This window comes from Hordeum vulgare, chromosome 1H, assembly GCF_904849725.1.
Source record: "Hordeum vulgare subsp. vulgare chromosome 1H, MorexV3_pseudomolecules_assembly, whole genome shotgun sequence".
NCBI lineage: Eukaryota > Viridiplantae > Streptophyta > Magnoliopsida > Poales > Poaceae > Hordeum > Hordeum vulgare.
The window spans coordinates 304,455,383-304,527,471 of record NC_058518.1 but is presented as its reverse complement, the minus strand read 5'-3'; the positions used below and the strand labels follow the sequence as shown (position 1 = coordinate 304,527,471).

Genomic DNA, 72,089 nt, shown 5'->3' with positions numbered 1-72,089 from the left:
CGCACGCGGAACACTCGGGTTAAGCTTGACGAGCCTAGCATGTGCAGACATGGCCTCGGAACACATGAGACCTAAAGGTCGAGCATGAATCGTATAGTTGATATGATTAGCATAGAGATGCTTACCACTGAAACTATTCTCGACTCACGTGATGATCGGACTTGAGATAGTGGATTTGGATCATGTACCACTCAAATGACTAGAGAGATGTACTTTTTGAGTGGGAGTTCTTAAGTAATATGATTAATTGAACTAATTGTCATGAACATAGTCTAATGGTCTTTGCGAATTACGATGTAGCTTGCGCTATAGCTCTACTGTTTTTATATGTTCCTAGAGAAAATTTAGTTGAAAATTGATAGTAGCAAAACTTTGCAGACTGGGTCTGTAAAACCGAGGATTGTCCTCGTTGCTGCGCAGAAGGATTATGTCCTTAATGCACCACTCGGTGTGCTGCACCTCGAGCGTCGTCTGTGGATGCTATGAACATCCGACATACATGTTTTTGATGACTACACGATAGTTCAGTGCAAAATACTTAATGGCTTAGAAGCAAGGCGCCGAAAACGTTGTAAAACGTCACGAAACATAAGTGATGTTCTAAAGAGATGAAATTGTGATTTCATGCTTGTGCCCTTGTTAAGAGGTACGAGACCTCCGACAAGATTCTTTGTCCACAAAGTAAAGGAGAAAGGCTCAATCGTTGAGCGTGTGCTCAGATTGTCTGAGTACGACAATCGCTTGAATCAAGTGGGAGTTAATCTTCCAGATGAGATAGTGATAGTTCTCCAAAGTCACTGCCACCAAGCTGTGAGAGCTTCGTGATGAACTATAACATATCAAGGATACATACAATGATCTTTGAGCGATTCGCGATGTTTGACACTACGAAAGTAGAAATCAAGAAGGAGCATCAATAGTTGATGGTTTGTAAAACCACTAAGTTTCAAGAAGGGCAGGGGCTAGAAGGGATACTTCGTGAAACGGCAAAACAGTTGCTGCACTAATGAAGAGACCCAAGATTAAACCCAAACCCGAGACTAAGTGCTTCTGTAATGAGGGGAACAGTCACTGAGGCGGAGCAACTCTAGATACTTGGTAGATAAGAAGGCTGGCAAAAGTCAAGAGAAGTATATTAGATATACATGATGTTGATGTGTACTTTACTAGTACTCCTAGTAGCATGAGGGTATTGGATACCGGTTCGGTTGCTAAGTGATTAGTAACACGAAATTAAAGCTACGACATAAACGGAGACTAGCTAAAGGCGAGGTGACGATACGTGTTGGAAGTGTTTCCAAGGTTGATATGATCAAACGTCGCACGCTCCCTCTACCATCGGGATTGGTGTTAAACCTAAATAATTGTTATTTGGTGCTTGCGTTAAGCATGAACATGATTGGATCGTGTTTATTGCAATACGATTATTCATTTAAAGAGAATAATGGTTACTCTAATTTCTTGAATAATCACCTTCAATGGTTTATTGAATCTCGATCGTAGTCTTACACATGTTCATATATTGGTGCCAAAAAGATACGAGTTAATGATGATAGTACCACTTACTTGTGGCACTGCCGCTTAAGTCATGTTAGTATAAATTGCATGGAGAGGCTCCATGCTGATGGATCTTTGTACTCACCTGATTTCGAATCACTAGTGACATGCAAACCATACCACATGAGCAAGGCCTTGTTTTCATTGAGATGAAATAAGATAGTAACTTGTTGGAAGTGATACATTTTGATGTATGCAGTCCAATGGGTACTGAGGCACGCAGTGGATATCATTATGTTCTTACTTCACTCACGATTTGAGTAGATACAGGAGTATTTACTTAATGAATCACAAGTCTGAAATGTTGAAAAGTTCAAATCCGTTTCAGAGTGAAGTTCGTCGTAACAAGAGGATAAACTCTCTACGATATGATCACAGAAATGAATATCTGAGTTACGAGTTTTGGTACGCAGTTAAGACAATGTGGAAATTGTTTCGCAGTTCATGCCACCTGGAACATCATAGTGTGATGATGTGTCTGAACGTCATAGCCACGCACTATTTGGTATGGTGCATACTATGATGTCTCTTATCGAATTACCACTATCGTTTATGGGTTATGCATTAGAGACAACCGCACTCACTTTAAATAGGGCACCGCGTATTTCCGTTGAGATGACACAGTATAGACTGAGGTTTAGAGAAATCTAAACTGTCGTTTCTTGAAAGTTTGGGGTTTCGACACTTATGTGAAAAAGTTTCAGTCTGATAACCTCGAACCCAAAGCGGATAAATGCTTCTTCATAGGGTATCCAAAACAGTTGGGTACATCTCCTATCTCAGATCCGAAAGCAAAGTGTTTGTTTCTAGAAACGGCTCCTTTCTCGAGGAAAGGTTTCTCTCGGAAGAATTGAGTGGGAGGGTAGTAGAACTTGATGAGGTAATTGAACCATCACTTCAACCAGTGTGTAGCAGGGCACAGGAAGTTGTTCCTGTGGCGCCTACACCAATTGAAGTGGAAGATGATGATGGTGATCATTGAGCTTCGAATCAAGTTACGACAAACCTCGTAGGTCGACAAGGTCGCGTACTGCTGCAGAGTAGTACCGTAACCCTGTCTTGGAGGTCATGTTGTTGAGCAACAGTGAACCTACGAGTTATGGAGAAAGCGATGGTGGGCCCAGATTCCGACAAATGGCTGGAAGCCATGAAATCCGAGAGAGGATCCATGGATGAAAACAAAGTGTAGACTTTGGAAGAATTACTTGATGGTCATAGGACTATTGAGTAAAGATGGATCTTTAAAGGAAAACCGACAATGATGGTGATAAGTCACTATTAAGAAAAGCTCGACTTGTCGCAAAGATGCTTTTGACAAGATCAAACAGTTGACTATGATGAGACTTTCTCACTCGTAGCGATGCTAAAGGTCTGTTAGAATTATGTTAGTTGTTGATGCATTATTTATGAAATATTGCACGTAGGATGTCAAAATATTGTTTTCTCGACGGTTTCCTTGAGCAAACATTGTATGTGATACAACCAGGAGGTTTTGTCGATCCTAAAGATACTAGCAAGTATGCAAGCTCCAGCGATCCTTCAATGGACTGGTGCAAGCATCTCGGAGTTGGAATATATATACTTTGATGAGATGATCATAGATTTTGGGTTTGTACAAGGTTTATGAGAAACTTGTATTTCCAAAGAAGTGAGTGGGAGCACTATAGAATTTCTGATAAGTATATGTGGTTGACATATTGTGGATCAGAAGTAATGTAGAATTTCTGTAAAGCATACAAGGTTGTTTGAAAGGAGTTTTTCAAAGGAATACCTAGATTGCGCTACTTGAACGTTGAGCATCAAAGATCTATGGAGATAGATCGAAAGCGCTTAATAGAAGTTTCAACAAGATGCATGCCTTGACAAGTTTTTGAAGGAGTTCAAAATAGATCAGTAAAAAAGGAGTTCTTGGTTGCGTTGTAAGGTGTGAATTTGAGTAAGACTCAAAACCCGACCACGGCAGAATAAAGAGAATAGACGAAGGTCGTCTTCTATGCCTTAGCCGTAGAATCTAAAGTATGCCATGCTGTGTACCGCACCTGATGTGTGCCTTGACTCAAAGTCTGTTGAGAGGTACAGAGAGTGATCCATGATTGAATCACTAGCAGCGGTCAAAATTTATCCTTAGTAACAAATGGACTAAGGAATTTTTCTCGATTATGGAGGTGGTTAAAGAGTTCGTCGTAAAGGGTTACGTCGATGCAAGCTTTGACACTAATCCGAATAACTATGAGTAGTGAAACGGATTCATATAGTAGAGTAGATATTTGGAGCATTTCCGAATAGCACGTAGTAGCAACATCTATAAGATGACATAAAGATTTGTAAAGAACGCACGGATCTGAAAGTTTCAGAACCGTTGACTAAAACCTCTCTCACGAGCAAGACGTGATCAGACCCCATAACTATATGGGTGTTGAATTCGTTGGAATCACATGGTGATGTGAACTAGATTCTTGACTCTAGTGCAAGTGGGAGACTGTTGGAAATATGCCCTAGAGGCAATAATAAATTAGTTATTATTATATTTCTTAGTTCATGATAATCGTTTATTATCCATGCTATAATTGTATTGATTGGAAACACAATACTTGTGTGGATACATAGACAAAACACTGTCCCTAGTAAGCCTCTAGTTGACTAGATCGTTGATCAAAGATGGTCAAGGTTTCCTGGCCATAGGCAAGTGTTGTCACTTGATAACGGGATCACATCATTAGGTGAATCATGTGATGGACTAGACCCAAACTAATAGATGTAGCATGTTGATCGTGTCATTTTGTTGCTACTGTTTTCTGCGTGTCAAGTATTTGTTCCTATGACCATGAGATCATATAACTCACGGACACCGGAGGAATGCTTTGTGTGTATCAAACGTCGCAACGTAACTGTGTGACTATAAAGATGCTCTACAGGTATCTCCGAAGGTGTTCGTTGAGTTAGTATGGATCGAGACTGGGATTTGTCACTCCATGTGACGGAGAGGTATCTCGGGGCCCACTCGGTAATACAACATCACACACAAGCCTTGCAAGCAATGTGACTTAGTGTAAGTTGCGGGATCTTGTATTACGGAACGAGTAAAGATACTTGCCGGTAAACGAGATTGAAATAGGTATGCGGATACTGACGATAGAATCTCGGGCAAGTAACATACCGAAGGACAAAGGGAATAACATACGGGATTATATGAATCCTTGGCACTGAGGTTCAAACGATAAGATCTTCATAGAATATGTAGGATCCAATATGGGCATCCAGGTCCCGCTATTGGATATTGACCGAGGAGTCTCTCGGGTCATGTCTACATAGTTCTCGAACCCGCAGGGTCTGCACACTTAAAGTTCGACGTTGTTTTATGCGTATTTGAGTTATATGGTTGGTTACCGAATGTTGTTCGGAGTCCTGGATGAGATCATGGACGTCACAAGGGTTTCCGGAATGGTCCGGAAACGAAGATTGATATATAGGATGACCTCATTTGATTACCGGAAGGTTTTCGGAGTTACCGGGAATGTACCGGGAATGACGAATGGGTTCCGGGAGTTCACCGGGGGGGCCCACCCACCCCGGGGAAGCCCATGGGTGTTTGGGGTGCCGCACCAGCCCTTAGTGGGCTGGTGAGACAGCCCAAGAGAGGCCTATGCGCATAGGAAACAAAATCAAAGAGGAAAGGAAAAAAAAGAAGGAGGTGGGAAAGGGAAGAAGGACTCCACCTTCCAAACCAAGTGGATTTTGGTTTGGGAGGGGGAGACCTTCCCCCTTGGCTCGGCCGACTCCCTTGGGAGTCCTTGGACCCCTAGGCAAGTCTCCCCTCTCCTCCTCCTATATATAGTGGGGTTTTAGGGCTGATTTGAGACGACTTTTCCACGGCAGCCCGACCACATACCTCCACGGTTTTTCCTCTAGATCGCGTTTCTGCGGAGCTCGGGCGGAGCCTTGCTAAGACGAGATCATCACCAACCTCCGGAGGGCCATCACGCTGCCGGAGAACTCTTCTACCTCTCCGTCTCTCTTGCTGGATCAAGAAGGCCGAGATCATCGTCGAGCTGTACGTGTGCTGAACGCGGAGGTGCCGTCCGTTCGGCACTAGATCGCGGGACTGATCGCGGGACAGTTCGCGGGGCGGATCGAGGGACGTGAGGACGTTCCACTACATCAACCGCGTTCACTAACACTTCTTCTGTACGGTCTACAAGGGTACGTAGATCAGAAATCCCCTCTCATAGATGGACATCACCATGATAGGTCTTCGTGCGCGTAGGAAATTTTTTGTTTCCCATGCGACGTTCCCCAACACTTATTACTTCCCAATGCCTTCCTCTAGGCCCAAATATTGGTGAAGTGTTACGTAGTCGACGTTCACATAACACCACTAGAGGAAAGACAACATACAACGCATCAAAATATCGAACGAATACCAAATTCACATGACTACTTATAGAAGACTTATCCCATGTCCTCAGGAACAAAAGTGAATACTCACAAAGCATAATTATGTTCATGATCAGAGATGTATTGAATAGCATTAAGGATCTGAACATATGATCTTCCACCGAGTAATCCAACTAGCATCAACTACAAGGAGTAATTAACACTACTAGCAACCTTACAAGTACCAATCGGAGTCGCCAGACGGAGATTGGGTACAAGAGATGAACTAGGGTTTGGAGATGAGCTGGTGCTCATGAAGATGCTGATGGAGATGAGTCCCCTCCTATGAGAGGAGTGTTGGTGATGACGATGGCGATGATTTCCCCCTCCGGGAGGGAAGTTTCCCCCGGCAAGACGGCCCTGCCGGAGCTCTAGATTGATTCTTCTCAAGTTTCGCCTCGTCGCGGCGGCGTATCTTACCAAAAGCCTTCTCCTGATTTTTTCTAGGACGAAACCCTCCTTATAGCAGAATATGGGAACCGGAGGGGTAACAGGGGGCCCACAAGCCACCCAGGCGCGCCCAGGGGGTAGGCCGCGCCTGGCAGGCTTGTGGCCTCCTGGTGGCTCCCCTCCAGTATTTCTTCCGCCCAATATTTTTTATATATTCCAAAATAATTCCTCGTTGATTTTCATGGCTTTTGGAGTTGTGCAGAATAGGTATCTCAAACTTGCTCCTTTTCCAGCCTAGAATTACAGCTGTCGGCATTCTCCCTCTTCATGTAAACCTTATAAAATAAGAGAGAAAATGCATAAGTATTGTACCAAAGTGTGTAATAACAGCCCATAATGCGATAAATATCAACATAAAAGCATGATGCAAAATGGACATATGAGGGCCTTGCTTGTTCCTCCTAGTGGATTGATACCTTGGTTCTCAACAAACTAAGGGAAATACTTATCTACTTTTCTGCATCACCCTTTCCTCTTCGAGGGAAAACCAACGCAAGCTCAAGAAGTATCAATCCCCTAGTGGACTCAAGGCCCCATCTCCCCACGGGATTTGGGATGAACTCTTCCATGTATCTTACTTTCCCTTTGTTATTCATGTACCCTTGTGGATCTTGTGTGTGGTGACTCTAGTGGATGTGTGATTGGTCTTGTTCTTGAGTGTTTTCCTTGTGATTTCTCCTCGTTATTCCCCGCGTTCTTCGTGTTCTTGAGGAATCCCCCTCCAATTAATGAAAGATCGACACCCACGGGTGTGCCCCGTATCACCCACCCTCTTCTTCCAGTCCACCTCCATGGCAGCTCAAGAAGAAGAATGGAAGAAAGAGCTTGAGCTCCAGATCGGGGACACACACGAGATTATCTGGGGGAGTCACGCCGACGGAAAATCCCTCTGTGTGTGGCTCTGACCACTGGAGCACCGCGAAGAGGAGCTTCACCGCCACTAGTTGCTAGTCACAACTTGCATGCACCAGCCGCATACCTCCCAATGGCATGATGTTAGTCCAAAAAACAACCTTACATCTACTATGTACACATGCTACCCAAGCTCTTCTCCCTGTCCTACTCCGGTCGGCAACACCGTCGGAGAGGAGAGGGGCCCGAGTCAGGCCTGAGAGAGAGGCGACTCTCAAGGGGAGGAAGTAGGAGAGGATAAGGAGGAGAGGAGCTCGACGTGGCCATGCATTTGATTCCTTGTTTTTTGCCTCAAGTCACTTCTCGCCTATCGGATCCAAAAGGGTAGCGTCAGTCAAAATGATCCTGGAATCCTCAGTGTCATAGAGCTCAATTGATTAAAAAACTTCTTGAGCTTCCATCATGCACGTCATGCTTTGTTAAGTCTATTTTCTCCTAAGTTAGAACTTGTTGTCTACCCTCTTTCGGTTAAATTTCATCACCTTCTTTTGTATCTCTAAGAAGGGCTTGTAGGTATCCTCCTTCTCCTCCTTGCTAAAAATATGTTCATGTGGCGGATAATTTCCTCCTTGGTAAAAATATATTCTTGTGGTGGACATTTTGCTCATCACGCACGTCCTATCCTTCTTCCATTGTTTCCCATCATTTAATGGTTCCTCTTTGGCATGGTGGTTTGTCCCTCCTCCCCTCCACCTTCCTCATCTTCATCATGGATTGTTGCAAGCTTGTGCCATCATTTTTCTTCAACTTCTTGTTGTCGTTCTTGAGGTCATCGGGGAGGTGTTGCCACTTTGGTTTCTTATTTAATTTCAACTATCAACGACACAAAATGAATGGATTCCCCTTGGTTCGTTGTTGGTACAAAGTTGTTGCCAACCCTGTCTAGCAAAAAACTCACAAAAATGCAACAAATAAAGCTTGCAATGAAAATGGTGTCAAAATAAAGCAAGTCAACTTACATGACTATTGACTCTTATACCACTATGGTTCTTGTACAACCACAAAAAAATAGTGGCAACAAAACTTGTTTACGCTCTCTTGGATGGTGGACTAGACAATCAATGTTGCACGGAGGTCACATTTTCTATGGGGAAGGGGACATGCGTCGTTGTAGGTGCTATAGATAAGGTTTGGCTCCACATAATTCTTGTGTTCATGTTAATACTTGTGGATCTTTTTTCATTACTTGTTGCTCTTTTGCTCATGGTCAACAAAGTTTGATACAACAAAACATCATTATGACTTGTAGGTGACATACCTCTTATCTTGGGTGTCTTTTTTCTTTGTCAAGAGGGTCTAGTATTTTTCTAACATCATACATATGAGAATTGGTATCCCCCATGTCATACTCGAGCGACTGTCATTCATCATGTGTAATTATGTCCATTATAATATTATCCTAGAATGATAATTATCATAAATAAACTTATGGCATATTGAAAGTGCGTTATATCGACTACAGGGGGTGAATAGGAGATTTTTAGAATTTCATCACTAAGGAAATCCCTTTTGAGGAAATTCCTCACTAACGACTAACTTACAGCGGAAACAGTAAAGGATCGGGAGTGCAAAGTTTCACTACATAAGTTTTTCAGTATGAGGAATGTGAAAACAGATTGCACAGTAAGCAGGCACGCAAAAAACAGATGAGTATTAACTTGCGTGAAGAATTTGGGGTTGAGGAATTTCAGAGAAAGTCTTCAGGAAATTCTTCAAACAGTGACAGTGAAAGTCATCAACCCATAATTTGAGGAATATAAAGAGTTGAGGAATTAGAACTCGTTTCACAGCGAAGACAGTAGTTGATGACCCAGTTCCAACTGCTGTGACAGTTGTACATCTGGTTTGGAGCGGCTTGGTATTGAAACCAAAAGACATACAGTCCTAGGACACACGGTCCCTACCGTATTCTCCTTGGGCTAAGAACACATAGTCCTCGCCCAACACTCGTGGTAAGTCCTCAGGGCAGACTTCCAAACCCTCACAAACTTGGTCACCCGGCGATCCACAATTGACTGCTGGATTGCTCTAGACCATGACGCCTAACCGTCGGGAGGATGCACAGTCCTCCAAGGTAAAAGGATTTAGTACCACACAGGAACAACTTCTTCAGTGATGCTCAATCACTTGGTTCTTGGTTTGTGGTTTGGTGTTTGGGGTATTTCCTCACTGATGAATTACTCTCGAAGACTCTGAGGAATTTGGGTTGCTCTTATGACAAGTGTCAGTTTCTAATGGAGCAGCCAACCAGCTAATGGTTGTGGGGGCGGCTATTTATAGCATGGGAGCATCCCGACATGATTAAACACTAAGGCCCTTAAATAATATGACCGTTGGTGTGGATAAGACCAATGATGTGGCATGGCTATCGAAACGGTCGGAACCCTCAACTGTGAGAGTCCTCATGTCACTCATATTCCTCACTTGAGGCTTTTGGTAGGATTAGGCTTGGGTTGAGCATCATGAGGAAATTCATTCCAAAGTGTAACTTCGACCCCCTTTAACAGTACAGTGTTCCTATTACTCAAGTGTGAAGAAAATAAAACAGAAAGAGTAAATCTTCATGCTTCAAAGTCTTCAGAATGATTTTCTTCAGGACACACCGAATCCTCAATTTCAATATCTTCATGAGGAATATCAATTTCATCACAGATTCTTCGCGATTCAATTCTTCAGCTTCAGACTAATTTCTTCAACCGAAGATATACATTTTTAGGGGTCGATATTCATCAAATATTTCAAACTCCTCGGTGACTTATAGATCATGTGTACACTCATGAACACATTAGATACTTAACCTATAAGTCTTCAAACCACCAAAATCACTAAGGGGCACTAGATGCACTTACAATCTCCCCTTTTTTGGTGGTTGATGACAATTAGGTTATGTCTTCAACAGGGATAAATATATGAAGTGTAAATACTCATTTGAGGAATTTGAAATCAAGATTCAGAGAGACTCCCCCTGAAGATGTGCATATCTTGAGGATTTTGCTTTTCATAGCAAATGCACATTGATGCTTTATATCATGGAGATCTCCCCCTGAGTCTTGTAAATCATCCATACATATGACATATAGTATGAAGAAATTGAGGATGCATGATGACATATGGTATTTGACGAATTCCAGCATGCATGCATTAAAATTGTGAGGAATAAGCATGCGAAGAAAAACGCTCAAAAGCGTCAGAGTACCATCGGGCTTAAGTTACAACTCATTACATAAACACTTGAGAAGAGCCAAGAGTTTGTAACTTAAATATAGTTCATAAGCCCCAAAATATCCCGCTTGAAGACTAACTCTCAAGTTTCTCCCCCTTTGTCATCAAGTGACAAAAAGGGACAAACTGAGGACTAATGCCCGTGAAGACTTCACTCCTTGGCGGTTGATGAAGATGCGTGAGGATTCTTTGGAGCAGTCTTCTTCCTTGGACCGGTGGCAGTGTCATGTTGTTCTTCATCAGATTCAGCAGTGCGGAATGAAGAAAAAGAACTGTCTCAAGGACTGGAACTAGAATTGGCCTGAACTTCTTCTTTGGTGGCCACGACCAGTCAAAGTCCCGCTCAAACTCCAATTCTTCAAGTTCTGCCGGAGTCTTCAGATGAGAAAGTGTAGCCCAGGTGCGATCAAAAACCTCATGAAGATAGTGATGGTTAAGCTTCACAGAATTCTGCGTTTCAGTGAGGGTTTTCACAATGGCGCCGAACTAGCATTTGACCCACTTGTGATTTTGATCCACCTTCTGGTGAAGACTGAGGAGAAGCTCTCTGGTATTCAGCACGCGAGGAGCAACATGGCTTGGAGGATGAGTCTCAGTATCATCCTAGGAAGAATATGGCTCAGGTTCTCTGAATTGGCCATCAAGTGGCCTACTGCCTTCATCATTGACAGACTTGCCTTTTCCTTCAACGGGCTCGAAAGTCTTCTTGTTGACCCTGATAGGAGGCATGTAACCAACATGGTTGTTCCAATCAGCATGAAATTTGATGCCTGTCCTTTTCCTGATGAATCTCATGATCCATGGAGCATATATCTTGTGGTCAAAAGGACACATTGCATTGTCGGCCAAAGTCCTCAAGAAGAAATCATGGATGTTGGTAGGAATATCATGAATGATGTTGAAGAGGATATTCTTCATGAGGCCTACAACATCTTCTTCATCATCGTGGCCCTTGATTGGCGCAAGAACGCTGCACAGGATTCTGTAAACAGTCCTTGGTTCATATTTGAGCTCGTGGATGAGGAAGGTTTTTCTCGGTGGTTTCCCTTTAGCCAAAGGCTTCATGAGGACTTCCATCATCCCGTTGGGCAGCTCACGTTCATCATAAAGCTACACGGCTTGTACCGAAGGAATTGATACTGGCAGTTCACGCAGGAGCTCAATGGCAGGAGCCTTGTGGTGTGTTGTTTGCGTCATCCAGTCAAACACCCAAGTGTTGATATCTGTTGGATCCCCAGATATGTGAAGAGTGGCATAAAATTGAAGAATGAGCTCACTGTTCCAATCACAGATATCTGAGCACATTGGGAGAAGTCCAGCTTCATAAAGGACGTTGAGGACTGGAGCCAGGCATGGTATTGCTTCAAGCTCAACATGAGGAATATGCCTGTGCTGGAAAATCTTGTTTCGTCCACACAGCACAGAGGCATAGTAATTGAGCTGTGTCCTTGTCCAAAACTTCAGATGCCTGATTTGAGGTTTGTCATAGGGATTTTGTCCGATGAAGTACATGCGTTCTTCAAAGAAGGACTCCTTTTGAAACTTTGGCCGCTTGGAGAACGGCTGATGCTACATCGGCTGAAGGTTTGGATGTTGGACCTGAGGGGATACAACAATTGCAGACTCTGGGTTGAGCACGACGAAAGCATTGTCTTGGTCTGGTGCATTTTCCTCAGCATGGTCCTCAGGGTGAGGAATTTCATCAGCTTGAGCTTCAGGCTGAGGAATGGGATCTGGCTGATTTTCAAGCTGAGGAAATTGATCTGGCTGAGCCTCAGGCTGAGGAATGTCGTCAACTGGAGCATCCTGTTGAGGGTTTTTCTCCGGAGGAGGAATGGGTTCACCCTGAGCCTCAGTTTGAGGATCTTGCTCAGGAGGAGGAGTGGGGTCAGCCTGATCCTCAGGTTGAGGATTTTGCTCAGGAGGAGGAGTGTTTTCTCAGCAGATTCATCAGCTGGCTTTGAGGAACCAGCTGGAGCAGAGTCATCAGCTGGCTTTGAAGCAGCAGCTGGAACAGATTCATCACCTGGCTTGGAAGCAGCAGCTGGAGCAGGGTCTATCTCACCAACTGTAGCAGATTCATCAGCTGGATTGTCAATCGTGATTTCCTCAATTGCCGGTTCATCCACATGGCTTTCTTGAGGGATTTCCTCAGCTTGAGGAGTTTCATCAGCAGGTTCTTCAATCAGAGGCTGAGGAGTTGGTACTAGAGGGGCAGCTTTCTTGTTGTAGTCATTAACAGCTTCAGTACCAAGTTTGATGAAATTTCTTTTGAGACTTTGACGGTCAGAAAGCTTGGAGTACTTATCTGTCATAGTCTTCAACTCTGCCTGTGTTGAGATCATCGGGCGTGAGATTGAGGAGATTCTGCTTGAGGAATTTCTCCTTCTTGAGCTTAGCCACCTTGGCCTGTTTAGCTTGCTGCTTCTTCCACATGGCCTCGTTGATGAATGTGGCCACCATGTGGCTGATGCCAGGGGAAGTTTCAAATCATCAAGCGGAGTGTTGGGGTCCTCATACCAGATATTGACGTAGTCTAGGAGGACTTTTGGGTCCATGGCCAGAGGAATGGAGCTGCCACAAGCTTGAGCTACCCTCTCCTGCTTGTTTCTTATCATTGCTTGCAAAGTTTCATTATCATATTCATCACTACCCTCTGATGCAGAAGGAACCGTGATGATTTTGCTTGGGCTGGGTCTTGTTCCTCTCCCAGCAGTCACCTTAGTCTTCAGAGGAGTTGGTGAAGATTTGGGAGTGAGGAGCTGGAGGTAGCTGGCAGTGGCTTCACTATCGGCTTTTATTCAGGTTTTGAAGCATGTGGTGGTGCTGAGGATTTTGGAGCTTAGGATTTTGGCGCTGATGGTTTTGGAGCTGATGCTGGAGCTGGTTTCTCTTGAGGCTTTGAAGCCTTTGCTTTTGATGGCACAGACTTTTGTTGAGGAATTGCCGAGCCAGAAGTCTCAGCAGCACAGGAAGTAGCGCCAGTTGAAGCAGCAGCAGATGATTCGTTGAATTTCCTCACAGCAGCCTATGCCTGCTTCTTGAGCTTTGCCAAGTGCTTTTCCTTTTCATCAGGATAATCATCAAGCGTCTTGAGGCTTGAGGGATGTGCTTCTTGATAATCCTCAAGTGGAGCCCATTTGCCACGAGGCTTCAGAGCAAATTTCTTCGCATATTTGGGAGTGACGAATCTGTACTCCTTCCACTCCTTAGCCCATCGGCTTCTATCTTCTGAAGCCGAATCATTCTCTTGGGCATAGTTTCATTTTCATCAGGGGTGCAGTAATCCAGGTATATATTCTGAGGGATGTCTAAGCTTGTATTCTGCTCAAGTTTCTTGCCTCCCTTTTGCTTCCTGTCATCCTCCATTTTCTTCAGCTGAGGATTTTGCTGATGAGATTGAACTCTTGAGAACTTTGATGAGACTTTAAGATTTTCTTCAAGAAATACTGCAAATGAGTTAATTAGATGAGAACCGAGAGATTCATCAGCTGACATGTGTGTACCTGTGAACAGAGTATAGTTGCAAGGAATTTGGAGAGGTCATATGCGTTCTAAGATTTGAACAAATTGAAAAAAATTGACAGTTGAGGAATTTGACCAGTGGTTGAGGAATTTGCCTAAGCATACTGTTCTTGGGTTCCAGAGTTGTACATATCCGAAAATTAGCACAACTGAGGAATCTCGTGAAAATCTTGGATGCTTAGTGAAGTTCATCAATAGTGTGGTGATAGGCAGTGTGTGAGGAAAAGGAACAGATGGATTCTTGAGGAAAAGCAGATTTCACATCACAGAGGTAAAATAGTAGATCAAACTTGTTGTAAAGTTAGGGTTTTTATTTACCCTAGATGGCGCGCACGAAGAACAGAGAAGAGTAGCAGGGAGAAGCTCTTTCGGTGCGTGTCCAATGCACCCTAACCCGGAAGCAGAGGACGTCTACGGCGACGGTGGACGAGGACGGTCCGACTCCGGCGTGGTTTCGGTGACGGAAAAGTCGAGGCAGTGAAGCTCTTCTTCGCCGGCGACGAGACATCCAGCGGTGGCGCTAGGGTTCGGGGCTTTTGCTGTAGCAGGAGAGCGATGGACCGAAGAAGTGTTTACCGAGGGGGATGGGGACATATTTATAGCCCGGCAGTTACTGTTGGCGCGAAGAAATCGGACCAAATAGCCCCTACCACTACGTCTCCGCGGGACACGTGTAGCTTACGAGCAAAGCGATGGAGATCGTGGAGATTGTGGTTATCCAAACGAGGAAAGTGGGGTTCAGTTACTGTGCATTAATATATTTTTTTGAAGATTTGAGGATTTTGTTACAGAATCATCAGCTGACAAGGACGCAGTGAGGATTTTGAACAAAGTTTCAGGTAGAACGCGTATGAAGAATTGAATAGACTGGGTGAGAATAGCATAGAGGGAAAGTAGGGTCCGATCACATTCACTTAGATGAAATACCAAATTGAAGAAATAGTTATAAGTGAATTTTGCTGAGGACTTGAAATCACAGTCTATCTAGGTAAACGAAAATCATCAAGTGTTTTTGAAGATTTGAATGACTTGAGGATTTTGTGATAAAGCGTCATGATGATGAATTTCAGTTTTGAAGAAAAACGATGTTGAAGAGCAACTCTTTTGAAGCAAATCAAATTTTGAAGAAATGAAACTTTGAAGAAATTCAACTTGAGGAATTTCACGTTGGGCGGTGGCGTGACCCACCATATAAGAATGTTGATTACAGACGCAGCATACAATTGTCGTAGGGCCCTGAGAATCAATTTCTTCGTTGATTTCTTCACACTAAGAGTGATATTCTTCATTGGTTGAAGAAAATCGATTCATCGTGTGTTGCACATCTAAGTCATCAATTTTGCATAAGTATTAGGATGTGCATGTTTTTACAAAACATTTGAAGATTCTAAGATATTTAGCTCACACCGCAACTTGCAAAACCTTTTCTCATCCAAGGGCTTAGTGAAGATATCTGCAAGTTGATCATCAGTCTTCACATGGTCGATGAGGATATTGCCCTTGAGGACATGGTCCCGAAGAAAATGATGACGAATCTGGATGTGCATGGTCTTCGAGTGTTGTACTAGGTTGTATGCAATCTTGATTGCACTCTCATTGTTGCAGTAGAGAGGAACATTATTCATGTTGATGCCGTAGTCCTTGAGGGTTTGCTTCATCCATAGCAATTGAGCATAGCATGAGCCAGTAGCAATGTACTCAACTTCGATAGTGGAGAGTGATACGCAGTACTGCTTCTTTGAGGACCAGCAGACTAGTGATCTTCCGAGGAAATGGCATGTGCCAGAGGTTGACTTGCGATCCACACGGTCACCAGCATAGTCAGAATCAGAATACCCAACCAGATGAAGATTTGAGCCCTTGGGGTACCATAATCCTAGTGTTGGTGTGTGAGCTAAGTATCGAAGAATATGCTTCACAGCCTTATGGTGTGATTCCTTCGGTTTTGCTTGAAAACGTGCACACATGCAAACACTAAGCATTATATCTGGCCTAGATGCACATAAATACAATAAAGAGCCAATCATAGAGCGATATACCTGCTGATCGAATTCTTTACCATTTTCGTCAGTGCATAGGTGGTCGTTGGTAGGCGTTGGAGTCTTGGCACCTTTGCATTCATGCATGTCAAATTTCCTCAGAACATCCTTGAGGTATTTCTCCTATGATATGAAGATTCCATTGTGTCGTTGACGAATATGAAGACCTAAGAAGAATTTCAGCTCCCCCATCATAGACATCTGATATTCTTCACTCATCATGTAAGCAAATTCATCATTGTATCGTTTGTCAGTACAGCCAAATATAATGTCATCGACATATATCTGGCACACAAATAACTCATTATCATAGGATTTAGTGAAAAGAGTTGGATCGAGTGAACCAGGTTTGAAGCCTTTCTTCACGAGGAATTCCTTCAATGTATCATACCATGCCCGAGGGGCTTGCTTGAGACCATAGAGCGCCTTTTTGAGTCTGAACACTTTGTCTGGATTCTTTGGATCCTCAAAACCTGGGGGCTGAGCAACATACACTTCTTCCTCAAGCTTACCATTGAGGAATGCACTTTTCACATCCATTTGATATAATATGATGTTATGATGATTAGCATAAGCAAGTAGTGTTCGAATAGCTTCAAGTCTAGCAACAGGTGCAAAAGTTTCATCGAAATCTATTCCTTCAACCTGGGTGTAGCCTTGGGCTACAAGTCGTGCCTTGTTCCTCACCACTTGACCATCCTCATCTTGCTTGTTTCGGAAAATCCACTTGGTTCCGATGATATTGTGCTTGCGAGGATCTGGTCGTTTTTCGAGCTCCCATATGTCATTTAGCTTGAATTGAAGAAGTTCGTCTTGCATAGCTTGGATCCACTCCGGTTCCAGGAAAGCCTCGGCAACTTCTGAGGGTTATGTGATAGATACAAAGGAGAAATACCCACAAAAGTTAACTAAGTGTGAAGCTTTTGAGCGAGTGAGAGGACCTGGCGCGTTGATGTCATTGAGGATTTTGTCAAGTTCTACTTCATTTGCAATCCTCGGATGAGCTGGTTGAGGATTTCGTCTGGGCTGAGGAAGTGGTTGTGGAGCAATTTCCTCAGGAGCACCATCTTGATTTTCATCAGTGATGGGGATGGTTTCTTCATCAATTACCTGAGTGGGAACAATGTCTTCAGTAGGTTTGAGCTTTATTGCTTCCTCAGGAGACAAATTATCTGGATCAGAAGGCAATTGCTCTCTTTGCGAGCCATTAGTTTCATCGAACCGCACATCTACAGTCTCAACAACTTTGTTGTGATAGTTGTTGAAGACTCTGTAGGTGTGCGAGTCCTTTCCATAACCGAGCATAAAACACTCATGTGCCTTAGGTGCAAATTTTTAGCTATGGTGAGGATCTCTAATCCAACATTTTGCACCGAAGACTTTGAAATAACTTACATTGGGTTTCTTATCAGGGAGGAGTTCATATGAGGTTTTCTTGAGGAATTTTTGAAGATATACCCTGTTGATGATATGGCATGCAGTGTTGATTGCTTCAGGCCAAAAGCGATGAGGTGTTTGATATTCTTCAAGCATGGTTCTTGCCATCTCAACCAGAGTCCTGTTCTTCCTTTCGACGACACCATTCTGTTGAGGAGTATAAGGAGCAGATAATTCGTGAGTAATTCCATGTTCATCAAGATAATCATCAAGACCAGTGTTTTTGAACTATGTTCTATTATCACTCCTGATATGTTTGATCTTGATGCCGAAGTTCGTCGAGGCCCTTGAAGAAAATCGTTTGAAGATTTCCTGCACTTTAGTTTTATATAAGATGATATGCACCCATGTATATCTGGAATAATCATCAACTATTACGAAGCCATATAAAGATGTTGCATTTGTTAGTGTGGCATAGTGAGTAGGTCCAAATATATCCATATGAAGCAATTCGAAGGGACGAGTAGTGGTCATGATAGTCTTCGAGGGATGCTTGGATCTGGTCATTTTCCCAGATTCACATGCACCGCTGAGATGATCCTTGAGGAATTTGGCTGATTCGATGCCGATGACATGCTTCTTCTTCGCGAGCGTGTGCAAATTCCTCATGCCTGCATGACCTAGTCTTCGGTGCCACAACCATCCTTCTGAGGTTTTTGCTAGTCAGCAAGTGGCTGGTTGAGGACCTGTAGACAAATCAACAATGTACAAATCCCCTCTTCTTACACCTTCGAAGACTTTGGATTTGTCAGATTCCATGATCACAACACATCTATATCTACCAAAGATAACAATCATATCAAGATCACAAAGCATCGAGACTGACATGAGGTTAAATCCAAGGGATTCAACAAGCATCACTTTGTCCATATGCTTATCCTTGGAAATATCCACTTTGCCAAGTCCCAATACCTTGCTTTTACCTTTGTCAGCATATGTGATTTGCTTCAGAGGTGATGGAATTAGTGGCATATTCATCAGCAGGCTTTTATCACCAGTCATGTGATGTGTGCAGCCACTATCAAGAACCCACTCAGTGCTCTTGGGTTTGTCATCCTACACATGAATTAGTACAGCTTACCATCTCATATGCTTCAAACTTGAAGAATATGATATCAATTTCATCAGATAGGAATTTCATCATAACAAAATTATAAGGACGTGTGAAATATTTCTATTTCATCAATATTAGCTTGCGTCCTGTCAAGCATTTCCTCAGGTCTCCGGCAACTTCTTCAGATGATGATTTTCATCTGGAGACCTGACCTGCAGAAGTGATTAGTTCAATTTCTTCACCACCCAAATCTGAAGGGGTGGTAAAGCATTCATCATCCTGCGAGCACCATATGAGAAAGGAGGCATTGAAGCTAATGCACTTCTCTTAGCAGTAGGGGGGTTAAAGTACTCATATGAATATGCAGAGAACTGGTTTGAGGATTTATGAACATAATGATTTGAAGAGTAACGCTCATATTCATATTCCTTGTAGTTTCCCTGCATGTTAGAAGCATTAGCATGGGTACGGGCATAGTTTTGACCAGTTGAGGATTTTGATCCTCTTGAAGACTTTGGTCCTCCTGAGGAATTTGATCTGGGGTTCAAATTGTTCAACGGTGGTGTCATGAAGACATTCACTTGAAGATTTTCAAGGCAACTTTTGGGAACCCAGATTTTCCTCAAGGGAGGGCCATTCTTGCAGTTAGTTCCAACATATCGAGCAAATACTTCACCAGCTTGATTTTTGAACAGTTTATAGTTGGAGTCAAATGACTCATCTGAGGAATAGGATAATTCACATGAAAAACCAGTTAGATTGGATGATCAAAAGGAGGCCCGGTAGCAGCAACCCATGAGGTTTTGGGATACTGCTCAGGTTTCCAATAAGATCCATCAGCATTCAATTTCCTCTCAAAGGCAATTCCTTCTTTCCTCGGGTTCCTGTTCAAGATCTGCTTTTTGAGCACATCACAAAGGGTTTGATGTCCTTTGAGACTTTTGTATATGCCTGACACATACAATTCCTTCAGCCCTGCATTTTCATCAGTGACATTTGTGTTTTCCTCAAGTGAGGAATTTGACACTACAGGAGCAGTTGAAGAATTTGTAGCAATAGAAGCATTTCATGATTCTGGTGAAGAATTAGCAGTTTCACATTCAATGCATTTAAGACATGGAGGAATGAGTTCAGCTTGAGCAGCACTGATCTGTTGAGCAAGTAATGAATCATTTTCCATACGAAGATCATCATGAGAAATCCTCAACTTCTCTAGATCAAGCTTCCTTTGAAGAAATTCATAGGAAAGTTTCCCATGATCACCGAGTTGTGTGTAATGACGATCTTGAAGATTATCAAATCTAGACTGAAGACTTTTCAGTCTTCAGTGAGAATTTGGGTAAGATTCGTTTCACCATTCAACAGATCATTGCTTCTATCTAGCAGTTTCTGAAGCTTTTCCAGGGCAGTTTGTTGTTTAGAGGCAATGATAGCAAGTTTACTGTAACTTGGTTTTTTATAATCATCAGGTTCACAGTCACTTGAATCAGAGGAGAAAGCATCATTCGGTACCTTTGAACCTTTTGCCATGAAGCAATAGGTTGGAGCGAAGTCATCAGCATAGTCATTAGTGTGGATGGTGTTATCATCTTCTTTAAGGTTGAAGATTGACTTGCTGACGAAAGTGGTTGCAAGTGCAAGACTGGCATGTCCGGATTCTGAGTCTTCATTAGAACCCTCCTCTTCATCACATTCCTCTCATTCTGCCTCGGAATCTATTTCCTAGCCAATAAGTGCCCGAGCATTTCTGAAACTAGTCTTCTTGTGCGATGAGGGCTTTGAAGATGAGGATTTTTAAGATTTCTTCTTCTTCTTCGAATCAACAGAACTGTCATCCTTTTATTTCTTCTTCTTTGATTCCTTTCCCCAACGGGGACAATCAGCAATGTAGTGACCTGATTTCTTGCATTTGTGGCAGGTTCTTTTCTTGTAGTCCTCAGATGAAGATTCTCATTTCCTCATATCTCTTCTTGAAGATTTACCGAACTGTCCACGTGGTGTAAACCTCTGGCATTTCCTCACAAGCATTGCAAGCTCATGTCCAAATTCTTCAGGATCACCAATGCTATCATCCGAGTCTTCTTCTTCAGATGAGGAAATTGCTCTAGCCTTCAGTGCACGTGGTCTAGAATAGCTTGGTCCATATAGATCTTTCTTTTATTCTTGCTGGAATTCATGAGTATTGAGTCTTTCGAGTATATCAGCTGCATCAAGCATCTTGTAGTCTGGTCTTTCTTGAATCATCAGGACTAAAGTATCAAATGAAGAATCCAAAGATCTTAGCAGTTTCTTCACTAATTCATGATCAGTAATGTCTCGAGCTCCTAGTGCTTGCAGTTCATTTGATATGTCAGTGAGGCGATCAAAGGTATCTTGGCAGCTTTCATTGTCAAGTCTCTTGAAGTGATTGAAGGGATTGCAAAGAACATCAACACGAGAATCACGTTGGGTTGATACTCCTTCATTTACTTTGCACAGTCTCTCCCAGATAAGTGTCGATGAGCCCAAAGCACTCGCTCTTCCAAACTAGCCTGGGCTCAGATGGCCACAGATGATATTCTTCGCTTGAGAATCAAGTTGCTTGAATTTCTTCACATCAGCAGCAGAGACACTAGCAGAGATGATGGGGACGCCATGTTCCACAATATACCAAAGATCATTGTCAATAGCTTGTAGATGCATCTGCATCTTGGTCTTCCAGAAGGGAAAGTTATTTCCTTCGAAAGTAGGACATGCTGCAGTAACCTTAATCATGCCTGCAGTCGACATAACTAAAACTCCAGGTGGTTAAACCAAAATCACACAGAACAAGGGAGTACCTTGCTCTGATACCAATTGAAAGTGCTTTATATCGACTAAAGGGGGTGAATAGGAGATTTTTAGAATTTCATCACCGAGGAAATTCCTTTTGAGGAAATTTCCTCACTGATGACTAACTTACAGCGGAAACAGTAAAGGATCAGGAGTGCAAAGTTTCACTACAAAAGTTTTTCAGTATGAGGAATGTCAAAACAGATTGCACAGTAAGCAGCCACGCAGAAAACAGATGAGGATTAACTTGCGTGAAGAATTTGGGGTTGAGGAATTTCAGAGAAACTCTTTAGCAAATTCTTCAAACAATGACAGTGAAAGTCATCAACACATAATTTGAGGAATATAAAGAGTTGAGGAATTATAACCCATTTTACAGCGAAGACAGTAGTTGATGACCTATTTCCAACTCCTGTGACAGTTGTACATCTGGTTTGGAGCGGCTTGGTATTGAAACCAAAAGACACATAGTCCCTACCGTATTCTCCTTGGTCTAAGAACACACAGTCCTCGCCCAACACTCCTGGTAAGTCTTCAGGGCAGACTTCCAAACCCTCACAAACTTGGTCACCCGGCGATCCACAATTGACTGCTGGATTGCTCTAGACCATGACGCCTAACCGTCTCGAGGATGCACAATCCTCAAAGATAAAAGGCTTCAGTCCCACACAGGAACAACTTCTTCAGTGATGCTCAATCACTTGGTTCTTGGTTTGTGGTTTGGTGTTTGGGGTATTTCCTGACTGATGAATTACTCTCAAAGACTCTGAGGAATTTGGGTTGCTCTTATGACAAGTGTAAGTTTCTAACGGAGCAGTCAACCAGCTAATGGTTGTGGGGGCGGCTATTTATAGCCTGGGAGCATCCCGACATGATTTGACACTAATGCCCTTAAATAATATGACTGTTGGTGTGGATAAGACCAATGATGTGGCGTGGCTATCGAAACGGTCGGAACCCTCAACTGTGAGAGTCCTCATGTCACTCATATTCCTCACTTGAGGCTTTTGGTAGGATTAGGCTTGGGTTGAGCATCATGAGGAAATTCATTCCAAAGTGTAACTTCAACCCCCTTTAACAGTACGGTGTTCCTATTACTCAAGTGTGAAGAAAACAAAACAGAAAGAGTAAATCTTCATTCTTCAAAGTCTTCAGAATGATTTTCTTCAGGACACACCGAATTCCTCAATTTCAATATCTTCATGAGGAATATCAATTTCATCACAGATTCTTCGCGATTCAATTCTTCAGCTTCAGACTAATTTCTTCAACCGAAGATATACATTTTTATGGGTCGATATTCATCAAATATTTCAAACTCCTCAGTGACTTATAGATCCCGTGTACACTCATGAACACATTAGATACTTAACCTATAAGTCTTCAAACCACCAAAATCACTAAGAGGCACTAGATGCACTTACACATATGCAACATTAATCCCTAAGATCCAACAGCATACATAACAAACAAACAAATCAATGCAACGTGTGGGGGTGTATCTTGTCATCCTATGCCATTTCATCGTAAAAGGACCTGGGCACACCCAGGCCAATGATTTTCGGGGTTGTCCACATCCATTGGAGTTGGAGTGAGTCGTAACCATCTCTAGCGCCTCATGTAGTGTCCAGCTATCTGAAATCCTCGCCCATTTGAATAGAGGAACGGACTTGGTCACAAGCAGTGCGGATGGCGGGATGGGCGCAGACAGCGCGAACGACCGCACCAATAAGTATGCATCTAGTCAATGTGGACCACCTCATTGTTGGGTAACGTAGCATAAATTCAAAATTTTCCTACGCCATATTCAGATCTTCCTATGGAGAGACCAGGAACGAGAGAGGGGTAAGAGCATCTTCATACCTTTGAAGATCGCTAAGCGGAAGCGTTGCTAGAACGCGGTTGATGGAGTCGTACTCGCAGAGATTCAGATCGCGGTGTGATTCTGATCTAGTGCCGAACTACGGCACCTCCGCGTTCAACACACGTGCAGCCCAGTGACGTCTCCCGCACCTTGATCCAGCAAGGACGAGGGAGAGGTTGGGGAAGTACTCCAGCAGCACGACGGTGTGTTGTCGATGGAGAGACAAGGTCTCCCGGTAGGGCTTCGCCAAGCACCGGCAGAGAGGAGGAGGAAGAAGGGCAGCGCTGCGCCGAGGGAGAGGGAGAAGTCTGTCTCCCAAGGGCCAAAACCCCTCTCTATTTATAGGAGGAGGGGGAGGGGGTGCGCCACCCCTAGGGTTCCCCCTATGTGGTGCGGCAGCCACCACATGGGAGGGGGAGCGGCGGCGAGGGCAGGGAAATGGGGGGCGCGCCCTAGGTGGGCCTTGGGCCTCCCCTGCGCCTAGGGTTCCCTCCCTTCCCCTTTATGTGGTGTGCATGGGCTGGGTGGGGGTGCACCATCCCACCTAGGGGCTGGTTCCCTTCCCCACATAGCCCATCTAGCCTCCCGGGGTCGTTGCCCCCCTTCGGTGGACCCCCGGGGCCACCTCCGGTGGTCCCGGTACGTTACTGGTGATGCCCGAAACACTTCCGGTATCCGAAACCATCCGTCCTATATATCAATCTTTACCTCCGGACCATTCCGGAGCTCCTCGTGACGTCCTAGATCTCATCCTGGACTCCGAACAACTTTCCATAACCTCGTATAACAATTCCCTATAACCCTAGCGTCATCGAACCTTAAGTGTGTAGACCCTACGGGTTCGGGAGACAGGCAGACATGACCGAGACACCTCTCCGGCCAATAACCATCAGCGGGGTCTGGATACCCATGGTGGCTCCCACTTGCTCCACGATGATCTCATCGGATGAACCACGATGTCAAGGATTCAATCAATCCCGTATACGATTCCCTTTGTCTGCCGGTATAGAAATTGCCCGAGATTCGATCGTCGGTATACCTATACCTTGTTCAATATCATTACCGGTAAGTCTGTTTACTCGTTCCGTAGCACGTCATCATGTGACTAACTCCTTAGTCACATTGAGCTCATGATGATGTTTTACCGAGTGGGCCCAGAGATACCTCTCCGTCACACGGAGTGACAAATCCCGTTCTCGATTCGTACCAACCCAACAGACACTTTCAGAGGTACCTGTAGTGCACCTTTATAGTCACCCAGTTACGTTGTGATGTTTGATACACCCAAAGCACTCCTACGGTATCCGGGAGTTGCACAATCTCACGGTCGAAGGAAAAGACACTTGACATTAGAAAAAGATTTAGCATACGAACAATACGATCTAGTGCTATGCTTAGGATTGGGTCTTTTCCATCACATCATTCTCCCAATGATGTGATCCCGTTATCAATGACATCTAATGCCCATGATCAGGAAACCATGATCATCTATTGACTAACGAGCTAGCTAACTAGAGGCTTGCTAGGGACACATTGTGATCTATTTATTCACACATGTATTACTGTTTCCTGTTAATACAATTATAGCATGAACAATAGACTATTATCATGAACAAGGAAATATGATAATAACCATTTTATTATTGCCCCTAGGGCATATTTCCAACAGTCTCCCACTTGCACTAGAGTCAATAATATAGTTACATTGTGATGTATCGAACACCCATAACATTATGGTGTTGATCATGTTTTGCTCGTGGAAGAGGTTTAGTCAACGGGTCTGCAACATTCAGATCTGTGTGTACTTTACAAATATCTATCACTCCACTCTAGACATGGTCCTGAATGGAGTTGTAGCGGCGTTTGATGTGCTTCGTCTTCTGCTGAAACCTGGGCTCCTTGGCTATAGAAATGGCCCCAGTATTATCACAGAAGAGTGTCATTGGACCCGACGCGCTTGGAACCACTCCAAGGTCGGTGATGAGCTCCTTCATCCAAATTCCTTCATGAGCTGCTTCTGAAGCAGCTATGTACTCCGCTTCACATGTAGATGCTACCACGACTTCTTGCTTGCTGCTGCACCAGCTCACTGCCCCACCATTCAACACATATACGTATCCGGTCTGTGACTTAGAGTCATCCGGATCTGTGTCGAAGGTAGCGTCGACGTAACCCTTTACGATGAGCTCTTCGTCACCTCCATAAACGAGAAACATTTCCTTACTCCTTTTCAGGTACTTAAGGATATTCTTGACCGCTGTCTAGTGTTCCATACCGGGATCACTTTGGTACCTCCCTACCAAACTTATGGCAAGGTTTATATCAGGTCTGGTACACAACATGGCATACATTAGAGAGCCCACGGCTGAAGCGTAGGGGACAGAACTCATCTTCTCTCTATCTGCTGCCGTGGTCGGCGATTGAGTCTTACTCAATCTCATACCTTGCAAAACTGGCAAGAACCCTTTCTTTGAGTTTTCCATATTGAACTTCTTCAATATCTTGTCAAGGTATGTACTTTGTGAAAGACCTATGAGGCATATTGATCTATCTCTATAGATCTTGATGCGTACTATGTATGCAGCTTCTCCAAGGTCCTTCATTGAAAACCTCTTGTTCAAATAGGCCTTTATGCTCTCCAACATTTCAGTATTGTTCCCCATCAATAATATGTCATCCACATACAGTATGAGGAAAGCTACAGAGCTCCCACTCACTTTCTTGTACTGACAGGCTTCTCCGTAAACCTGTATGAACCCAAACGCTTTAATCACCTCATTAAAGCGAATGTTCCAACTCCGAGATGCTTGCACCAGCCCATAGATGGAGCGCTGGAGCTTGCACACTTTGTTAGCACCCTTAGGGTCGACAAAACCTTCTGGTTGCATCATATACAACTCTTCCTTAAGGTTCCCGTTAAGGAACGTTGTTTTGACGTCCATTTGCCAAATTTCATAATCATAAAAGGCGGCAATTGCTAACATGATTCGGACTGATTTCAGCTTCGCTACAGGAGAGAAAGTATCTTCATAGTCAATTCCTTGAATTTGTCGAAAACCCTTTGCGACAAGTCGAGCTTTATAAACGGTTACATTACCATTTGCATCAGTCTTCTTGTTGAAGATCCATTTATTTTCTATGGCTCGCCGGTCATCGGGCAAGTCCACCAAAGTCCATACTTTGTTATCATACATGGATCCTATCTCGAATTTCATAGCTTCAAGCCATTTGTTGGAATCCGGGCCCGCCATCGCTTCTTCATAGTTCGAAGGTTCACCGTTGTCTAACAACATGATTTCCATCACAGGGTTGTCGTACCACTTTGGTGCGGAGCGTCCCCTTGTGGACCTTCGCGGTTCAGTAGAACCTTGATCCGAAGCTTCATGATCATCATCATTAACTTCCTCTTCAGTTGGTGTAGGCGCCACAGGAACAACTTCCCGTGCTACGCTACTATCCTGTTCGAGAGGGGTGTAATTACCTCATCAAGTTCTACCTTCCTCCCATTTACTTCTTTCGAGAGAAACTCTTTCTCTAGAAAGGATCCGTTCTTGGCACCAAAGGTTTTACCTTCGGATCTAAGATAGAAGGCATACCCAATAGTTTCCTTAGGGTATCCTATGAATACGCATTTCTCCGCTTTGGGTTCGAGCTTTTCTAGTTGAAGTTTCTTCACATAAGCATCGCAGGCCCAAACTTTAAGAAACGACAACTTAGGTTTCTTGCCAAACCATAGTTCATACGGTGTCGTCTCAACGGATTTAGACGGTGCCCTATTTAAAGTGAATGATGCAGTTTCTAATGCGTATTCCCAAAATGATAGCGGTAAGTCGGTAAGAGACATCATAGATTGTACCATATCTAATAAAGTACGGTTACGACGTTCATACACTCCGTTGCGTTGCGGTGTGCCAGGCGGCGTTAGTTGTGAAACGATTCCACACTTCCTTAGGTGTGTGCCAAACTCGTGACACAAATATTCTCCTCCACGATCAGATCGTAGACATTTAATTTTTCTGTCACGTTGATTCTCAACCTCACTCTAAAATTCCTTGAACTTTTCAAACGTCTCAGATTTGTGCTTCATTAAGTAGATATACCCATACCTACTCAAATCATCGGTGAGAGTGAGGACATAACGATAGCCACCGCGAGCTTCAACATTCATTGGACCACACACATCAGTATGTATTATTTCCAATAAGTCGGTTGCTCTCTCCATTATTCCTGAGAATGGAGTCTTAGTCATCTTGCCCATGAGGCACGGTTCGCATGTGTCAAATGATTCAAAATCAAGAGACTCTAGTAGTCCATCAGTATGGAGCTTCTTCATGCGCTTAACGCCGATATGACCAAGGCGGCAGTGCCACAAGTATGTGGGACTATCATTATCAACTTTACATCTTTTGGTACTCACACTATGAATATGTGTAACATCACGATCGAGATTCATCAAGAATAAACCATTCACCAGCGGAGCATGACCATAAAACATATCACTCATATAAATAGAACAATCATTATTCTCTGACTTAAATGAGTAGCCGTCTCACATCAAGCAAGACCCTGATACAATGTTCATGCTTAAAGCTAGTACTAAATAATAATAATTAAGGTTTAAAACTAATCCCGACGGTAGATGTAGAGGTAGCGTGCCAACGGCGATCACATCGACCTTGGAACCATTCCCGACGCGCATCGTCACCTCGTCCTTGGCCAGTCTCCGCTTATTCCGCAGTTCCTGCTTTGAGTTGCAAATGTGAGCAACAGCACCGATATCAAATACCCAGGAGCTACTACGAGCACTGGTAAGGTACACATCAATAACATGTATATCACATATACCTTTAACGTTGCCGGCCTTCTTGTCCGCTAAGTATTTGGGGCAGTTCCGCTTCCAGTGACCTTTTCCCTTGCAATAGAAGCACTCAGTCTCAGGCTTGGGTCCATTCTTTTTCTTCTTCCCGGTATCTGGCTTACCGGGCGCGGCAACAGCTTTGCCGTCTTTCTTGAAGTTCTTCTTACCCTTGCCTTTCTTGAAACTAGTGGTCTTGTTGACCATAAACACTTGATGCTCTTTCTTGATTTCTACTTCTACAGACTTGAGCATCGAGTACAACTCGGGAATGGTCTTCTCCATCCCTTGCATGTTGTAGTTAAGCACAAAGCCTTTGTAGCTTGGTGGGAGAGACTAGAGGATTCTGTCAATTATAGCATCATCCGGAAGTTCGACTCCAAGTGAAGTCAGACGACCGTGTAACCCAGACATTTTGAGTATGTGCTCACTGACAGAACTGTTCTCCTTCATCTTACAGCTAAAGAACTTTTCGGAGACTTCATATCTCTTAACACGGGCATGAGCTTGAAAAACTAGCTTCAGCTTCTGGAACATCTCATATGCTCCGTGTTGCTCAAAACGCCTTTGGAGCCCCGTTTCTAAACTGTATAACATGCCACACCTAACCAGAGAGTAGTCATCACTCCGCGTTTGCGAGACCTTCAGAATGTCCTGGGCTGTTGCGGGAGCGGGAGGGTCACCTAGCGGCGCATCAAGGACATAAGCCTTTTTAGCTGCTTCAAGGATGAGCTTCAAGTTGCGAACCCAGTCCGCATAGTTGCTACCATCATCTTTCAGCTTGTTTTTCTCTAGGAATGCGTTGAAATTGAGGTTGACGTTGGCCATCTACAATATTTATAAAGACAACTTTTAGACTAAGTTCATGAAAATTAAGTTCATTCAATCAAATTAAGTATAAACTCCCACTTAAATCGACATCCCTCTGGTCATCTAAGTGATGCATGATCCATGTTGACTAACCCGTGTCTGATCATCACGTGAGACGGACTAGTCACCATGGTGAGCAACTTCATGCTGATCGTATTCAACCATACAACTCATGTTCGACCTTTCGGTCTCTTGTATTCGAGGTCATGTCTGTACATGCTAAGCTCGTCAAGTCAACCTAGGTGTTTCCCGTGTGTAAATCTGGCTTACACCCGTTGTATGCGAACGTTAGAATCTGTCACACCCGGTCATCACGTGGTGCTTCGAGACAACGATCCTTCGCAACGGTGCACACTTAGGGGAATACATTCTCAAAATTTTAAGAGGGATCATCTTATTATGCTACCGTCGTTCTAAGCAATAAGATGAAAAACATGATAAACATCACAATGCAATCATATAGTGACATGATATGGCCATTATCATCTTTGCTCTTTCGATCTCCATCTTCAGGCATCGCATGATCATCATCATCACCGGCGTGACACCATGATCTCCATCATCATGATCTCCATCATCGTGTCTCCGTGAAGTCGTCAGCCAACTACTACTATCACTACTACTATAGCTAACCGTTAGCAATGAAGTAAAAGTAGTAAGCACATGGCGTTGCATCTCATACAATAAATTAAGACAACTCCTATGGCTCCTGCCGGTTGTCATACTCATCGACATGCAAGTCGTGAAACCTATTACAATAGAATGATCATCTCATACATCATACATGCAACATCACAACTTTGGCCATATCACATCACATGTCAAACCCTGCAAAAACAAGTTAGACGTCCTCTAATTGTTGTTGCAAGTTTTACGTGGCTGATTTGGGTTTCTAGCAAGAACGCCTTCTTACCTACGTGACAGCCACAACGATGATATGCCAAAGCTATTTACCCTTCATAAGGACCCTTTTCACCAAATCCAATCCGACTAGAGTAGGAGAGACACACACCCGCTAGCCACCTTTATGCACGCTGTGCATGTCTGTCGGTGGAACCAGTCTCACGTAAGCGTACGTGTAAAGTCGGTCCGGGCCGCTTCATCCCACAATACCGCCGGAAAAGAATAAGACTAGTAGCGGCAAGCAAATTGAAAAATCATCGCCCACAACTTTTGTGTTCTACTCGTGCATAGAATCTATGCATAGAAAACCTGGCTCGGATGCCACAGTTGGGTAACGTAGCATAAATACAAAATTTTCCTACGCCATATTCAGATCTTCCTATGGAGAGACCAGCAACAAGAGAGGGGTAAGAGAATCTTCATACCTTTGAATATCGCTAAGCGGAAGCGTTGCTAGAACGCGGTTGATGGAGTCGTACTCGCAGCGATTCAGATCGCGGTGTGATTCCGATCTACTGCCGAACTACGGCACCTCCGCGTTCAACACACGTGCAGCCCGGTGACGTCTCCCGCACCTTGATCCAGCAAGGAGGAGGTAGAGGTTGGGGAAGAACTCTAGCAGCACGACGGCGTGGTGTCGATGGAGAGACGGGGTCTCCCGGCAGGGCTTCGCCAAGCACCGGCACAGAGGAGGAGGAAGAAGGGCAGGGCTGCGTCGAGGGAGAGGGAGAAGTCTGTCTCCCAAGGGCCAAAACCCCTCTCTATTTATAGGAGGAGGGGAGGGGGTGCGCCACCCCTAGGGTTCCCCCTAGGTGGTGCGGCAGCCACCAGATGGGAGGGGGCGGCGGCCAGGGCAGGGAAAGGGGGGGCGCCCTAGATGGGCCTTGGGCCTCCCCTGCGCCTAGGGTTCCCCCTTCCCCGTTCTCTGCTGCGCATGGGCTGGGTGGGGGCGCACCAGCCCACCTAGGGGCTGTTTCCCTTCCCCACTTAGCTCATCTAGCCTCCCGGGGTCGTTGCCCCCCTTCGGTGGACCCTCGGGGCCACCTCCGGTGGTCCCAGTGGTCCCGGTACGTTACCGGTGATGCCCGAAACACTTCCGGTGTCCGAAACCATCCGTCCTATATATCAATCTTTACCTCCGGACCATTCCGGAGCTCCTCGTGACGTCCGGGATCTCATCTGGGATTCCGAACAACTTTCGGTAACCTTGTATAACAATTCCCTATAACCCTAGCGTCATCGAACCTTAAGTGTGTACACCCTACGGGTTCGGGAGACAGACAGACATGACCGAGACACCTCTCTGGCCAATAACCATCAGCGGGGTCTGGATACCCATGGTGGTTCCCACTTCCTCCACGGTGATCTCATAGGATGAACCATGATGTCAAGGATTCAATCAATCCCGTATACGATTCCCTTTGTCTGTCGGTATAGAACTTGCCCGAGATTCGATCGTCGGTATACCTATACCTTGTTCAATCTCATTACCGGTAAGTCTCTTTACTCGTTCCGTAGCACTTCATCGTGTCACTAACTCCTTAGTCACACTGAGCTCATGGTGATGTTCTACCGAGTGGGCCCAGAGATACCTCTCCGTCACACGGAGTGACAAATCCCGATCTCGATTCGTACCAACCCAACAGACACTTTCAGAGGTACCCGTAGTGCACCTTTATAGTCACCCAGTTACGTTGTGAAGTTTGATACACCCAAAGCACTCCTACGGTATCCGGGAGTTGCACAATCTCATGGTCGAAGGAAAAGACACTTGACATTAGAAAAAGCTTTAGCATACGAACAATACGATCTAGTGCTATGCTTAGGATTGGGTCTTGTCCATCACATCATTCTCCCAATGATGTGATCCCGTTATCAATGACATCTAATGCCCATGATCAGGAAACCATGATCATCTATTGACTAACGAGCTAGCTAACTAGAGGCTTGCTAGGGACACATTGTGATCTATTTATTCACACATGTATTACTGTTTCCTGTTAATACAATTATAGCATGAACAATAGACTATTATCATGAACAAGGAAATATGATAATAACCATTTTATTATTGCCTCTAGGGCATATTTCCAACACTCATTGCCTGCATCTTCCTTTGTCGAGGCATCATTCATGTTGGTGGTGAGAAATGGGGTACTCCATGATGACATCTACAACAGTGGTGTTGTCGGGGATCAAGGGTGCAGGACGGTGAAGGCTCGAACGTAGGAAATGGAAGACATACTTGAAAGGATTTACACCTAATGTCCTAGTTTCTTCTTATATATTGAGTTGGATTTGCGTCTAGATGGACGTCCGTTTCTGGTTATGCGCTGGAGTTGGCCTTACATACAAATATACATATCACTACTTTATGGTCAATTAGCATACACACATATTCACTCAGGCCTTAGGGACATTACAGGCATTTCACATTCAAACCTAAAGTTTCACAGTTGTTCTAACCAAACAGCCTTCAGATTTTCCACAGCATCATTTTTACAGCAGCTTTTCTACAACAGCTTTTTCGCAACTGTTTTTTAAAACCTACAACTCAACCAAACACAACCTTAGTGTTCTAATTGTTTGCATCTCGTAGAACGAGTTACACCTAATGTGAACTACACCATGGGTCCTTTGACCTATAGAGGAGATACTAAGATCGAGGTAGATGGTAGTTACAAGTGAAGATGTTCAAATATTATTTCGGAGAATCACATTTTTTGTAGATATATGATTTCATATACATGATTTATTTTCATAAGGAGTTGTGTCCATATATCAGCTATTTGTAGAACAAATTAACGTTGATGAATGGAAGAGTTTCACATTGTGTGTTCTATTTTCTTCCGTTGTGAAAGAACTTTGGGCTAAACTATATGTACGACAAGTGTTTTCTTCCTTAGCTATATGTACGACGCAGTCCAAACTAACTTTCTATATGTACGACAAGTGCTTCCTATTTGGTCTAGAGTTTCATATACAACTGATTTTGACCTGTCGAGGAGATACTATTTGGGCTAGAGTTTCACAAGTGCTTTCTAGCACGGTACCTTTTCCATCACAGTCGCAGTCTAAACTAACTTAGCTTGAGAGGAGAGCACCGAGTGTCTTCAAAATCAGTTGGAAGGGTGATGCGATTCCTAGCCCAAATCCGAACGGCGAAGGTAGACATGTGGGGTCTTGATTCGATGAGGCATTGCAGCGAGTGCTGATGCCATCCTATTGAATCGGCAATTCCTCTTTGCTGTTCACACAATCGTTGTAGGGAAGCCCGGCGAACATGTTTTGCTCTGTTTGGCTCATTGTTTGACTCCTCGCTTGAAACATCACATAATCCACATCAGGTCATATCAAGGCGCACATAGATGCAATCGCATTGAAGGCTTTTACTCTCCATGAAAAAGGGTTTTCTCTCGTTTTGTATTACAAAACAACCAACCGATACAGTCAACGATGGATGGATGTTGGGACGGAAGCAGCACAGTCACATCCAAAAAAAATAAAAGAGAAAAATACAAAAGTGTGTCTTGATAGGTGCTGGGGCGGAAGGCTTTTACTCTCACGACATCAAAATACAAAAATGCCTCCCACACGCGATGCACCAAATCTTGGCCTCCCTTTTGACGATTTGCATGATGTAATGAGGATGTCTCAATTTTTTCAAAAAAAATACTGGTCTTTCTCTCATTTCGCATAGTTCAGTTCAGAACGAAATCACTAATTTAGGAGTATACCTTTTAAATACCGAAAAAATAACGTACACACGCATGGATTGTCGTCCGTTTGTGGTTGCACAAATTTTGACAAGTTTTGTCAGATTTTCTATGCCACGTAGGACTAGGCTCGTGTGTGGGCATTTCATCCGGTCGCCCCCACGTTCATTTCACGCATGTAGAAGGACTGGTGTGTGGGCGTTTATAATTATCAGTTTGCCCACACGTCTGTTTCAGGCACACACATGAGCTGGTGTGTGGACGCTTATCAGTTTGCCCACACGTCTGTTTCACCCAACATGCCCGCACAATAGCCACACGTCTCCTCTCCCAGACTATCAGTTGCCATGTTTTTTTGTAGAGGTACATGGCATTTGACTAGTGTGCTTGTAAGCAGATGCCAACTATCTCTCTTACCCAAATATGTTACTTTTGTCGTGTCTTTTTTGCAGTGTTTCTGTGGCAACTGCCTAGTGTGCTTAGAAGCATATGGCAACTCCAAGATGTTATTTTTGCCATGTCTTTTCAAGTGTTATATGACAACTGACTAGTGTTAATAGATGACAACTCCTAAAGTTTTCAAATCATGGCAACTGTAGTAGACCATGTCATACATGGCAACAACTGTAGTTGTCCATAAATGACAACTTCACTTGCTCTCAGATGGAAAATGCAGTAGACCAAGCCATACATGGCAACAGCTGCAGTTGTCCATAAATGACAACTGCACTTGACCTGAGAAGACAATTGTAGTTTTCCAGACATGGAAACTGCAGTTAAACAAGCATGGAAGAGGGGGCGGACAGGTTCAGAGGTGAGGGCGCGTGTTGACTGTCACGTGGGCGTGCGGGACCATGGGGTAGGCGACCGGACGTGCGGGCGTGTGGGCATTACGTGTTTTGCCCACACGTATGCGTTTGGGCGGGACCGAGAGACAGAAAGTCGGACGTGTGGGCATTATCTGTTTAGCTCACACGTAGGCGTGTGGGCTGGTTTTTCTTAGATACCACACGAGACGTATGGCAAGACCCCTTACGCCCACACGTATGGGCGTTATCGCAACCCTTTAAATATCACTCCTACATTACCAGGCTACGACAAGTGACACACTGTGTAAGTGCATCTAGTGCCCCTTAGTGATTTTGGTGGTTTGAAGACTTATAGGTTAAGTATCTAATGTGTTCTTGAGTGTACACGGGATCTATAAGTCGCTGAGGAGTTTGAAATATTCGATGAATATCGACCCCTAAAAATGTATATCTTCGGTTGAAGAAATTGGTATGAAGCTGAAGAATTGAATCATGAAGAATTTGCGATGAAATTGATATTCCTCACGAAGATATTGAAAATGAGGAATTCGGTTTGTCCTGAAGAAAATCAATCTGAAGACTTTGAAGCATGAAGATTTATTCTTTCTGTTTTGTTTTCTTCACACTTGAGTAATAGGAACACCGTACTGTTAAAGGGGGTCAAGGTAACACATTGGAACGAATTTCCTCATGATGCTCAACCCAAGCCTAATCCTGCCAAAAGCCTCAAGTGAGGAATATGAGAGACATGAGGACTCTCACAGTTGAGGGTCCCGACCGTTATCAATAGCCACACCACATCTACAGTTTATCCACACCAACGGTCATATTATTTAAGGGCATTAATGTCAAATCATGTCGGGATGCTCCCAGGCTATAAATAGCCGCCCCCACACCATTAGCTGGTTGGCTGCTCCGTTAGAAACTGACACTTGGCATAAGAGCAACCCAAATTCCTCAGAGTCTTCAAGAGTAATTCATCAGTGAGGAAATACCCCAAACACCAAACCACAAACCAAAAACCAAGTGATTGAGTATCACTGAAGAAGTTGTTCCTGTGTGGGACTGAAGCCTTTTACCTTTGAGGACTATGCATCCTCCAGACGGTTAGGCGTCATGGTCTAGAGCAATCCAGCAGTCAATTGTGGATCGCCAGGTGACCAAGTTTGTGAGGGTTTGGAAGTCTTCCCTGAAGACTTACCACGAGGGTTAGGTGAGGACTGTGTGTTCTTAGTCCAAGGAGAATACGGTAGGGACTGTGTGTCCCGGGACTGTGTGTCCTTTGGTTTTAATACCAAGCCGCTCCAAACCAAATGTACAACTGTCACAGCAGTTGGAACTGGGTCATCAACCACTGTCTTCACTCTTTATATTCCTCAACTGGTTCTATTTCCTCAACTCTTTATATTCCTCAGATTGTGTGTTGATGACTTTCACTATCATTGTTTGAAGAATTTGCTGAAGACTTTCTCTGAAATTCCTCAACCCTAAATTCTTCACGCAAGTTAATCCTCATCTATTTTCTGCGTGCCTGCATACTGTGCAAACTGTTTTCATATTCTTCATCCTGAAAAACTGTTGTAGTGAAACTTTGCACTCCTGATCCTTTACTGTTTCCGCTGTAAGTTAGTCATCAGTGAGGAATTTCCTCAGTGATGAAATTCTAAAATTCTCCTATTCACCCCCCTCTAGTCGATATAACACACTTTCAATTGGTATCAGAGCAAGGTACTCCCTTGTTCTGTGTGATTTTGGTTTAACCACCTGGAGTTTTAGTTATGTCGACTGCAGGCATGATTAAGGTTTCTGCAGCATGTCCTGCTTTCGAAGGAAAGGAATTTCCCTTCTGGAAGACCAAGATACAGATGCATCTACAAGCTATTGACAATGATCTCTGGTATATTGTGGAACATGGCGTCCCCATCATCTCTGCTTCTATCTCTGGCGCTGATGTGAAGAAATTCAAGCAACTTGATTCTCAAGCGAAGAATATCATCTGTGGCCATCTGAGCAAAGGCCACTATGGCGGACTGAGTGCTTTGGGCTCAGCGAAACTTATCTGGCAAAGGTTGTCCAAAGTTAATGAAGGAGTCTCAACCCAGCATGATTCTCGTGTTGATGTTCTTCGCAATCTCTTCAATCGCTTCAAGAGGTTTGACAATGAAAGCTGCCAAGATACCATTGATCGCCTCACTGACATATCAAATGAACTGCAAGCACTGGGAGCTCGAGACATTACTGATCACGAAGTTGTGAAGAAACTATTAAGATCTTTGGATTCTTCATTTGATACTTTAGTTCCAATGATTCAAGAAAGACCAGACTACAAGATGCTTGATCCAGCTGATATACTCGAAAGACTCAATACTCATGAATTCCAACAAGAAGAAAAGAGAGATCTATATGGACCAAGCTATTCTAGACCACGTGCACTGAAGGCCAAAGCAATTTCCTCATCTGAAGAAGAAGACTCGGATGGTGGCATTGGTGATCCTGAAGAATTTGGACAGGAGCTTGCAATGCTCGTGAGTAAATTCCAGAGGTTTACACGATGTGGCCAGTTCGGTAAATCTTCAAGAATTGATATGAGGAAATCAGAATCTTCATGTGAGGACTACAAGAAAAGAACCTGCCACAAATGCAAGAAATCAGGTCACTACATTGCTGATTGTCCTCGTTGGGGAAAGGAATCAAAGAATAAGAAATACAAGGATGAAAGTTCTGATGACTCGAAGAAAAAGAAGAAACCTTCAAAATCCTCATCATCAAAGTCCTCATCGCACAAGAAGACTAGTTTCAGAAAGGCTCGGGCACTTATTGGCAAGGAAATGGATTCCGAGGCAGAATCCGAGGAATGTGATGAAGAGGAGGGTTCTGATGAAGACTCAGAATCCGGACAGGCTAGTCTTGCACTTGCAACCACATTCGTCAGCAAGTCAATCTTCAACCTTGAAGAAAATGATAACACCATCCACACTGATGACTATGCTGATGACTTCGCTCCAACCTATTGCTTCATGGCAAAAGGTTTGAAGGTACCGAATGATGCTTTCTCCTCTGATTCAAGTGACTGTGAACCTGATGATTATACAAAAAACCCAGTTACAGTAAACTTGCTCTCATTGCCACTAAACAACAAAATGTCTTGGAAAAGCTTCAGAAACTGCTAGATAGAAGCGATGATCTGTTGAATGATGAAATGAATCTTACCCAAATCCTCACTGAAGATATGAAAAGTCTTCGGTCTAGATTTGATAATCTTCAAGATCATCATGATACACTCCTCACTGATCATGAGAAACTTTCCTATGAATTTATTCAAAGGAACCTTGATCTAGAGAAGTTGAGGATTTCTCATGATGATCTTCGTATGGAAAATGATTCATTACTAGCTCAACAGATCAGCGATGCTCAAGCTGAATTCATTCCTCCATGTCTTAAATGCATTGAACGTGAAACTGCTAATTCTTCACCAGAATCATCAAATGCTTCAATTGCTACAAATTCTTCAACTGCTCGTGTAGTGTCAAATTCCTCACTTGAGGAAAACACAAATGTCACTGATGAAAATGCAGGGCTGAAGGCATTGTATGTGACAGACATATACAAAAGTCTCAAAGGACATCAAACCCTTTGTGATGTGCTCAAAAAGCAGATCTTGAACAGGAACCCGAGGAACGAAGGAATTGCCTTTGAGAGGAAATTGAATGATGATGGATCTTATTGCAAACCTGAGCAGTATCCCAAAACCTCATGGGTTGCTGCTACTGGGCCTCCTTTTGATCCATCCAATCTAACAAGCTTTTCATGTGAATTATCCTATTCCTCAGATGAGTCATTTGACTCCAACTATAAACTATTCAAAAATCAATCTGGTGAAGTATTTGCTCGATATGTTGGAACTAACTGCCGGAATGGCCCTCCCTTGAGGAAAATCTGGGTTCCCAAAAGTTGCCTTGAAAATCTTCAGGTGAATGTCCTCATGACACCACCTATGAACAATTTGAACCCCATATCAAATTCCTCAAGAGGACCAAAGTCTTCAAGAGGATCAAAATCCTCAACTGGTCAAAACTATGCTTGTACCCGTGCTAATGCTTCTAACATACAGGGAAACTACAAAGAATATGAATATGAGCGTTATTCTTCAAATCATTATGTTCATAAATCCTCAAACAAGTTCTCTACACATTCATATGAGTACTTTAAACCCCCCCCCACTGTTAAGAGAAGTGCATTAGCTTCAATGCCCCCTTTCTCATATGGTGCTCGCAGGATGATGAATGCTTTACCACCCCTTCAGATGTGGGTGGTGAAGAAATTGAACTAATCACTTCTGCAGGTCAGGTCTCCAGATGAAAATCATCATCTGAAGAATTTGCTGGAGACCTGAGGAAAATGCTTGATAGGACGCAAGCTAACATTGATGAAATAGAACTATTTCACAGGTCCTTATAACTATGTTATGATGAAATTCCTATCTGATGAAATTGATATCATATTCTTCAAGTCTAAAGCATATGAGATGGTAAGCTGTACTAATTCATCTGCAGGACGACAAACCCAAGAGTACTGAGTGGGTTCTTGATAGTGGTTGCACACATCACATGACTGGTGATAAAAGCTTGCTAATGAATATGCCACTAACTCCATCACCCCTGAAGCAAATCACATATGCTGACAAAGGTAAAAGCAAGGTATTGGGACTTGGCAAAGTGGCTATATCCAAGGATAGGCATATGGACAAAGTGATGCTTGTTGAATCCCTTGGATTTAACCTCATGTCAGTCTCGATGCTTTGTGATCTTGATATGATTGTTATCTTTGGTAGATATAGATGTGTTGTCATCATGGAATATGACAGATCCAAAGTCTTCGAAGGTGTCAGAAGAGGGGATTTGTACATTGTTGATTTCTCTACAGGTCCTCAACCAGCCACTTGCTTACTAGCAAAAACCTTAGAAGGGTGGCTATGGCATCGAAGACTAGGTCATGCAGGCATGAGGAATTTGCACACGCTCGCGAAGAAGAAGCATGTCATCGGCATCGAATCAGTCAAATTCCTCAAGGATCACCTCCGTGGTGCCTGTGAATCTGGGAAAATGACCAGATCCAAACATCCCTCGAAGACTATCATGACCACTACTCGTCCATTTGAATTGCTTCACATGGATCTATTTGGACCTACTCATTATGCCACACTAACAAATGCATCATCTTTATATGGCTTCGTCATAGTTGATGATTATTCCAGATATACATGGGTGCATATCATCTTATATAAAACTGAAGTGCGGGAAGTCTTCAAACGATTTTCTTCAAGGGCCTCGACGAACTTCGGCATCAAGATCAAACACATCAGGAGTGATAATGGAACAGAGTTCAAAAACACTGGTCTTGATAATTATCTTGATGAACTTGGTATTACCCACGAATTGCCTGCTCCTTATACTCCTCAACAGAATGGTGTCGTTGAAAGGAAGAACAGGACTCTGGTTGAGATGGCAAGAACCGTGCTTGAAGAATATCAGACTCCTCGTCGCTTTTGGCCTGAAGCAATCAACACTGCATGCCATATCATCAACAGGGTATATCTTCACAAATTCCTCAAGAAAACTTCATATGAACTCCTCACTGACAAGAAATCCAATGTAAGTTATTTCAAAGTCTTCGGTGCAAAATGTTGGATTAGAGATCCTCACCATAGCTCAAAATTTGCACCTAAGGCACATGAGGGTTTTATGCTCGGTTATGGAAAGGACTCGCACACCTACAGAGTCTTCAACAACTATCACAACAAGGTTGTTGAGACTGCAGATGTGCGGTTCGATGAAACTAATGGCTCGCAAAGAGAGCAATTGCCTCCTGGTTCAGATAAGCTGTCTCCCGAGGAAGCAATAAAGCTCAAAGCTATTGAAGACATTGTTCCCACTAAGGAAATTGATGAAGAAATCATTCCCATCACTGATGAAAATCAAGAAGATGCTCCTGAGGAAAATGCTCCAGAACCAATTCCTCAGCCCAGACGAAATCCTCAACCAGCTCATCTGAGGATTGCAAATGAAGTGGAACTTGAAAAAATCCTCAATGACATCAACGCGCCAGGTCCTCTCACTCGCTCAAAAGCTTCACACTTAGTTAACTTTTGTGGGCATTTCTCCTTTGTATCTATCACAAAACCATCAAAAGTTGCTAAGGCTTTCCTGGAACCGGAGTGGATCCAAGCGATGCAAGACGAACTTCTTCAATTCAAGCTGAATGATGTATGGGAGCTCGTCAAACGACCAGATCCTCGCAAGCACAATATCATCGGAACCAAGTGGATTTTCCGAAACAAGCAAGATGAGGATGGTCAAGTGGTGAGGAATAAGGCACGACTTGTAGCCCAAGGCTACACACAGGTTGAAGGAATAGATTTCGATGAAACTTTTGCACCTGTTGCTAGACTTGAAGCAATTCGAATACTACTTGCTTATGCTAATCATCATAACATCATCTTATATCAAATGGATGTGAAAAGTGCATTCCTCAATGGTAAGCTTGAGGAAGAAGTATATGTTGCTCAGCCCCTAGGTTTTGAGGATCCAAAGAATCCAGACAAAGTCTTCAGACTCAAAAAGGCGCTCTATGGTCTCAAGAAAGCCCCTCGGGCATGGTATGATACATTGAAGGAATTCCTCATGAAGAAAGGCTTCAAACCTGGTTCACTCGATCCAACTCTTTTCACTAAATCCTATGATAATGAGCTATTTGTGTGCCAGATATATGTCGATGACATTATATTTGGTTGTACTGACAAATGTTACAGTGATGAATTTTCTTACATGATGAGTGAAGAATATCAGATGTCTATGATGGGGGAGCTGAAATTCTTCTTACGTCTTCAAATTCATCAACAACGCAATGGAATCTTCATATCACGGGAGAAATACCTCAAGGATGTTCTGAGGAAATTCGACATGCATGAATGCAAAGGTGCCAAGACTCCAATGCCTACCAACGGCCACCTCTGCACTGACGAAAATGGTAAAGAATTCGATCAGCAGGTATATTGCTCTATGATTGGCTCTTTATTGTATTTATGTGCATCTAGGCCAGATATAATGCTTAGTGTTTGCATGTGTGCACATTTTCAAGCAAAACCGAAGGAATCACACCATAAGGTTGTGAAGTATATTCTTCGATACTTAGCTCACACACCAACACTAGGATTATGGTACCCCAAGGGCTCAAATCTTCATCTTGTGGGATATTCTGATTCTGACTATGCTGGTGACCGTGTGGATAGCAAGTCAACCTCTGGCACATGTCATTTTCTCGGAAGATCACTAGTCTGCTGGTCCTCAAAGAAGCAGAACTGCGTATCACTCTCCACTGCCGAAGCTGAGTACATTGCTGCTGGTTCATGATGTGCTCAATTGCTATGGATGAAGCAAACCCTCAAGGACTACAGCATCAACATGAAGAATGTGCCTCTCTACTATGACAATGAAAGTGCAATCAAGATTGCATACAACCCAGTACAGCACTCGAAGACCAAGCACATCCAGATTCATCATCATTTTCTTCGGGACCATGTCCTCAAGGGCAATATCCTCATCGACCATGTGAAGACTGATGATCAACTAGCAGATATCTTCACTAAGCCCTTGGATGAGAAAAGGTTTTGCAAGTTGCGGTGTGAGCTAAATATCTTAGAATCTTCAAATGTTTTGTAAAAACATGCACACATCCTAACACTTATGCAAAATTGATGACTTAGATGTGCAACACATGATGAATCGATTTTCTTCAACTAATGAAGAATATCACTCTGAGTGTGAACAAATCAACGAAGAAATTGATTCTCAGGGCCCTACGACAATTGTACGCGGCGTCTGTAATCAACATTCTTATATGGTGGGTCACGCCACCACCCAATGTGAAATTCCTCAAGTTGAATTTCTTCAAAGCTCCATTTCTTCAAAATTTGATTTTCTTCAAAATAGTTGCTCTTCAAAATCGTTTTTCTTCAAAAACTGAAATTCATCATTATGACACTTTATCACAAAATCCTCAAGTCGTTAAAATCTTAAAAAACACTTGATGATTTTTTTTTGTTTACCTAGATAGAGTGTGATTTCAAGTCCTCAACAGCATTCACTTATAGCTATTTCTTCAATTTGATATTTCATCTAAGTGAATGTGATCGGACCCTACTTTCCCTCTATGCTACTCTCACCCAGTCTATTCAATTCTTCATATGCGTTCTACTTGAAACTTTGTTCAAAATCCCCACTGCGTCCTTGTCAGCTGATGATTTCGTAACAAAATCCTCAAATCTTCAAAAATGTTTTTAATACACAGTAACTGAACCCCGCCTTCCTCGTTCGGATAACCACGATCTCCATGATCTCCACCGCTTCTCTCGTGAGCTACACGTGTCCTGCGAAGACGTAGAGACAGGGGCTATTTGGTCCGATATTTTCGCGCCAACAGTTACCGCCTGGCTATAAATATGTCCCCATGTCCCTCGGTAAAATCTTCTTCGTTCCATCGCCCTCCTGCTACAGCAAAGCTCCAAGCCCTAGCACCACCGCTAGAAGTCTCGACGCGTGCGAAGAAGAGCTTGACTGCCTCGACCTCTCCGTCGTCGAAACCACGCCGGAATCAGACCATCTTCGTCCGCCGCCGTCGTAGTCGTCCTCTGCTGCCGAGTTAGGGCGCATTGGACTCGCACCGAAAGAGCATCTACTGCTACCTCTTCTCTGTTCTTCGTGCACGCCATCTAGGGTAAATAAAAACCCTATTTTTACAACCAGTTTGATCTACTATTTTACCTTTGAGATGTGAAATCTATTTTCCCTCAAGAATCCATCAGTTTCTTTTCTTCAAACACTGCCTATCACCAAACTATTGATGAACTTCACTAAGCATCTAAGATTTTCACGAGATTCCTCAGTTGTGCGAATTTTCGGATCTGTACAACTCTGGAACCCAAGAACAGTATGCTTAAACAAATTCCTCAACCACTGGTCAAATTCCTCAACTGTCAAAAATTTCATTTCATCAAATCTGAGAACGCATATGACCTCTCCAATTCCTCGCAACTATACTCTGTTCACAGGTACACACATGTCAGCTAATGAATCTCTCGGTTCTCATCAAATTAACTCATTTGCAGCGTTTCTTGAAGAAAATCTGCAAGTCTCATTAGAATCCTCAAGAGTTCAATCTCATCAGCAAAAGCCTCAGCTGAAGAAAATGGAGGATGAAAGGAAGCAAAAGGGAGGCAAGAAACTTGTGCAGAACACTGCCACAGATATCCCTGAGGATATATACCTGGATTACTGCACTCCTGATGAACATGAAACTATGCCCAAGAGAAAGATCAGGCTTCAAAAGATAGAACGCCGATGGGCTAAGGAGTGGAAGGAGTACAGATTCGTCACTCCCAAATACGCGAAGAAATTCGCTCTGAAGCCTCCAGGCAAACGGGCTCCACTTGAGGATTATCATGAAGCACACCCCTCAAGCCACAAGACAATTGATGACTATCCTGAGGAAAAGTCCAAACACTTGTCAAAGCTTCAGAAGCAAGCAGAGGCTGATGTGAGGAAGTTCAATGAAGAATCTGCTGCTGCCGCAACTGCGCTACTTCCTTTGGAGCTGAGACTTATGGTACAACAATTCCTCAACTGAAGTCTGTGCCACCAAAACCAAAGGCTTCAAAGCCTCAAGAGAAAACTGCTCCAGCATCAGCACCAAAACCCTCAACTCCAAAGGCTTCAAAGCTTGAACAGAAGCCGATAGTGAAGCAATTGTCCGCTGTCTCCAACTCCTCAGTCCCATCTGCAACAAGCTCAGAGACAAAGTCTTCACTGACTCCTCTGAAGACTAAGGTGACTCCTGGGAGAGGAACAAGACCAAGCCCAAGCAAAATCATCAAAGTCCCTTCTGCATCAGCAGGTAGTGATGAATTTGATGACGACACTCTACAAGCCATCATCAGAAACAAGAAAGAGAGGGTAGCTCAAGCTTCTGGCAGCTCCATTCCTCTGGCCATGGACCCAAAAGTCCTCCTCGATTACATCAACATCTGGTATGAGGACCCCAACACTCCACTTGATGATTTGAAGCTTCCCCCAGGCATCATCCACATGGTGGCCACATTCATCAATGAGGCCAAGTGGAAGGAGCAGCAAGCCAAACAGGCCAAGGTTGCCAAGCTCAAAAAGGAGAAATTCCTTAGGCAGAATCTCCTCAACCTGACGCCTGATGCACTTGTGTCAACACAGGCTGAATTGAAGACTTTGACAAATAAGTACACTAAGCTCTCTGACCATCAAAGTCTCAAAAGCAATTTCATCAAATTTTCCACTGAAGCTGTTGACAACTACAACAAGAAGGCTGCCCCTCCAGTACAAATTCCTCAGCCTCTGATTGAAGAACCAGCTGATGAAACTGCTCAAGCTGAGGAAATCCCTCAAGGAAGCCGTGCGGATGAACCGGCGATTGAGGAAATCACCAAGGAAAATCCAGCTGATGACTCTGCTACAGCTGGTGAGACTGACCCTGCTCCAGCTGATGCTTCAAAGCCAGCTGATGACTCTGCTCCAGCTGGTGCCTCAAAGCCAGCTGATGAAAATGTCTCTGCTAAGAAAATACCTTCACCAAAAGCTTCAAAGATGAAGAAAATGACTCCGTCTACATCAGTCGTGAAAAAGACCAGGGCTGCTGAAAAGGAAGCCAAGAAAAGAAACGCCTCATCGGCACAAGAATCCACTGAGGCCAAGCGCCTCAAAGCACTTGAAGAAAATGCTCCTCTGGATCCTGTGCCTCTTAACAGCGCTCCATCTTATGAGATGATTCCCTTCGCAAGCGAAGACTAGGAGAAAGGGGCAGATGAGGAAATGAAGGATGCTGAATCTGAGGAACATACTGATGAGGAAATTCGCATTGATGACAGTCCTCAGACCTCCATTCCCCATGAAGAAACTGCACAAGGATCAGCTACACCAGCTGATGAATGTGGCTCTGTCACCAAGCATGCTGAGAAAGAACAAAGTGAAAATCCTCAGCCTGATGAAAGTCACATTCCTGAGCAAAATCCTCAACCTAAGGATCAGACTGACCCAACTCCTCCTCCTCCTGAGCAAAACCCTCAAGCTGAGGCTCAGGATGAACATATTCCTCCTCCAGAGCAAAACCCCCAACAGGATGCTCCGGTTGACGACATTCCTCGGCCTGAAGCTCAACCAGAGCACATTCCTCAGCCTGAAGATCAACCAGAGCATGTTCCTCAGCGTGAAGCTCAAGCTGATGAAATTCCTCACCCTGAGGACCATGCTGACGAAAAATGCACCAGACCCAGACAATGCCTTCGTCGTCCTCAACCCAGAGTCTGCAATAGTTGTCTCCCCTCAAGTCCAGCCGCAAAATCTTCAGCCAATGCAACGTCAGCCGTTCTCTAAGCGGCCAAAGTTTCAAAAGGGGTCCTTCTTTGAAGAACGCATGTTCTTCATCACAGAAAATCCCTATGACAAGCCTCGCATCAGGCATCTGAAGTTTCGGACAAGGACACAGCTCAACTACTATGCCTATGTGCTGTGTGGAAGAAACAAGATTTTCCAGCACAGGCATATTCCTCACGTTGAGCTTGAAGAAATACTAGGCTTTGCTCCAGTCCTCAACGTCCTTTTTGAAGCTGGACTCCTCCCAATGTGCTCGAATATCTGTGATTGGAATAGTGAGCTTATTCTTCAATTTTATGCAACTCTTCACATCTCAGGAGATCCAACAGACATCAACACATGGGTGCTAGACTGGATGACGCAAACCACACACTTCGAGGCTCCTGCCATTGAGCTACTGCGTGAACTACCAGTATCAATTCCCTCAGAGCAGGCCGTGAAGCTTTATGATGAACGTGAGCTGCCTAACAAGCTGATGGATGTCCTCATGAAGCCTTTGGCTAAGGGGCAACCACCAAGAACAACCTTCCTGATCCATGAGCTCAAATATGAACCCATGACGGTTTACAGAATCCTCTGCAGCGTTCTTGCGCCAATCAAGGGCCATGATGATGAAGAAGATGTCGTAGGCATCATGAAGAATATCCTCTTCAACATTATACATGGTATTCCAATCAACATTTATGATTTCTTCTTGAGGACTTTGGCCGAGAATGCAATGTCTCCTTTTGACCATAAGATATATGCTCCATGGATCATGAGATTCATCAGAACAAGGTGAGGCATCAATTATCATGCTGATTTCAACAACCATGCCGGTTATATGCCTCCTATAAGAGTCAACAAGAAGACTTTCGAGCATGTTGAAGGAAAAGGCAAGTCCGTCATTGATGAAGGCAGTCGGCCCCTTGATGGCAAGTTCAGAGAGTCCGAAGCTTATTCTTCATGGGATGACACTGAAACCCATCCTCTAAGTCCTGTTGCTCCTCAGGTGATGAATACGAGAGAGCTTCTTCTCAGTCTTCACTAGAAGGTGGATCGGAATCACAAGTGGGTCAAACGCCAGTTCGGCGCCATTGTGAAAACCCTCAATGAAATGCAGAATGTTGTGAAGCTTAACCATTATTATCTTCATGAGGTTTTTGATCGCACCTGGGCTACACTGCCTCATCTCAAGACTCCAACAGAACTTGAAGAATTGGAGTTTGTGCGGGACTTTGACTGGTCGTGGCCACCAAAGAAGAAATTCAGGTCAATTCCAGTTCCGCACCTTGAGGACAGTTCTTTTTCTTCATTCCGCGCTGCCGAATCTGATGAAGAACAACAAGACACTGCACCGGTCCAAGGAGGAAGTCTGCTCCCAAGAATCCTCACGCGTCTTCATCAACTGCCAAGGAGTGAAAGTCTTCACGGGCATTAGTCTTCAGTTTGTCCCTTTTTGTCACTTGATGACAAAGGGGGAGAAACTTGAGAGTTAGTCTTCACGCGGGATATTTTGGGGGCTTATAAACTATATTTAAGTTACAAACTCTTGGCTCTTTTGAAGTGTTTTATGTAATGAGTTGTAACTTAAGCCCGATGGTACTCTGGCGCTTTTGAACATTTTTCTTCGCATGCTTATTCCTCAAAATTTTAATGCACGCATGCTGGAATTCGTCAGATACCATTTGTCATCATGCATCCTCAATTTCTTCATACTATATGTCATATGTATGCATGATTTACAAGACTCAGGGGGAGAACTCCATGATATAAATCATCAATGTGCATTTGCTGTGAAAATCAAAATCCTCAAGATATGCACATCTTCAGGGAGAGTCTCTCTGAATCTTGATTTCAAATTCCTCAAATGAGTATTTACACTTCATATTTTTATCCCTGTTGAAGACTTAACCTAATTGTCATCAACCACCGAAAAGGGGGAGATTGTAAGTGCATCTAGTGCCCCTTAGTGATTTTGGTGGTTTGAAGACTTATAGGTTAAGTATCTAATGTGTTCTTGAGTGTACACAGGATCTATAAGTAGCTGAGGAGTTTGAAATATTCGATGAATATCGACCCCTAAAAATGTATATCTTTGGTTGAAGAAATTGGTCTGAAGCTGAAGAATTAAATCGTGAAGAATTTGCGATGAAATTGATATTCCTCATGAAGATATTGAAAATGAGGAATTCGGTGTGTCCTGAAGAAAATCAATCTGAAGACTTTGAAGCATGAAGATTTATTCTTTCTGTTTTGTTTTCTTCACACTTGACTAATAAGAACACCGTATTGTTAAAGGGGGTCAAGGTAACACATTGGAATGAATTTCCTCATGATGCTCAACCCAAGCCTAATCGTACCAAAAGCCTCAAGTGAGGAATATGAGAGACATGGGGACTCTCACAGTTGAGGGTCCCGACCGTTATCGATAGCCATGCCACATCTACAGTCGTATCCACACCAACAGTCATATTATTTAAGGGCATTAATGTCAAATCATGTCGGGATGCTCCCAGGCTATAAATAGCCACCCCCACAACCATTAGTTGGTTGGCTGCTCCGTTAGAAACTGACACTTGTCATAAGAGCAACCCAAATTCCTCAGAGTTTTCAAGAGTAATTCATCAGTGAGGAAATACCCCAAACACCAAACCAAAAACCAAAAACCAAGTGATTGAGTATCACTGAAGAAGTTGTTCCTGTGTGGGACTGAAGCCTTTTACCTTTGAGGACTGTGCATCCTCCAGACGGTTAGGCGTCATGGTCTAGAGCAATCCATCACTCAATTGTGGATCGCCACGTGACCAAGTTTGTGAGGGTTTGGAAGTCTGTCCTGAAGACTTACCACGAGGGTTGGGCGAGGATTGTGTGTTCTTAGTCCAAGGAGAATACGGTAGGGACTGTGTGTCCCGGGACTGTGTGTCCTTTGGTTTTAATACCAAGCCGCTCCAAACCAGACGTACAACTGTCACAGCAGTTGGAACTGGGTCATCAACCACTGTCTTCACTGTGAAACGAGTTCTATTTCCTCAACTCTTTATATTCCTCAGATTGTGTGTTGATGATTTTCACTGTCACTGTTTGAAGAATTTGCTGAAGACTTTCTCTGAAATTCCTTAACCCCAAATTCTTCACGCAAGTTAATCCTCATCTGTTTTCTGCATGCCTGCATACTGTGCAAACTGTTTTCATATTCTTCATCCTGAAAAACTGTTGTAGTGAAACTTTGCACTCCTGATCCTTTACTGTTTTCGCTGTAAGTTAGTCATCAGTGAGGAATTTCCTCAATAGGAATTTCCTCAGTGATGAAATTCTAAAAATCTCCTATTCCCCCCCCCCCCTCTAGTCGACATAACGCACTTTCACACTGCATGCGTGCCACTTGTCGCAACCTGACAGTTTTCCTTTTTCCATAGATCCAAATTTTCAAAATGTTTATCTCCCGAACCGTACGTCCAAATCTCGAATTGTTTTCACCGTTGGATTTCTCGCGTTGTGATCTTCAAAACTAGATTCCATGTTGATTTTGACGAACTTTGTTTTCACAAAAAACTAAACCAAAAAACCGTGCTACTCATGATAGAAAAAACAAAAATGTGTTTTTTCGTCCTTTTTTCCCTTTCCATGAGGCACGACCATGCCTCTCATGAAGGCAAAATCGTGCCTCTCGCGGAAGCAAAACTGTGCCTCTTGCGGAGAAAAACACGTTTTTTTTTTCTTTTCGAGAAATACGAAAGGCAAAACCATGCCTATCGCGGAAGCAAAATTGTGCCTCTCGCGGAAAAAGCCACGTTTTTTTCTTTCCGAGAGGCACGGACGTGTCCCTCACGAAAGGCAAAACCGCGCCTCTCGCGGAAGCAAAACAATGCGTCTCGCTGAAAAAAATAGAAAACATATTTTTTTTCGAGAAGCACGGACGTGCCTCTTGCGAAGGTAAAACCGTGCCTCTCGCAAAAACAAATTCGTGTCTCTCGCGGAAGCAAAATCGTGCCTCTCACAAAAAAAACATAAAATGTGTTTTTTTTATTGTTTTCAAAAGGTACGGTCGTGCCTTTCGCGAAGACAAAACCGTACCTCTCACGAAAAAAACATAAAACACGTTCTTTCACGCAAAAAGTGGAAAAATCTTTGAAAAACTAAGAAAGATCGGTAAAAAACCGAAACACCAAAAAATTTGAAAAAAATCTAAAATGCCAAAAACGCGTGAAAAAATTCAAAAAAACGATCAGAGCACGACATGTGACGACGGCTAAGAACACGTCAAATAACAACGCGTGAAAGCACTCGCTAACTAGTTGCTGAAGTATGATCAGGGAGGTCAACGTAACTGTGTGGGCCGACAAGCTTGTCCATCAAGATCTAATATTTCTCTCGCTGGCCCACACGAACAAATATGAAGTCGCTAACCCTAGCCAATCCTTGACCGTTCTTCAGATCCTTAAGGCCTTGTTCGGTTTCTTTAAAATTGGAGGGGATTGGGAGGGATTAAATCTCCTACAAGTCAAATTCCATCTCAATCCCCTCCATTCCTCTCCAATCCCTTCCTCGGTGGGATTAACCGAACAAGGCCTAAAGTGAAGAGGCGGTCAGAAAATGGAAACCCTATTAGGTGCTCTCATCGGCAAGTTGTCCCCTCGAACAAAAAGCAAAAGAGCGAACTACACATGGGCCAGAATATTAGGTAGGATATACATGCAATGATGCAAGGGAGATCCCTCTTGTGGGAACATTTTGAAAGGCTCCTGAATGGGTTTGTACCGGTTTATGAACCTTTTAGAAGGTTCTCGTCTGGTTTTCACTGTGTTTTTTCACATTCTTTTTTATTTTATTTTTGCTTTCTTTAAAAATTAAAAAAGTTTTAGAAAATGGTAAGTTCTCTGACATTTAGAAAATTTCTCAAAGATTCAAAAGTTTCAAAAGTTACCTGCATTTTAAAAACAATATATACAATTTCAGAAAGAGCTCTCTTTCTCCAAACACTGTTTGCAATTTCAGAAAATTGTTCATACTTTCAAAATATGTACAATTTTAAAAAATGTTCATACAAACGGGAAAAGGTTGAAATTCAAAAAAAATGTAATTCTGAAATATACTGAAAGCACGTTTATTAAAACATATAAACATTATTTTAGATTTCAAATATTTTGAAAAAATAGGAAAAATAAATTATGAAAAAAGTAAAAAAGGACAAAGGATAAAATAATAATAATAATAAAAGAACCAATAAAAAATCAGAAAGAACGGCGCGCTATGTGCATCATTGATGGGAGGGCTCTAGTCGTGCGTTGCTTATGCGAAAGCTTGAAGGGAGCAACTAGTTAGAGGACACTCCTTCGGCAGCCTTTTAACGATCACTCCCATGCGTCGCCATTTGACGTATTTTCAGCAGCCGTCACGTGTTACGTTTTGAGCGTTTCTTTTAGATTTTGACTTTTTCTATATTTTTCGTACGCGTTTTCAGTTTTTTAGATTGTTTTTTTAGGTTTTTTGGTGTTTTGGTTTTTCACCGGTCCTTTTTAGCTTTTGAAGGAAAAAATGCACAAAAAACTTGTTTTACGTTTTTTTTTGCGAGAGGCACGAAACGAAAAAAATGTATTTTCTGTTGTTGTTCTTTTGTGATAGGCACGGTTTTGCTTCTCCGAGATGCAAGGTTTTGCTTCCGCGAGAGGCACGGTCGTGCCTCTCGCAAACGAAGAAAATGTGTTTTCTGTTGTTGTTTTTTGTGATAGGCACGATTTTGCTTCTCCGAGATGCAAGGTTTTGCTTTCACGAAAGGCACGACTGTACCTTTCGGAAATGAAAAAAATGTGTTATTTATTTATTTTTTACGAGAGGCACGGTTGTGTCTCTCGCAAATGGAAAAACATGTACTTTTTGCGGAAGTCATGGTTTTGCTTCCGCAAGAGGCGTGACCGTGCCTCTTGAAAACGAAAAAAAATACATTTTCTATTTTGTTATTTTTTTTGTGAGAGTCATTGTTTTGCCTTCATGAGAGGCACGGCCGTGTCTTTCGAAAATGGAAAAAAATATGTTTTTTGTTTTTTCTGTCGCGACATGGTTTTTTCGTTCGGTTTTCTTGTCCGCTTTTTTCAGGAAAAAGAAGTTTGTCAAAATCTATCAACATCATATCTACTCCTTCCGTTTCTAAATATAAGTCTTTCTAGAGGTTCAACTAATGGACTACATACGGATGTATATAGACATACTTTAAAGTATAGATTCATTCATTTTGCTTCGTATGTAGACACCTAGTGAAATATCTTAAAAGACTTACATTTAGATACGGAGGGCGTAATTTTAAAGATCTCGACGCGAGAAACCCAACAGTGAAAACGGTTTGAGATTTAAACGCACGGTTTAAGAGATAAAACATTTTGAAAATACAGATCTACGAAGAAAAAGAAACTCTCAGGTTGCGACAAGTGACACACATGCAGTGTGCCACTTGTCGGAACTTGAAAAGATGGGAGTGATTTTTAAAAAGAGTGTTTATCAATTAGTGATTTTGAAGCTTGAATGTTCGACGCAGTTAGCATTAGATAGGACCTCTTGTCACAAAAGAGATGCCGCGCCGTCTCGTTTGATCTCTTGCATAGGGGATATAGCCCACAATTGGCTAAGACATCCTGGACATGTAAGAGATCCTGGACATGGACATGGCCTTTGATGGCTGGCTTAAAGTCCAGACCAAAACTATTGTGATGGAACTGTAAGCTGAAAATTATTAGTACTAAGGATCAACACTGATGTCAGGGAATATGCTATCAGCATGTATTTATCTGGTGAAAAATGCTGGTTATTCCAGGCCATGTTCGATCAAGGAAATTGTTACTCACTTGAGTGGAGGTTTGAACCGGAAAAGACGATTGGAAAATATCACCTGAAAACCAACATTCAAAGAAAACTTCACAGAAACCATGCTCAAAAGCTTCGAAAAAAATCTGAAAAAACACGAGATGTTAAGAAGGTGATGTTTTATCGTCAAGCAATAGAACATGACCCACTTAACACCCCATATAATTTGCGATTTTTTTAAAACTTCAAAACATCTTGGGTCTAACACACACCAACAACCTGCGGTGATGCAAAGAGGCAGGCACAACACACACCAACAACCTGCCGTTTTGACTTTGACGGTGAGTTTCAAAGGAGAGATACCATCAAATCCGCACAATCTATCCGTCTGCCACAGCTTCATCGTCACCGCTGAGGCCACACCTCGGCATTTCCGGCTCCACCGCAACACAGCGAAACAGAGCAGTGAAAGCCATCAGCCACGCAGGAAATGAAGAGATATCTAATGGCTTCGGCATGTCACTATCTTCGCAGCGAGGCTGCTTACAAGCATCTTTACATTATTTTTTCAGCATACATCCAACACAAGGGGGGCCATTCGTTGCCCAGGAGTTGTGAGTTGTACCAAGGAAACAACAAAAATACAAAAAGGAAAAAAAAAACATGTACATGTAAAATGTCAATATCTCCTTTTTCTTTTTTCTCTGTTTGATGCGGATTTCAATGTCGTGCGGGGCAGCTCAACTGGATCCAGTTTGTTTGGCAAACACAGGGGGTCCGTAGTACTTTGAAAAATATTTGGCAACCCACGGCGCAAGCTGAGTGTTCTCAGGCTCCCTTCTGTTCTGGTTGTAATAGTCAGACCATATAGCCGGGTATATCTCAGGGTTGAAGCCATCACGATATACACAAAACGGCAACCATCCTTGGCCTCCATTTATCCTTCGCTTTCTTTCCCGAGGGTACGCCAGAGGCGCTTGTACATACCTGTGTTCGAAGACCTCTGGTTAGCATAAGAATTGTGCATTTCGATCTTAGAGAATGGTTAGATTAGTAGTACCTGATACCGTCAACCACAGAATCCCAACAGAAATGTGTATGCCCGAATACATGGCAGGCTGCTCCATCTTCAGCATTGTCATGTATAGCTCTCAGCCTTCTTTCCAAATAATCAGAGCCGATGACCTTCGGAAGGTTTGGATAGTAAAGCATTCGCTTCTCTGGACATAACTCTTGCCTGCAGAGTTGAGCATAAGATATTAGTTTTTGGCCTTTTGGGGCTATGAGGCTCGCCTAAGATATGCTACATTCTAGTGATGAAATTTGAATAGCACTGAAGATCTTAATACACCGGCAAAGACAGTCAGCTAAATAATAAGGGATAGGATTCATCACAAGGACTTACATCAGATCCTGACGCAGTTACACAGCCGCGTGAAAATAAATATCTTCCACTACACAATCTATATTCTCTGTAATGCAGCAAACGGCTACCTCGGGAATGACTGGTCACATAGAAAATCGTTGCTGCATTTTCGAAAGTGTTTCCTTAGTTGGCGCTAACCTTGATTTGATAAGAAGACTTTTCCTTGAGGTGTTCTTACTATAAAAATAACATGAAATGAAATATACAAAAGCCTAGAGGATGATCAATAGCTGTAAAGGGGACATGTTCACCACGCAATTATCACTAGTCTCCAATTATACGAGCTTGAATTAAGAAGACAGGTTGCAAGTAAATCAATCAAGCATAACAAGAATCCTAGTCACTGGATTCGTGGTTCCCTAACAATTGTGACTTGGTAAAAAACAACAAGATCACTAGAAAAAAGAAGCTTGGTGTGAGCACCATAGATAGGAGGTATGAGCACTCACCTTGGTACAAAGTGTGAAAATGTAAGTATCTGTTTGCTCTTCTTTTTTACTTCTTCAATAGCATCATTGTTCTTGTCATTCAACTTGTCAAAGTAAAGAGCAAGAGCCTCATCATCACTTCCCAAATCTGAGGGCCATTGGCAAGCATGAAAATCTTTACAAGCCTGGCCATACAAAACATATCAGTGCATACATGTCAGGAGGAATTGAGCACTGTACTTTCAGGAGAACAAACAATGGGAAACTGAAACAGCCAGTGCATGTAAACAACAGTATCTTTGCGTGTATATTCATGCAAATCAGAACAAGACGTTGAGCAGAAGACCAACTTACCATCTCTAACGAAGGAACACGCACACTGTTTACATCCTTTTCCTTGTCAAAGCTCTGGAATGCGATTAAACAAAGACGAGTAAGCAGGAAAATCATAGTGACATGGTGCATTATGATCTGGTTGGAAAATGTATGACAATGAATTAAGGAAAAATAAGCAACCTTGTGATACCATGAAAACAATGGTATGATCCCTAAGTCACCTATCGTTCTAGGGCCTGTATCCACACCCAGCTCACTACACGCATCAAGCAATGCAGTCAGTTTCTCCATTGAATCCACCTGGAAGAAATGAGCAAACCAATATAAATTAAAGGGTAAATGCTTTGCTCAGTGAAAAACGTAAATGAGCTGATGTATTAGCAACCATCCAAAACCACAATCTTCATTGCATCATTTCAGTCATACCGCATACTTCGTAGCATGTGCAGGAGCTACTAATTTGTACCAAGCTATTCAAACACTCCCACATAATGGCAATCCAGATGCATGTCCGCTGAGAAAATGAGAGGATGCATTGATCTCACGTTTGCTCTGGCTGTTCCTTCACTTGGCAAGTCTGGTATGATGTTTTGAAGGGGTTCGATCTTCAGATGATCATACCAGCAGTCCAGAGGATCTTAAACACTGGTTGCTCACTGCTGCTGGGCGCACAGGCAACAAGATGAAGACCGTCAGGTCACTGATCATCCAAATGATTTGGTGTCTCTCGAAGCTCAGGAACAGTTTTCTCTCGTAAGTTAATTCCTAGGGGCGATCCGCAATGATGCAGAGCTCTGGATGTCGGACAGGATAGGGCACTTCATCACCGGACCAACAGTAGCGGCTTAGACAGCGATGCAGCAGAGGCTTTTTAGGCAGTTTTGGATTCTTAGCTAAGCTAGAGTAGTTTTGTTACTAAAGTCTTGGTGTTCTATTTTTGCACTGTTTTCCAGTTTGGTCATCCTCCACCGTTGTTGGTTTGTATTTCACGACTGCTTTCGTGTTCTTCTAACACAATGATACACGTTTAGACGCGTGTTGAAGAAAAACAACTCCAAGCGGCAACAGCCAATACCATCAGTGTATTACTAGGTTGGCAACTGAAATGATGCAGACGTATGCGTTATCATAACCGTTTCAGCCAGGAACAAGACCCAATAGTCCAATACCATCAACGTATGACTAGGTTCACAACTGAAATGCAGCTCAGCTACACAAGTCTGCTTAAAACCAGTATATATCAATATCAAACCTCATCAGCAAACTTGGCACCTACAACTAAAACTAGCATCATTAAGCAGCGTATTTAGTGGAGAATGGCGAGCAGGAAGCAGGCGGGCGTTTCAGCATTCAGGGAGGACAGGCTAAAAGACTAGAAACCCAGCGGAAGCGCCAGGCCAACGCATTTCGTCAAACACCATGCTTGCAGCACAAGGAATGCGGATAGTCAAACAGAGGAAAAAAGGGGCGGGGACGGGGACGGGGACGGGAGGAGCGGAGGAGGGAAGGCGGAATCGACTCACGTAGCGGCCACCCTCGCGGCGCAGCCAGAGGTCGTGGTTGCCGGGCACGTAGAAGACGGCATCGAAGCGGTCCCGGAGGGCCTCCATGGTGCGCGCGAAGTTGTCCCTGGTCTCCGCCACGTCCCCCGCGACGACGAGCGCGTCGAACCCCTCCCCGGCCCCCGCGCGCACCGCGAGCCGGCGCACCCACTCCATGTTCTCCGGGTAGTCGGTGTGCAGGTCCGACACGACGAACACCCGCGTCCTCGCCTCGGGCGCCGCCGCCGCCGCCGGCTGCGGCGCGGCGGCGGCGGCGGCGCGGCAGCGGAGAGAGGAGGAGGAGGAGGAGGCCCTGGGGCGCGGCGGGCAGAAGCGGCGACGCCTGCGGGGGCGGCGGTGGTGCGGCGACGGGGGCAGCGCGTCGAGCAGGTGGTGGGCGGGGTGGGACGACACGGGCAGATGCGGTGTCATGTCGGGGGGAAGGAAAAGCTCTCTCGCTTGGCTTGCGGCAAAAAAATCCCGTTTTCCCCCCTCTGCCTTTCCGCTCCGGGGCGGGGAGGGGGCGCGCGGGCGGGGGTGGGTGGCGGTGGAATGGCAGTTCGGTGATTCCTGTCCGGCGACGAGAATGATACCCGGCTCCACGTTCTGTGGGCCCGTTATATACAGCGGCGGCGAGGCCGGGTTGGTGGGTGCGTGCTGGGGTGGTGGATCGACGTGGCAGCGGCATCCGGAGTAGTTTATGCCGGTCATTAGGTGCGTGGAGTATAGTAATGATCAATGCAGTGGTTCATCATTGTCGCGGTTGGCCCGGCGCGACCGCTAAACTCCGGATTAGTGGCGGAGTTTCACACGTAACAATGATGATGCTATTCGTGTGTGTGCGATGGAGGGCGCGGATTAGCTTGTTTAGGCCTCGTGGATTGCTAATCCATGTGTGCCCACACGCTTGTCTGCGGACCTCTTCTAGAACGACGTCGGCGGCCACGGCGGTCGGCCAAGCCCACACCCTCGTGCGGCATGAGAGACACAAAGCCGCTGATTTTTTTTTATAATAATATTTTTTTAATTTGAAAAATGTTATGCAGGTTTAAAAATTACAAAATTAACACCCCGTCGGCCTCATCAAAGCCGACTGACTCCAGTCGGCCTCGCCGTGGCCGATTAGGGCATGTCGGCTTTGGCTAGGTCGATAAGCCACTCAGCCTCGTCTCTAATCTTGGCTAGGCCGATTAGTACTAATCGGCTTTGTTGTGATCAGTTAGTGCTAATTAATTAATAGTGATCAATTAGTAATAATTGATGTTGACAAAGCTGATGGGTGCATGGATTTATTTTTTTATGTAATTCCGAATTTTTATGATCACAATAACAAAATAGCCCCTTTTATAAAAAAATCACGTCATAATTTACCGCTCATAACTTCCCGCGCTTCTAACTTCCCGTCATAAGTTTCCGCTTCTAACTTCCTGTCATCGTTTCCTACTTCTTAGTTCCCGTCGATATCTTCCGCCACATTTTTCCGCTTGTCAGTTCCCGCCTATTCTTCTCTTCAGCACCTATAAAAATCCCTCCACACTCCGGTGGGTAAGCAGTCGAGTGTAGTATCGTAGTTGCGTCAAGATGTTCCATTATCCTTTTGATCATAGTTTTATCGGTGGTACGTCATCTTGTTTTCTGCGTTTAGCCAGCAATTTCAAGATAGACGATAGAATAGTTTCATGAGACGAAATCATCAGTAGTGACGTCCTATTGAATGAGTTAGCTCACGCATTAGTTGGGAGTGGGTGGCCTCCCAGGACCTTTGAGGAGATACGGAAAGAACTTTTCAGGTTGAATGAAAGATGGGAGAACAAAGGCCGGCACCTACACAAAGGGCGTATAACATCTTTTTTTATGGATGGACGACAGCGAGGACGAAGACGATATCTTCATGCCGAGTATGAAGGCCAAGAGTACCTCATCGTCTAAGGGCAAGAGATGTGTGTGTCGACAAAGGGCAAGAGCTCTACATCACGAAGGGCAAGAGCTCTGCATCGACGGAGGATGACGATGATACCTTCATGTAGTTGTTCAGCTGTATTTGTAAGTTTAATTGTACCTTTTAATTTAGATGTATTTTCTATTATTTGTTTGTAATGTCATCTTGTGGGGCCCTTATGTTCTATCTAAGCACAACATTGGCTGCATTTGTTTGTAGTATATGTGTTATGTTGGAAATATGCCCTAGAGGCAATAATAAATTGGTTATTATTATATTTCCTTGTTCATAATAATCGTTTATTATCCATGCTAGAATTGTATTGATTGGAAACTCAAATACATGCGTGGATACATAGACAACACACTGTCTCTAGTGAGCCTCTAGTTGACTAGCTCGTTGATCAAAGATGATCAAGGTTTCCTGGCCATAGACAAGTGTTGTCACTTGATAACATGATCACACCATTAGGAGAATGATGTGATGGACAAGGCCCAAACTATGAACGTAGTATATGATCGTGTCAGTTTATTGCTATTGTTTTCTGCATGTCAACGTATCTGTTCCTATGACCATGCGACCATGCAACTCCCGGACACCGGAGGAATACCTTGTGTGTTATCAAATGTCACAACATAACTGGGTGACTATAAAGGTGCTCTACAAGTATCTTCAAAGGTGTCTGTTGGGTTGGCATGGATCAAGACCGTGATTTGTCACTCCGTGTGACAGAGAGGTATCTCGGGGCCCACATGGTAATACAACATCACAACAAGCTTTGCAAGCAATGTGACTAAGGAGTTAGTTACGGGATCTTGTATTACGGGTAACGGGATTGAACTAGGTATGGAGATATCGACGATCGAATCTCGGGCAAGTAACATACCGAAGGACAAAGGAAACAACATACAGGATTAAGTGAATCCTTGACATAGAGGTTCAATCTATAGAGATCTTCATAGAATATGTAGGAGCCAATATGGACATCCAGGTCCCGCTATTGGTTATTGACCGGGGAGCGTCTCAGGTCAAGTCTGCATAGTTCTCGAACCCGCAGGGTGTGCACACTTAAGGTTCGCTGACGTTTCAGTATTATTGAGTTATGTGTGTTTGGTAACCGAAAGTTGTTCGGAATCCCAGATGAGATCCCGAACATCACGACAAGCTCCGAAGGTAAAGATTTATATATAGGAAAGTGATTTTTGAACTTCGGAAAAGTTTCGGACATTTCCGGTAGTGTACCGGAAGTGACGAATGGGTTCCAGGGGTCTACCAGGTGGTCCCACCCACCCCAAAGGATCTCATGGGCTGTGGGAGGATGTGGACCGGCCCTTAGTGGGCTGGCCGAAGCCTCCACTAAAGCCCAAGGCGGATTGGAGGTGGGAAGGAAAGAAACCCAAAGGTGGAAAAGGTGGAAAGGGTTTCCAAGTGGAGAGGAGGTAGTAGGATTGGAGTAGGACTCCTCCACCTCCAATTTCGACCAAACCTTGAGGGTTTGAGGTTGCCTCCTCCCCTCCCTCCCTCCTATATATACTAGAGGTTTTAGAGGTGAGGGCTAACCCTAATTTCCACGTGCTCCCTCTACTTCTCTCTAGATCTGTTTCTCCTCTAGTCTAGTTAGGCGGTGCTTAGGCGAAGCCGTGCTGGATTAGTTCACCACCACCACCACCACCACGTCGTGTTGGAGAACTCATCTACCTCTCTGCCCCTCTTGCTGGATCAAGAAGGCGGGGATCATCATCGAGCTATACGCGGAGGTGTCGTCCATTCGGCACTAGATCGAGATGGATCGTGATGGGATCGCGGGACGGGCTGCGATTTGGATCGCGGAGATGTTCCACTACATTAACCGCGTTATATATGCTTCTGCTTAGCAATCTAAAAGGGTATGTAGATTCACTCTCCCCTCTCGTAGATGATCATCACCATGGATAGGTATTGCTTGTGCGTAGGAATTTTTTTGTTTCCCATGGAACGTTCCCCAACAGTGGCATCATGAGCTTGGTTCAAGCATAGATGATATCTTGAGTAGAACTCAAAAGAGTTTGTGGGCGTTGATGTTCAATTTGCTGCCCTCCTTAGTCTTTTCTTGATTCGACAGTATTGTTGGATTGAAGCGGCCCGGATCAACATTACTCGTACGCTTATGAGAGACATGTTTCATTGACTAACATGCAACTTGTTGCATAAAGATGACTGGCGGGCGTCTGTTTCTTCAACTTTAGTTGAATCAGATTTGACCGAGGCGGTCCTTGGAGAAGGTTAAATAGCAACTTGCATATCACTCTTGTGGTTTTGCGTAAGTAAGATGCGATCATAGTAGACACCCATAGCAGCCACGTAAAACATGCAACAACAAATTAGAGGACGTCTAACTTGTTTTTGCACGGTATGCATGTGATGTGATATGGGCAAAGACATGATATGATATATTGGATGTATGAGATGATCATGTTGTAATGGTTAAATATCGACTTGCACGTCAATGCTACGGCAACCGGCAGGATCCATAGGGTTCACTTTAATTATTTTTGCGCTTGGAGATGCTTTGCTTTATCGCTAGTAGTAGCTTTAGTAGTAACAGCATAGTTAGCGCAACAACCTCAATGGTAGCACAATGATGAAGATGATGGAGATCAAGAAGCACAAGTTCATGGTCATATCATGTCACTTATGATTTGCATGTGATGCTAATCCTTTTATGCACCTTGTTTTGCTTAGGACGACTGTAGCATTATAAGGGGATCCCTCACTAAAATATCAAGATAAAATTGTGTTCTCCCCGACTGTGCACCGTTGCGACAGTTCGTCGTTTCGAGACACCACGTGATGATTGGGTGTGATAGACTCAACGTTCACATACAATGGGTGCAAAACAGTTGCACACGCGGAACACTCGGGTTAAACTTGACAAGCCTAGCATGTATAGACATGGCCTCGGAACACAAGAGAAGGAAAGGTCGAGCATGAATCATATAGTTGATATGATCAACATGGAGATGTTCACCATTGAAGCTAAAATCAACTCACGTGATGATCGGACTTGATTTAGTGAATTTGGATCACGCGACCCTCGAATGACTAGAGGGATGTCAATTTGAGTGGGAGTTCTTAAGTAGTATGATTAATTGAACTCATTATCATGAACATAGTCAAAAGGTATTTGCAAATTATGTTGTAGCTTGCGCTGTAGCTCTACTATTTTTGATATGTTCCTAGAGAAAACTTAGTTGAAAGATGATAGTAGCAATTATGCGGGCTAGGTCCGTAAACTGAGGATTGTCCTCATTGCTGCACAGAAGGCTTATGTCCTTAATGCACCGCTCGGTGTGCTGAACCCTGAACGTCGTCTTTGGATGTTGCGAACATCTGACATACAAGTTTTTGATGACTACATGATAGTTTAGTGCGTACTACTTAACGACTTAGAATTTAGGCGCTAAAGACGTTTTGAACGTCACCGAACATATGAGATGTTCCAAGAGCTGAAATTGGGATTTCAAGCTCGTGCCTGACAACCCACAAGTATAGGGGATCGTAACAGTTTTCGAGGGTAGAGTATTCAACCCAAATTTATTGATTCGACTCAAGGGGAAACCAAAGAATATTCTCAAGTATTAGCAGTTGAGTTGTCAATTCAACCATGATGACCCACAAGTATAGGGGATCAATCTAGTCCTTTCAATAAGTAAGAGTGTCGAACCCAACGAGGAGCAGAAGGATCTGACAAGTGGTTTTCAACAAGGAAATATCTGCAAGCACTGAAATTATCGGTAACAAGTGATTGTGTGGTGAGATGATTCGTAGCAAGCAACAAGTAAAAAAAGTAGCAATGGTGTAGCAAAGTGGCCCAATCCCTTTTGTAGCAAGGGACAAGCCTGGACAAAGTCTTATAGGAGGAAAAACGCTCCCGAGGACACACGGGAATTTCTGTCATGCTAGTTTTCATCATGTTCGTATGATTCGGGTTCGTTACTTTGATAGTTTGATATGTGGGTGGACCGATGCTTGGGTACTGCCCTTACTTGGACAAGCATCCCACTTATGATTAACCCCTCTCGCAAGCATCCGCAACTATGAAAGAAGAATTAAGACAAAGTCTAACCATAGCATTAAACTAGTGGATCCAAATCATCCCCTTACGAAGCAACGCATAAACTAGGGTTTAAGCTTCTGTCACTCTAGCAACCCATCATCTACTTACTACTTCCCAATGCCTTCCTCTAGGCCCAAATAATGGTGAAGTTTTATGTAGTCGACTTTCACATAACACCACTAGAGGAAAAACAACATACAACATATCAAATTACCGAACGAATACCAAATTCGCATGACTACTATTAGCATGACTTATCCCATGTCCTCAGGAACAAAAGTAACTACTCACAAAGCATAATCATATTGATGACCAGAGAGGTAATGAGTAGCATCAAGGATCTAAACATAAACTCTTCCACCAAATAATCCAACTAGCATCAACTACAAAGAGTAATTAACACTACTAGCAACCTTACAAGTACCAATCGGAGTCGCGAGATGGAGATTGGTTACCAGTGATGAACTAGGGTTTGGAGACGAGATGGTGCTGATGAAGATGTTGATGGTGACGAGTCCCCTCCGATGAGAGGATGTTGGTGATGACGATGGCGATGATTTCCCCCTCCGGGAGGGAAGTTTCCCCGACAGGATCGTCCTGCCGGAGCTCTAGATTGGTTCTGCTCAACTTCCGCCTCGTGGCGGCGGCGAATCCACGAAAAAGATCCTCGCTGATTTTTTTTCCAAACGAAACCCTTCATATAGCAGAAGAAGGGGACAGTGGGCCAGCATGCTGCCCACAAGCCCCCTTGGCGCGGCCTGGGGGGGTGGCCGCGCCAAGAAGGCGTGTGGCCACCTGCTGGCGCCCCTCTGCCACTTCTTCAGCCCACTATTTTTTATAAATCCGGAAAAAAATCCTTGTTGATTTTTACGGCGTTTGGAGTTGCGCAGAATAGGTATCTCAACTTTGCTCCACTTTCAGGCCAGAATTCCAGCTACCGACATTCTCCCTCTTCATGTAAACCTTGCAAAAAAGAGAGAAAAGGCATAAGTATTATACCGTGAAGTGAAATAACAGCCCAAGAAACAATAAATATCAACATGAAAACATGATGCAAAATGGACGTATCAACTCCCCCAAGCTTAGACCTCGCTTGTCCTCAAGCGAAAGCCTAGCTCAATAAATAAATATGTCCACATGTTTAGGGAGAGAGGTGTTGACAAAACAAGATACGAACATGCATGCATCATGATCATGATGAGAACAACCACACCAACATATAATCTCTCATGCTAAAGTGATAATTCCTTCACAAAGTAAAGCATGGATCAAGAACCTTACCGAGAAGTAACAACCGATAGCCTTTAGTCACTGAAGCAATTGCAATTTATCACAACATCAGAAAGAGTCAAATAAGAGCTTGTAAAGCAAATCCACATACTCAATCATTCTTTCGTTCTCTACAATTGCTACAACTCACGTGGTACTCATGAGATCAAAGTTTCAACTGGACACAGAGAAAGATAGGGGCTTACGGTTTTGCCTCCAAACTGCTTACCTCAAGGGTAATGTCAACAATAATAATTCATGAATACTGAAAGGACGTGGATGTCGCCTAGAGGGGGGTGAATAGGCGCTTTAAAATAATTACGGTTTAGGCTTGAACAAATGCGGAATAAAATAACGTATAATTTGTCAAGCACAAAACCTACAACAACTAGGCTCACCTATGTGCACCAACAACTTATGCTAAGCAAGATAAACAACTAAGTGATAGCAAGATATATGACAATAAACAATATGGATATCACAAAGTAAAGTGCGTAAGTAAAGGATTCGGGTAAGAGATAACCGAGGCACGCGGAGACGATGATGTATCCCTAAGTTCACACCCTTGCGGATGCTAATCTCCGTTGGAGCGGTGTGGAGGCACAATGCTCCCCAAGATGCCACTAAGGCCACCGTAATCTCCTCACGCCCTCGCACAATGCAAGATGCCGTGATTCCACTAAGGGACCTTTGAGGGCGGTCACCGAACCCGTCAAATGGCAAACCTTGGGGGCGGTCACCGGTACCCGTACAAATTGCTCAGGACAATCTTCACAACCAATTGGAGACCCCGGCGCTTGCCTGGAGCTTTACACCACAATGATTGAGCTCCGAGACACCATCGAACTTCTAGGACGCCAAAGCATCCACGAAGAACAATATCTAGGGTACTAAGTACCAAAGGTAATGAACTTCTCAAACTTCACTTCCACGTATCACCGTGGAGAACTCAAACCGATGCAACTAATGCAATGGCAAGAACACACTAAGTGGTTAAGTCCCTCACACTCAAATCCCTCCACAACAACAAAAGCTATGGAGAAATATGAGAGGAAGAACAAGGAGCTCACAAAGAACTCCAAGATCTAGATCCAAGGGGTTTCCCTCACATAGAGGAGAAAGTGATTGGTGGAGATGTGGATCCAGATATCCTCTCTCTTTTCCCTCAAGAACAAGCAAGAATCATTGGAGGGATTGAGAGTTAGCAAGCTCTAAGAATGTCAACAATGGAGGTAGAACATGAGCTCAACGGATGGATAAGGCCAAGGGGGAAGAAGACCCCCTTTATATAGTGGGGGAAGGAATCAGACTGTTACCCCCACTTACAGCCCGAGCCTAGCGGTACTACCGCTGACCCTCCAGCGCCTCCAGCAGTACTACCGTTGGCTGCAGCGGTACTATCGCTGAGCCCATGGTAGCGCAAATATACTATCGGGCCAACCACCGCCAAGAAAGTCTTCGCAAAAAGTCCGACGCAGTACAGCCGCAAAGATGACGGTACTAAAGTCCTGGAGCGGTACTACCGCTGACCAGGGGCGGTACTACCGATGGGACAGCGGTACTACCACCAGCTCTAGCGTTACTACCGCTAGGGCCAGCGGTACTACCGCTAGGTCCAGCAGTACTACCGCTCGCCACTGAAACTGCCATAACTTTCGCATACAAGCTCTGAATCGAGCAAACCCAAGCTTGTTGGATTCAGGGCGACATGAGCTATCCAAACAGTGCCACTGAAATCTTAAGACCATGGAGATATGAAAATGCCAATGATATAGAGATGTGAGACCTCTGTGAATGAAGAACCGACAAAAACTCCAACATCGAAAAAATCATAGTGGATGCATATGGACTCTGTTTTCGATGAACTCGAGCTTGTCATGAAGATGACGATAAGCTCTGAAGCTCACAAATAGAAACACCAAATAAGAACCAAGAAGTATGATGCAAGGATGCAAATGGTTTGAGCTCTCAACGAACGATACGATCAAGCTACTCACTTGAGAGCCCCCCTTGACAGTACAACAATCTATCCTAAAACAGAAAACATATCAAGGGCAAACCTATACCTTGCACCTCGACCTCTTGAGCTAGATGATGAAGATCTTGGCTTCCTCAAGATGGACCACCTTTCTTGATTGCGTTGGCTTGATGAAGACTAGTTGATTGCTCCCCCATACTCACTATGGGTGAGCCACTCTTCAGCATATCTTCAGAAGTCCATTGCCACCACAATGGACGACAAGCATCAAGCATGATATATTCGTGCTGATCCACTTGAACTTGCACACCGCAATCTTGATGACGATCAGCACTTGACATCATCCTTCATGGGTTGTATGAGATCTTCCTTTTGATGCAAGCCCATGGAAACACACCTAAACCCCACATAGAACTCTCACGAAGACCATGGGTTAGTACACAAACATGTAATGGACAATGCTTACCATACCATGGGATCACTTGATCCCTCTCAGTACATCTTGTACGCTTTGTGTGTTGATCATCTTGATTTACTTTTTGTTTGAGATCTTGATCAACCTTGTGTCTCTATGACCATTGTTTGGATAATACCTTGAATACCATCTTGGTCATCATATAAACTCCTTGAACACAACAGATGGACTTCAAGAAGTGCCTATGGACAAATCCTATAAATATAACTTAAGGCACCCATTAGTCCATAGGAATTGTCATCAATTACCAAAACCACATATGGAGATATATGCTCTAACAAATACTTACTTCCAAGTTGACATATGAATATAGATCTTTCCCTAGCATATGACGTTAGCCAAGATAAAGGCGAAACAAGGAATTGGTGAAGATCACCATGACTCTTTCAAGGGAAAAAAGTAAAGGTACAAGATAGGCCCTTCGCAGAGGGAAGCAGAGGTTGTCATGCGCTTTTGAGGTTTGGATGCGTGTCCTCTTAGTGCGGAGGAACGTCACTTTATATTGCCTCCTGTGATAAAGAACTTTATTATGGAGTCTATCGCTTTTATGTCTTCCTCATCACATGTTCGTATAAAGCTTATTTTCCACACACTAATAGATCATACATATTAGAGACTAATTTTTATTGCTTGCACCGATGAAAACTTACTTGAGGGATCTTATTCAATCCATAGGTAGGCATGGTGGACTCTCATGGCAAAACTGGTTTGACGGTTTATGGATGCACAAGTAGTATCTCTACTTAGTGCGGGAGGTTTGGCTAATGTGAGGTGGAAGCAATCGTCACATGCTAAGGGATCTCTAACCATATAACATTGTTCGAAGCCAAGCAAACACAATTCATTATGTTGTCTTCCTTGTCCAACATCTACTTCTAGGCATGCAATAGTTTAGTGAGTGTTCACAATCATAGATGGTGTCAGAGATGATATATTTATATGTGAACCTCTCCTTCTTTATCACTTCCTATTAATTGCAACAATGACCAAGGTCTACGTTTGTCTACCCTGAACAAGTTTCAATCATCATCCCTTTTATATGTGAAGCCATCACTTCCCATAAGGTCATTACATGATCTTTCATGCTTTTGTTCTTTTCTCACTCTATTGATCATGGCAAGAGGCACAACCCTTCAACTAAGACACTCTTTATTATATGCCTCACGAGCTCGAATACATCGGGGGTGACACAAAGCAAAACTCAAGACTAAAACACTAAGACTTTAAACTACTAGAGAAAAAGAAAACTGAAAAGGAAAACTAAAGCAAAGGTAAAGGCAAAAGATGTGATGGTGATACGATACCGGGGCAACTCCCCCAAGCTTGGCACAAGCCAAGGGGATTGCCCATACCCATGTTAAGTTGTCTTCCTTTGGTGGTGAAGGTGGTGGAGTTGTTGTAACATGGGCTTGATCCTCCGTCTTCCAAGGCATAGGTGCTCCATCATGGAAAGATGAACGAGTCTCCGGAATCCTCAAATCTGCAGCCAACCGTATTGATTTAAATCTATACTCATACTCACAGTTTTGGTTTTGCAGGTCATAGATCTGGGCCTGGAGTTGATCAATCCTGTCATAGAGCCTGGAGAGGTGCTTCCCAATGTCATTGGCATCAATCATGTGCTTGCTGGTGAACTCCGTGATCATCATGTGGTTGGCGTTGAGTCCACGCTCCACCATCCCTTGGCACTTGAAGACCTGTTGCTCCATTGCTTCAAGCCTCGTCTCAACGCTTCCGGTCTTCTTGGGCCCCTCAACATCACGGATGTGCAACATCCCCTCACGCATCTCGATAGATTGAGGGTGTTGCAGCACTCCCGTGATATAGGGATTGATGACCTTCTCGAAGATCTTGTCCTTCGGAGCTTTTGGGGAAGTCATAGCGATCTAGATCTACAACACAAACAGGCTCGAAACAAAAAGCAGAGGAAATCTGCATGATGCAGGGGTCAGACCAAACGGGAGAATATATATTGATTTTTTCCAGACCAGAAGGAGTACTCCGCACGAAAACAGAGTCCGGGAGGCGCACGAGGTGGTCACAAGCCCTCCTGGCGCGGCCAGGGGGTGGGCCCGCGCCGGGCAGGCTTGTCGCCTCCTTGCGCACTTTCCGGACTATTTCCAATTTTTGTATTTTTTCAAATATTCCAAAACGGAGAAAATTTCCTCCTAGAAAATTTTTGGACTCTGTTTTCTTACCGAATTACATACCAAGAGGTAAATGACATGCTTTACCATACACCATTTTGTACGGAAGACATGCCCATGAGATTCTTATAGGCAGTCCTATAAGCCCACAGTGCATTATCGAGCTTCTTAGACCAATTCTTTCTAGACCCGTTGACAGTCTTTTGCAGAATTAGTTTAATCTCTCTATTGCTTAGCTCTACTTGACCACTGGACCGAGGGTGATAGGGAGACGCAATTCTATGGTTGACATCGTACTTCACAAGCGTTTTACGGAAAGCACCATGAATGAAATGTGAACAACCGTCGGTCATTAGATATCTAGGGACTCCAAATCTAGGGAAGATAACTTCTTTAAGCATCCTGATAGAAGTGTTGTGATCAGCACTACTAGTGGGGATAGCTTCTACCCACTTAGTGACGTAATCAACAACAACTAAGATGTGAGTATACCCATTGGATTTTGGAAAAGCTCCCATATAATCAAAGCCCCAAACATCAAATGGTTCAATGACAAGTGAATAGTTCATAGTCATTTCCTGACGTTTACCAATATTACCTATTCTTTGACATTCGTCACAAGACAACACAAACTTACGAGCATCCTTGAAGAGAGTGGGCCAATAGAAACCTGATTGCAATACCTTGTGTGCAGTTCTATCTCCCGCATGGTGTCCTCTGTAGGCCTCGGAGTGACACTTTTGTAGGATCTGTCCTTGTTCATGTTCAGGTACACAACATCTAATAACACCATCTACTCCTTCCTTATAAAGGTGAGGATCATCCCAAAAGTAATGCCTCAAGTCAAAGAAGAACTTTTTCTTTTGCTAGTATGTGAAACTAGGTGGTATATATTTGGCAACGATATAGTTTGCATAATTGGCATACCACGGTGCACTACATGAAGTATTGATGACATTCAGTTGCTCATCGGGAAAGCTATCATCAATAGGTTGTGGGTCATCAAGAACGTTCTCCAACCTAGGCAAGTTATTTGCTACGGGGTTATCAGCACCCTTTCTGTCGACAACGTGCAAATCAAATTCCTGTAGCAAGAGAACCCATCTGATAAGTCTAGGTTTAGCGTCCTTCTTCTCCATGAGGTACTTAATAGCAGCATGATCAATGTGAATAGTGACTTTGGAATTAACTATGTAAGACCTGAACTTTTCACATGCAAACACAACTGCTAAAAATTCCTTTTCCGTAGTGGCATAGTTTCTTTGGGCACTGTCTAGAGTTTTACTAGCATAGTGAATAACATTCAACTTCTTATCAACTCTTTGCCCTAGGACATCACCAACATCATAATCGCTAGCATCACACATGATTTCAAAAGGTAAGTTCCAATCAGGTGGTTGAACAATAGGTGCAGTTATCAAAGCCCTCTTAAGTATTTCGAAGGCTTCCTCACAATCATCGTCAAAGACAAAAGGAATATCCTTTTGCAAGAGATTGGTAAGAGGCCTAGAAATCTTAGAGAAGTCTATAATGAACCTTCTATAGAAACCAACATGACCAAGGAAACTTCTTATACCTTTGATATCTGTGGGGTATGGCATTTTCTCAATCGCATCAACCTTAGCCTTATCGACTTCAATACCTCTTTCAGAAATTTTATGTCCTAAGACGATGCCTTCATTAACCATAAAGTGGCACTTCTCCCAATTCAAGACAAGATTGGTGTCTTTACATCTCTTCAAGACTCGATCAAGGTTGCTGAGGCAATCATCAAAAGAAGACCCGTAAACGGAAAAGTCATCCATGAAAACCTCGACAATCTTTTCACAAAAGTCAGAGAATATAGCCATCATACATCTTTGAAAGGTGGCAGCTGCATTACATAAGCAAAAAGGCATAAGTCTATAAGCAAAGGTACCGAAAGGGCAGGTGAAATTGGTTTTCTCCTGATCTGATTGTGCAACTGGTATTTGGGAGAAACCAGAATAACCGTCTAGAAAGCAGAAGTGTGTGTGTTTAGACAGTCTTTCTAGCATTTCGTCGATAAAAGGCAAAGGGTAATGATCTTTCCTAGTGGCTTTATTCAATTTCCTAAAATCGATCACCATCCTATAGCCAGTAATAATCCTCTGAGGCATCAATTAATCCTTATCATTAGGGACAACGGTAATGCCTCCCTTCTTAGGGACGCAATGCACCGGACTCACCCAATCGCTATGAGCAACATGATAGATAATACCTGCTTCCAGGAGCTTTAGTATTTCTTTTCTTACTACCTCTTTCATATTAGCATTCAATCTCCTTTGATGATCAGCAACTGGTTTCAAGTCAGGATCAGTTTTAATCTTGTGCTGGCATAGAGTAGGACTAATGCCCTTAAGATCATCAAGAGTATATCCAATAGCAGCACGGTGCTTCCTCAGAGTTTTTAGTAACTTCTTTTCTTCATGATCTGAGAGGCTAGCACTAAGAATAATAGGATATATCTCTTTTCATCAAGATAAGCATACTTAAGAGTATCAGGCAACTGTTTAAGCTCGAACACAGGATCACCTTTTGGTGGGGGTGGATCCCCAAGCAGTTCAACAGGCAGATTATTCTTAAGGATAGGATATTGTTCTAAGACAACTCTATCTATCTCATCCCTTTCATCCATATGCATATCATTTTCATGCTCAAGCAAGTATTGCTCTAAGGGATCAGTAGGAGGTACGACAATAGAAGCTAAGGCAATAGTTTCATCCCTACTAGTCAACTCCTTTTCGTGAGGTTGTCTACCAAACTTGGAGAAATTGAACTCATGTGACACACCTTCAAATCCAACAGTGACAGTTTGCTTCTCACAATCAATATGAGCATTGACAGTATTGAGAAAAGGTCTACCAAATATGATGGGACAAAAGCTATCTTGTGCGGTAGCAAGAACGAGGAAATCAACAGGATACTTCATTTTACCACACAAGACTTCAACATCCCTAACAATTCCCACAGGGCAGATAGTATCTCTATTGGCAAGCTGAATAGTGACATCAATAGGCTCTATGTCAACAGGTGCAATCTCGTCTTTGATTTCATCATATAAGGATTGAGGTATTGCACTAACACTAGCACCCACGTCACATAAGCCATGATAACAATGCTCTCCTATCTTAATAGAAACAACACGCATGCCAACAACAGGCCTATGTTTGTCTCTAGCATGAGGTTTAGCAGTTCTAGCAGCATCTTAACAAAAGTGAATATTATGTCCCTCAACATCGTCGGACAAAAGATCTTTGATAATAGCAATGCTAGGTTCAACTCTAATTTGCTCAGGGGGTGTAGGTGTTCTAATGTAGCCTCTACATATCACAGTTGAAGCTTTAGAATGATCCTTTATCCTAACAGGGAAAGGTGGTTTCTCAATGTAAGCACTGGGAACAACAGGATCATTATAGGCAATGACTTTCTCTTCAATTTGATTGGGTTTAACTACATTGACTTCTAAAGGAGGATGATATTTAAACCACTTCTCTTTGGGGAGATCAATATGAGCAGCAAATGATTCACACAATGAAGCTACTATCTCAGAGTCAAGTCCATACTTAGCGCTAAAATCACTAAAGGTATTTGTTTTAACAAAGGATTTAACGCAATCAAACGTGAAATTCATACCTTACTCCTTACCTTCTTCAAGCTCCCAATCTTCAGAGTTGCGTTTAATTCTCTCCAATAAATTCCATTTGAAGTCAATATCTCTCTTCATAAAAGAACCAGTACAAGAAGT

The 72,089-nt window shown here is 43.5% G+C and overlaps 1 protein-coding gene across 1 annotated transcript; it reads right to left on the bottom strand.

Annotated features, from left to right (window-relative positions):
* Nucleotides 1-53,179: 53,179 nt before the first annotated feature.
* On the bottom strand, nt 53,180-57,004 carry LOC123432372 (acyl-carrier-protein phosphodiesterase PptH-like). The gene is made up of 6 exons (XM_045115387.1): nt 56,402-57,004; nt 55,059-55,178; nt 54,897-54,950; nt 54,564-54,727; nt 53,749-53,925; nt 53,180-53,675 (listed from the first exon to the last, which is right to left on the bottom strand). Exons 1-6 carry the CDS (start codon nt 56,849-56,851, stop codon nt 53,429-53,431), a joined length of 1,212 nt encoding a protein of 403 aa, XP_044971322.1. The 5' UTR covers nt 56,852-57,004; the 3' UTR covers nt 53,180-53,428.
* Between the last annotated feature and the right edge of the window lie 15,085 nt (nt 57,005-72,089).

Coding starts and splice junctions, on each gene's coding strand:
- LOC123432372 (XM_045115387.1), bottom strand. CDS start 56,851: ATGACACCGCATCTGCCCGTGTCGTCCCACCCCGCCCACCACCTGCTC. Junction 54,951..55,058: donor TGTTTTCATGGTATCACAAG/GTTGCTTATTTT, acceptor ATCGCATTCCAG/AGCTTTGACAAGGAAAAGGA. Junction 54,728..54,896: donor GTGTTCCTTCGTTAGAGATG/GTAAGTTGGTCT, acceptor TTGTATGGCCAG/GCTTGTAAAGATTTTCATGC.